The sequence below is a fragment of the Lontra canadensis genome, unplaced genomic scaffold (genome assembly GCF_010015895.1).
Source record: "Lontra canadensis isolate GAN:19392208 unplaced genomic scaffold, GSC_riverotter_1.0 scaffold20, whole genome shotgun sequence".
NCBI lineage: Eukaryota > Metazoa > Chordata > Mammalia > Carnivora > Mustelidae > Lontra > Lontra canadensis.
Genome location: NW_022631014.1, coordinates 24,610,731 through 24,682,819, shown reverse-complemented (window position 1 = coordinate 24,682,819; position 72,089 = coordinate 24,610,731). Strand labels below are relative to the sequence as shown.

Genomic DNA, 72,089 nt, shown 5'->3' with positions numbered 1-72,089 from the left:
GTCCAGGAAACCAGTCCCAGGTAACAGAGCCCAAATAAAAGTGTGGGTCAGGTCAGGTAGAGATAACAGCCCGAATGCAAGGGTGAGTTGGGTCAGGTGGAGACATCCAATCAGTAAAGTGTGCATACTGTCTCCCTAGCTACCAAGGAATGTGGGCGCTGCCTTTTGGGTGCCAATTCTCACCAAGGTCATAGGCTAGTTCAAATGTCTACTATAGGGTAAATTGTAATTCAGTTGTTCACTTACGTGTGACCTAGCATGACTGTGCACCTTTCTCTGTGTGTTACAATCTCATTCGCCACCCGTGTGTGGCCAGGCCCAACCACATGGCCTTTGCTCTATAAAAGTTAGTCTGTAGGCAGGGGGGGGTCCTGCTCTCTGTAAGAGGCGTGGCCCCGGCTGGTCGGTTTGATTCTCAATGCTTGGTGCAAAATAAAGCTTTGCTTGACCTTCGCTTTGTATCAGTCTCACTCCTTTAATCACGGACCCATAATTGGGGGACCCAACACTGGGGACCCAACAAATCTCAGTCTACAAACTCAGGTGTGTGAAAAACAAAGCAACTCTTATTTTAAGCCTCCATTTTACTGGGTCCTCAGAAACTTTAACTTTACTCTTTTTCAGGGAAGCTGGGGTATGTGGAGGGATCTCCCCGGTTTTGAAGCATTTGTCAACACACACTCATACGTGGTAAAACAGAATATGCATTTTCCTGGGGACTCTCTGCTACTTCCAGACGGTAGCCGGGAATCTATCTGGGCAGCCATGTAGAAACTTACCTGCCTGGGTGTACTATATCCCTTTTCTTTCTGGGGTCTGGTGCCTTCCTAGATGGTTCTTCCTGGCAAATGGGGAGCAGGCTACCTCTGTCACTAGACTTCTCAGCTTCTCTGCTTGCTTTCACTTCCATAGCCAAGGGGAAGCCCTTCCTAGGCTATTTATTTCACTTTACTACCACCTTTCTTGGGAATTATACCCTAGAACCAGGGGGTTCTGGAAACAAGCTCTGTAGTCCCAGCTGCTTGTGACTTCTGCCCTGAGGCAATGAGCCCAGGGCTGCCTATATTCTTAAAAGGTGAAAGCATGGGCAGTAAAAGGAAAGGTTAAATATCCTGCTGTACTAGCACACTTGCTATACTTCAGTTCGCTGGGCTCTGCATTGTCCGTCTTGTCTCCATTCCTTTGCTGGCTGTTCTGAAGTTTGGCAGGCATATACACACTTGCCTGCAACTCCAAATCATGTTCTTCAGGCAGTGTCTTAAGACTTGTTTTCTTTCTGATACATTTCCTGACCTCAAGTTCAGGGCCATCACCCTTCACTCTGCATTTTATAGAGCTCCGTTGGTCTCATTCCTTATTTACTGCAACCTTCTCTGTGTCAATTCAGAACTTACAAACTGGCAGTCTGTTTGCTGAATCTGTCCCAAAGATACAGTTTAACCCATGCCACTTTTTGTCTTCAATTTGAATTATTGTCAATATTTTAAAACAGGAATTTCTCATAAATTTGGGTTTCTGGCTTGCACTGAAAAATCATACCTGGTAGCACCAAACCCACCTTTCCAGGGAAGAATAATTGGTTAGTACCTCCTTTAGATGATATCTGCTCTCTCTAGTCTGTACCTGTCCCTTTCACACTTCTTAACACCTGCTAAGCCTGTTTGACTCTTGCTCTGGTTTCTTGTGTAGTTACCTCACATCTCATAGGCTGATTGTTTGAGATGTTTTTCTTTTCCATTTAATGATTACCCAGCACACTGGGCTGAACTGGCTATAAGCAGAAGAAAGTTAGAACTATACCATCTAAATGTTAGAAGTCAGTAAATAATAGGTCCTGTCAACTGTTTTTGCCCAGAATCCAAGGTCTGAGTAAGCAAAGCTTTCTGTGTAGTAAAAACAACTCCCAATTTACGATTGGTTTATAGCTAATAATTGATCATAATCAGGCATCATTCCCTGGTTGGTCTGCCTTGATATATACATTTGATAATTCATTTGCAGTAGGGCCTGAAGAGATCCATACTAAAGGGAAATGCTTGTTCTTTCTACTAGAAGTTTAATTTATTCTCCAATATGAGTCTGGCTTAGGTAATTGAATGCTAAGGTCTTGGGGCAGGTGTGTGTGTGTGAGGGGAGTGGGGATAAACTAAGTGAGGGGGAAGGTAATAATCAATGAGGCCAGAGAGTTCAGGGGAGGCTGAGTATGACTGCAAGTGATAGGAAGTGGTCAGCTTCTGGGGTTGCCAAGAGATTTGGCATTTGCATTGGTTCAATCTAAATGAGGTCCCCAATCCATCCTGTATTATGGGGTTGAACATGGCTCAAAGTTCATCTTTGAGAACACTCCCAGGAAAAGATGTAAACACACCTTGATTTCCTATGCTTTCTTGTCACCCTTTTGCAGGTTTACTGACCTGAGGTCTCAGGAAGCTTGGCACTTTGCCCAAGGTCATAGTTAGTGATCCTTACTCTGGGCCTTAGCATCCCAAACACAGAACTGCTGGGCTCTCTTGGGATGACCTTTACCCCAGAGGCTCTCCAGCTTTTTTTTTTTTTTTTAATTTTTTTTATAAATCTATAATGTATTATTAGCCCCAGGGGTACAGGTCTGTGAATCGCCAGGTTTACACACTTCACAGCAGTCACCATGGCACATACCCTCCCCAATGTCCATAACCCCACCACCCTCTCCCGACCCCCCTCCTGCTCCCCAGCTTTGTTAGAGAGGTGTGGGACTTCTGGGAGTGGTGAGGGGGGTGTATCTCTCTCCTTTGAGGGCTAGGAGTTTCTGGGTTTCTGGCTTGGACTTCTAGGAGCAAGTTGGACTTCTGGGAGCAAGTTGGACTTCTGGGATAACCCATCTTCTTGACTCGTAGCCCTGAATTTCCTTCTGCCCAGTTCTTTCTGTGCCTTCTGGCTTCTCTGCTCATGACATCCCTCTACCTAGAATGGCTCCAGTACAGAGCCAGTTTGACTTTGGAGGCTATTTTGCAAAATTAAGAGCCTGCTTTGACATGGCTTCAAGGAACACCCCAGGAGCTTCAGCAACAGCAGCAGTTGCTTCATTCAATCCCAGGATACAACAAATGCTCCAAATAGGGCCATGCAGGCCTAGCATTGCACAGCCACCCAGCAAGCAGCCATTTAATCTCAATTGCTCCCCACAGTGGAGCAATTAAAAGAGGATGCCAGCAGGGCAAGGATCACTGGCGAATCTTTTGAGGGACGGAGACCCCAGGGCTGCCTTGCCAAAGGCTCTCCCCCTCCATTCACACACTGCGCAAGAATGCAAACCTGTAGGGCTGCCAGTTGGATGGAGGGCTGCCCCAGAAACGGGAGCCGAGATTCAGTACAGATGGCTGCAAGAGTGGCAGCAACACAGAATAGTATCCCCAGGGCTCGAAACTTCCAAAATGAGATTTACAGTTCTGGCCCGCCCCCTTTTGGAGGCAACACCTGCTCCAGCAGCTTTGGGAACGGCCTCTTATTATCAACTTCTGTGCAAGGATCAGATTTTTGCAACTAGTGCCTGGTGTGAAATAAAAGCTATTTTGAGGTGGGAGGAGTTCTCAACCTTTTCCTCTTTGCATTTTGTGTCCTGATTAATTTTTCTCTAATGTTTTATTTCCAAGTCTTCTTTCTTTCACAATTCCTCCTTCTCTAGCTTCTTTTCTACCCTCCTCTCCTCTCCCAGTTTTCACAGACCGTGCTTTTGAGACCAAGGCAGGGCTTGCCAGTGGTTCCCAGCCCTACCTGCCCATCAGAATCACCTGGACCTCCAAAGAGTTATGCCTGGGCCCCAGCCCAGACCACTTAAATCAGAATCTCTAGGTTGAGGGCCCTGGCATAGAAATGCAAGTTTCTCCATGGATTCTAGTGTGTAGCAAGGGGTCAGAACCACTGACTACACCAATGATGCTAAGAAATAAGACAGATTGAACTGGTCTGTTTTCCTGGGGTTAGCTTAATGCTTATACACAAGTCCCTAGAAAGATGAGTTTTGAGGAGTCAATTCATTTTTTCATAGCTATTCTCGTATTATACAAGTGATACATGTTCACTGAGGAAGATGTAGAAGTGAAGAAAATTATAATCTAGCCATTCAGACCACCATTAATATTTTTATGTATACTTATTTCTTTTACTCTTATTTTTATGTACATGCACAGAGTTCTTGAATAAAAATGGATATGTAGCTGCATAACTCTTTTAACATCATAAACCTCTTCTATATAAGCAAATACATTATAGAACACAATTTTAAGTGATGGCATAGTATTGTTTTGTTTTGTTTACAGATTTTTTTTTTATTATGTTCAGTTAGCCATTGTATAGTACATCTTTAGTTTTTGAGGTAGTGCTCAACGATTCATTAGTTGCATATAACACCCAGTGCTCATCACAACATGTGCTCCCCTTAATACCCATCACCCAAGTACCCCACCTCCTCACCTCCCTCCCCTCTGAAACCCTCAGTTTGTTTTCCAGAGTCCATAGTCTCTCATGGTTCATCTCCCTCTTTGATTTCTTCCCATTCAATTTTCCTTCTCTTCCCCCATGTTCCTCAATGCTAAGATTCCACATGCACATGGTTCCACATATGAACGAAACCGTATGATAATTGCCTTTCTCTGCTTGACTTATTTCACTTAGCATAATCCCCTCCAGTTCCACCCATGTTGATGCAAATGATGAGTATTCATCCTTTCTGATGGCTGAGTAATATTCCATTGTATATATGGACCACCTCTTCTTTATCCATTCATTTGTAGAAGGGCAGCTTGGCTCCTTCCACAGTTTGGCTTTTGTGGACGTTGCTGTTATGAATATTGGTGTGCATGTGTCCCTTCTTTCCACTACATCTGGATCTTTGGGATAAATACCTAGTAGTGCAATTGCTGGGTCATAAGGCAGCTTTATTTTTAATGTTTTAAGGAAACTCCATACTGTTTTCTAGAGTGACTATACCAGCTTGCATTCCCACCAACAGTGTAAAAGAGTTCCCCTTTCTCCACATCCTTGCCAACATTTGTTGTTTCCTTCTTGTTAATTTTTGCCATTCTAACTGGTGTAAGGTGGTATCTCGTTGTGGTTTTGATATGTATTTCCTTGATGTTTAGTGATGTTGAGCATTTTTTTCATGTGTCTATTAGCCATTTGTATGTTTTCTTTGGAGAAGTATCTGTTCGTGTCTTCTGCCTACTTTTTGACTGGATTTGTTTGGTTTTTGAGTGTTGAGTTTGAGAAGGTCTTTAGAGATCTTGGATTACCAGCCCTTTATCTGTAATGTCATTTGCAAAGATCTTCCCCCATTCCATGGGTTGCTTCTTAGTTTTGCTGACTATTTCCTTTCTGGGGTCTCCATTCTATGTGTCTGTTTTTGTGCCAATACTATCATGTCTTGGTGATCACAGCTTTGTAATATAGCTTGAAGTCAGGCAACATGATGCCTTCAGCTTTGTTTTTCTTTAACATTCCCTCAGTGATTTAGGGTTTTTTCTGGTTCCATACAAATTTTAGGTTTGTTTGTTCTAGCACCTTGAAAAACGCCAATGGTATTTTAATAGGGATGGCACTGAAAGTGTAGATTACTCTGGTCAGGATAGACATTTTAATAATGTTTATTCTTTCAATCCATGAGCATGGAATGTTTTTCCCTCTTTTTATATCTTCCTCAATTTCTTTCATACGTATTCTGTAGTTTTTAGAGTATAGATCATTTTCCTCTTTGGTTAGGTTTATTCCTAGGTATCTTATGTTTTTTTTGGTGCTATTTTAAATGGGATAGTTTCCTTAAATTCTCTTTCCATTGTTTCATTGTTAGTGTATAGAAAAGCAACTGATTTCTGTGCATTGATTTTGTATCCTGCCACATTGCTGAATTGCTGTATGAGTTCTAATAATTTGGGGGTGGAGTCTATGGGGCATAGTATTGTTTAATCACTCAGCTATTAATGGATTTGGGGCTACTGTTTTGTTTTGGTTTTTTTTCTGTTACGATGAACACAATGATGTCCATTCTTATAGCTAAATCTTTGCCCACATCTGTGGTGTTGTTCTAGTCTTTTCTCTGTACTAATTCACTGGGTCATATTGTCTAGTTCCATGTCTTTACTTTAACCCAAAGTACTAACACCCCAAAGTTTATATGCATTTCAATACACTTTTGTTCAAAAGGAGCTCTTACAATATCCCTCTGGTTGCCCAAATCTTGTTTCCTAGCTTCCCGCTTCTTATATGTTTGTTTTTTTCTTCAAGCTGAAAAACAGGGACCCCAGGCTCAATTCTTCCTTCACCTCTAGCACAGAGCCTCTCCCCACCAATTCATTGGCAGGACATGTTGGTTTGAGCTACTTATGGTTTTAAATCTATCTATGTCTTTCCATTTTCCTACCACCTCCTAATTAAGCCATCCTTAACCTCTCACTTGGACTAAGCTTCTCACTCTTGACCTTTTTCTATCTTTTTGTTGCATAGTAGCTAGAATGATCCTTTTCAGGCATAAATCACATTATGGTATTTCCTACTTTGAAGAGTTGCCTGGGTCCCTCTCTGTAAGAATACAATTCAGGGGGTGCCTGGGTGGCTCAGTGGGTTAAAGCCTCTGCCTTCGGCTCACGTCATGAACCCAGGGTCCCGGGATCAAGCCCTGTGGTTCCGGGATCGAGCCCCGCATCCAGCTCTCTGCTCGGCAGGGAGCCTGCTTCCTCCTCTCTCTCTGCCTGCCTATCTGCCTACTTGTGATCTCTGTCTGTCAAATGAATAAATAAAATCTTAAAAAAAAAAAAAGAATAAAATTCAGAACTTCTTACCATAATTCATAGGTCCTGAAAATATGGCTTCTGCTTACCTTGCTAGTCTCTTCATTCTCTTTCTCCCCTTGATGATCAGGCTTCAGGCACACTGTACTCTTCCTAATTTTTTTAAATTTATTTTGTTTTTAAAGTTTGATTGATTGATTAATTGGTTGGTTGATTTTAGAGAGGGAGTGATAGAGAGCATGAGCTGGGTGACAGGCAGAAGGAGGGGGAGAGAGAGAGAATCTCAGGCAGATTCCCTGCTGAGCATGGAGCTGATGCAGGGCTCAATCTCACGATCCTAGGATCATGACCTGAAACGAAATCAGGAGTGGACGCACAACTGACTGAAACATACAGACACCCCAGTATTCTTCCTGTTCTTAATCATGCTGATGCTTTTCCCAGCTTCAGTAAATTGATACCTGCAGTGCAGCATCTACCTGGTGCCAAGGGAACCATGTAAACATGCCCCTTATGTTTCATGTTCCATGAGTAATAAAGTCTTTTGATCCAGGGATCTCATAGCTTCTACCATGACACTACAGCAGGCTAAATTTTTTAGCTTGCAAGTAGGGTAAAATCTCAGACCCTTCACAGTTATTGACATCATTCCAGTGTGACTGGGAAGAAAACCCACCTCATCATCAAATGTGTTTGGCTGCTTATTGAATACTTTTGGGTAGAAGTGGCAATTCAGTTCCCATATATGATGTTCCTCCTTTTCTCCACCATACACATTTTCAGCTGAATATTAAGCAATACTGATTCATGGGAAGATTAAACAGAAGCAGGACTGATAATCTCTTCACTGTCACATTAGTCATCCTGTTTGGTCTAGGAGTAAAGCAGGTGGCTCCTGGAGAGTACATGTTGGCTATCGTAGCTTTTCAGTAAGCTATATACACAGTGAAAGGTGTTTAGGAACAGGTTAAACATTGACAGATTTGATTAATGCTAACTTTTCTATATGAATTTTGTAAGGAGGCCAGCACAATTTATTATTATTGTTGCTGTTTTTTTTTTTTTTTTTTTTTTTTTTATGGAAGGAATGCATCTTCCCACAAGGGTAACTGAAGTTTCCAGTATATGCTTACAACCAACAAAACTAAGGGTTTATTTGTTTGTTTGTTTCACATTGATGTTAGGATGGTCTCCTTTTCAGAAGAAGCAACAATGGAAAATTGGGGAACTCCAATAGCACATACACCACAGCTGAAGATGGTCAACGGACTGGTTAAAATGCAGGGCTCAATCAGTTCAGTTCTTGGTAATAACTTGGGTCAAGACTACAGTGACAAGAGACTGCCACTCAAGATACTATTTCATTATCTTGGAATTTAATTGTGATTTTTTCCCGAAGGTGACAAGGGCAAGCTAATGGCTTCACCTTGCATCTATACCAGGATTGCCTCGAAATGTTATCCTCCCAGCTGCCTGCTGGTATAGTTACCTCATTCTTTTCTTTTCTTTTCTTTTTTTTTTAATTTTATTTTCATCCTTTGCTTTTCTAATTTGATTTCTTCTCCTTCCTGAGAATGGACAAAAGAGGAAGTTATGGCAAGGCTAATCCTGCTATCTGTCCTATGAGTGGACATTATGGCTGAATCCAGGGATCCAGGTTCACTGTTTGGGACGGGTAACGAATGGACAAGAGGTAAATTGTGGTAGATGGAAATGGAGCACACAGATGGTTACTGATGCTGATAAGGGATAATGTTGTATTTTCCCAAGACTGTATCTTGGAGCAAGAGAATAATGCTCTTAAATGTCCCTTGTGCTAAACCATGGCAGATGTGGGAGAAACCTCTCGATTTGCTTTCTCTTGAGAATGAGATTTGAATGAATGAAGCTAGAATATTGACTACACTTTAGAATTCTACTTGGTTGGTTTAAAGAAGTGACCTCACTCAGTATCATCTGATGACCAACCTAAATAATAGCAGGCTTGATTTCCGTGGTTTTTATTTAATGTTTTTTGTTTGGGCTATACTGTAATATAGGTTCTCTTTTAGACTTGAGAGAAATCCTGTCTTTGAACTGAGGTGGACACATGGTCTTGTTTTTTCTGGAACCTGATACATTGTATTGTTACGAGCCAGGATGGCTTCTCTCTAAGGGCATAAAGAGCTGCATCTTGTTGCTTACACAATATCTCAGAATCTGCTTTGCTTTTGACTATGTCAGATGTGGATGTGACTGCAAACTATACAGTCAAGCATCATGGAATCAGACTAATGTCCAAGAGGGTAACTATCTGTGAGATACGGTGGTTGTGTCCCATTGACTCTTCTGGAATTTGAAAAGGCAAAGGGTGGTAAGGCAGAGTGGAAACTGGAAGCCTGGTATAATGAAAACTTGTTTCATGGTGGCTGGAATATGGGCATCCCCAGACCAGATGGAACCTAGAGTTTATTGAGCTGTGGCCTATAGTGACCATCTTAGTTAAGGGAAATAAGCAGTATCTGAGAAAAAAAGGTGTTTTTGCTTGGAAAGCTGAAAAAGTGACACCGTGATATTAACTGATGTATGATGTATTAAGCACTATTTTAACCTGTTATAGTTACAGAGTATAATAAATGATTTTTAACTTCATGTATAGAGCTAAATGAAAATCAAGGCAATGTCGAAGATGATCTCCAGGATGAATAGATGTTTTGGGGAGTTGACTTATGAAACTCAATGATGTACTTTCCATAGAAACTTGCCAGAGGACAATATAGAGTTGAATGTTTCTACCAATACCTATAAAGAAGGGACAAACAATGCAGGCAAGGAAGGAAAATGGAGGAGGGAGGAATCGAGCAATTGGTAAAGGAATATATATCAGAAAACTTGTGAATGGCGCAGAGTCTTGTTGACTTGTTTTGCAAAGAGAATCCCAAGAATTGGAACTCCTCATTGGAGGATGCAAATCTTGGTGATTATCTATATTGTAGTGTATATATATATATATTTTTTGTGCAACTATTATAGAAGTTGCTGTACTAAGAATAAGAAAATGCCTGACATATGTATCAAGGAGGTTTAAATGGGGATCACGAGGTGAACTGAAAGAAAGTGTTAACAGCTGGTTCTGTAGTTTTCCCTCTAGGCTTAGGGGTATTTGAGGATTTGAATCCTGATCTTTTCTTTTTGCAATATTAAACTCAAAGAATTACTGGGATGATATGCTGCTGATTAAATAGAATCTGGTTGAGGATTATGTACAAGTGATTAGTTTATACATGCACACTGTCAAAATTGGTTCTGTAGCAATGAGTAATTGACATTGATGAGATGCAGCTGCCCTGAAGAATGAAGGTGTATAGGAGGTTACACAGCCAGCTGGCATAAAGCTGAGGAGGGCTTAGAGCTGATGACTTTCTTGAGCTGGGGTCATTTGCACTAAGTCTTGTCTCTTGTGAGGATACATGTCTCACACTCAGAATGCTTGTGCCTAAGAGCCATGGGCCCTCATCCTTTAGTAAAGCTAAATAAATTTGATGCTAGGTGGAGCCTACTGTGTCTCAAGAGTTTTATTGTCTATCTAAACCAAGTTTACTGTAGAAATTAGAGCAGGGTGGACATTGCAATTACCTTAACCATGATATATTTTAAATTGTTTTATTCTTAGTCATAGTATTTAATTCACAGCTCTAATGAACTCTTGATGGAAGGTAGGAGACATGAGGAACATTGCTGTTGAAATGTATGTTCTAGAAGATAAATGATAATTCCTCAAATTGGCCTCAAGATAGTCTTCTTAGATCTATAAATTGCATTTATCTGATCGAGATCTTTATACAGCAGATCAACATGTCTCTCTGACGTAGGCAATCAATGCTAAGAGAAAATGTGAAAATTACTTCTATTTGGCTGTTTATTGTGAATAAATATTATCCACATCTATAATGTGTTCTTTGTAGAGAAATGCTTGCAAGTAGCCTAAAACTTTCTAAATTTGTCATTTAACAGAAAATCATAAAGATTATAAAAAGAGCCATTTGATTTTATCTCAAAATCAAGAATTCTAAATATCTAATATATTGACTGCTATTTATCACTTATTAAGACTATCCAAAAGCAGTTAAAGCATTGAACATAACTTATTAAATATTTTGAGACAGCAAAAGTGCTTTCATTCAAGCACTAGCTCAGTTGTCATCACTTCAGGGGCCTGAACTACTCTATCTAATGTCCTGCTCTGCCTCCTTTCTTTTGGGTACAATCCACCCTACAAATCAGGGGTTTTAATTATATTACCCTCTTTTATGTTGCATCCTGCCATGTTCCCTAGAATGTAAGCTCCACATGGGCAGAATCTGTTTGTCTTTTTTTTTTTAAATCCCTGTATCTCTCCCACCCTCACCCCAAGCCTAAGAACATTGCTTGGAACATGATAGCCATTCAATCTGAGCATACCAAATATATTTTTGATTTTCCTTTAGGTATAAAAGATAGTTATGTTGTGACAATTGATGAAAATAGAGTATGGTGTGCATTTTTTTTAATAACATGGTATTTTGACAAGATGCACAATGCTAAGTATTTATAAAGTCAGAGAGTATATAACTCTAGCCTTGCAGTTAGAGACCACTGGTGGTTCTGGTTCAGTGATTTAAATACATATTGAATTTTAAAACCATAAGTGGTGACTATGGAAATACAGTGATCAGATATCCTACCAAGGGAAATGTAGTTGACTGACAATTCTAGCTGTTACTCTTCTGGATTCCCCATGTTTGCATTGAAATCATGCTTACTGGGGTTACTCCCAACATTGACCACATATAGTGGGCAGTCTAGTGGAATGCTGGACCCCTCTAACAGTTTTTACTTGAGGACTCCTGATTGGCTGGATTGAAACTTTTTTGGATCTATACTGCAATCTTAGACTTTTCCTACCCTAACTTGATCTCCTGCCTCTTTCTTTCTGGAAGGTCCAGTGAAAGTGAGTCATTGGCAGAAGATTCAGGAATGGTAGGAAAAGAAAAGATAGGGTCCTTCTCCTCCTTTCTCTGTTTCCCATGGCACCTCCAGCAATGTATCCCTAAGTTTCTTCCATGTCTGTATCTCTCTTGATATAACATACCCCTTTCCTCTACCATCCAGTCCCCTCCATACTGCCACCATTGAGCCTGTAGACTCATCTGGTGGCCTCTGATCTGTAATCAAATAATTTCTATTAGATTAGAGATTGGCAGATACATAAGTGATGTCTCTGTTCCAGGAGAGAATTTAGAAAGAAATACTGATTTCTTTTTTAGGACTTTATTTATTTGACACAGAGAGAGAGAGAGAGATCACAAGTAGGCAGAGAGGCAGGCAGAGAGAGGGGGTAGCAGGCTTCCCGCTGAGCAGAGAGAGAGCCCCATGTGGAGCTCGATCCCAGGAGCCTGGGATAATGACCTGAGCCGAAGGCAGAAGCTTAACCCACTGAGCCACCCAGGTGCCCCGAAATCCTGACTTCTATAAAAATGTAATACTTTGAGGAATTAAGAGATTTATAATAGATTATATAATACATGATACTCATGCTAGAAAAAGTATCTGAGTTTATTTTATGCCATATAAAAAATAAAATCAAGTAGATTCAAGAAATGAAATTTGTTTTTTAAATCATGACCTAACATATACTTTTTAAAAGTTAAAATCTTGCAAGAAAATGCAGGACAGTACAGATATAATCTGGGAAAACAGACATGGTTTGTAACTGAATTCCTTATCTATTGTTGTGTAACAGATCACTCCAACACTCGACTAAACATTTATCATCTCACAGACTTCCTAGGAATCTTGGAGTAACTTAAATGGATGGTTCTGGTTCAGGGTCTTTCATGAGATTGCAACCAAGTTATTGGCCAGGATGGTAGTTATATGAAGGCTCAAGTGGGGCTAGAGGATCTACTTCTGAGCTCACTCATGTGGTTCTTGGCCACAAGGTTTCAGTTCCTCACTGGCAATTGTCAGAAAGCCTTCACTTCTCACCATGATACCTCTACAGGGCTGCTCACATCATGGCAGTTTGCTTTCCCCAGAGTAAGAGATGATAAAGAGAGAGAGAGAGAGAATAAACACCCAGGATAGAAGCCTCCGTCTTTTTATAACCTAATCTTAGAACTGGCATCTCATTACTTCTGCCATATTCTATTCATTAGAAATAAATCACTAAGTTCAGCCCATACTCAAGGGGAGGGGAATTGAGCTCCACTTCTTGCTGGGAGGAGTATCAAAGAATTCTTGGCTCATCTTTAACACTACCACACTAACCAAGAGGAGAATCTCAGAAGCTTAAAAAAAAAAATCTGGTTATATGAAAATATAAATCATTTGCATGGCAAAATACTGAAAAGTTAATAGAAAAGAGACTGCTTGAATAAGTGTTTGTAGGGGTATCTGGATGGCTCAGTTGGTTAAGTGTCTGCCTTTGGCTCAGGTCATGATCCCAGGGTGCTGGGATCAAGCCTTGCATCAGGCTCCTTTAAAAAAGAAAGAAAGAAAGGAAGAAAGAAAGAAAGAAAGAAAGAAAGAAAGAAAGAAAGAAAGAAAGAAAGAAAGAGTTTGTAATACAGTAAGGGTGAATCTTTTCTTCTTTTAAAGATTTTATTTATATATTTGGGAGAGAGACAGAGATAGAGAACTTGAGGGGGGGGGAAGGGGAGGATGAAGATGGAGAAGCAGGCACCCCCAATGAGCTGAGGATTACCCCACCCTGGGATCAGGACCTGAGTGGAAGGCAGAAGCTTAACCACCTGAGCCACCAGGTACCCCAAATCTTTATGATACACAAAAAGCTCCTAAAACCTGACAAGAAGTAGATAACCTACTACACGAATATGCAAAGGATATTTGATCAATAAGGAGTTATGTTTGACTGCTATTGACAGGGACCCACCTGTACTAGCTTAAAGACTTGAGGATTTGTTTTCTTTGTAATATGCTCAGAGGGAGGATGTTGCTGCCACTGGTTCAGGACAGAGGTGTCTTCTTCATTTGCTTGGCTATTCTTTTAAAGTTAGAAATGGCTGCTAGAGCTTCTGACAAGATGCACACATTCTGACCTCAGGAAGGAGACAGAAGGAAAAGGACAAAAAGGGTTTGCTATTTTAGATGCTACCCCCAGAATGACTAGAAAAAAACAAGAGTACCCAATGCGTCAGATAGGATGCTTTTCAGTCCAAACAATAGAAGAATCAAAAGAAGATTTTTAAAATGAGGAAAATTCTTTTTTTTTAAAAGATTTTATTTATTCATTCATGAGAGACAGAGAGAGGGGGCAGAGGCAGAGGGAGAAGCAGACTCCCCAAGGAGCAGGGAGCCCAATGCAGGACTTGATCCCAGGACCCTGGGATCATGACCTGAGCTGAAGGCAGACACTTAACCATCTGAGCCACACAGACACCCAATGAGGAAAATTCTTTACATGCAAGTCCTGGGGTAAGAAGTTTCCAGTATTAATTCAGTGGCTCAATGTCATCAGATATCCAGAATATTTCCCTTTTTTTTTGTTGTTGTTGTTGTTGTTGTTATTGTTGTTGTTTTTTGGCTTTGCATCCCGTAGAGTATTTGCCTTTTGTTTCTAGTTTGGTGCCCCATGGTTACAAGATGGTACATGTGCACACATCACTTATCTACCCAACAATGACCGAAGGCTAGAAAAGGCAACTCTGTCTTTCTTAACAAAAGTATGGCCAGGAAGAATGGTGTTATTATGACTGAATGACTGACTTGGATCAGAGTCTCAGCTGGTAGGCCAGTGCTGAAAGTGGGTGACAATTCTGAGATTTTTATTCTATTGGTGCTTAGGGCAGCCTAGGTGGAACCTACGGGTCTAGAGCCTCCCAGGCCAGTCAACTTTCAAGACAAATGGAAGTACTTAAAAGGTTCCATATAAGAAACATATTCTGTGTGGGACTTGATGTGAAAAAGGATGGGAGGCAATGGCTAAAAGTAATCCATCTGTGCGCCTGGGGCTAGTTAAGAAGACCATCTCAGACACCTGAGTACTCTGGTTCTCTCACTGGGTGTTATATGCAACTAATTGTTGCACACTACATCAAAAACTAATGATGTACTATATGTTGGCTAACTGAACATAATAATTAAAAAAAAAGAGGAAGGCAACTGAATATCTGCCACAACTATAAAATATCTAGATTCAGATGGAATTAAAATACTTATCAGTATCACTAGAAACAAGACAACAGAACTATTGCTTTAAAGCAAAGAAGGAAAAGAACTTTACCTAGAGTTTTATAGCCCCCCCAAAACTGCTTCAGGTTGAACTCACTAGGAAGCAGACACTGAGATTATTTGTATTCAGTTTTATGAGGGATTAACACCTCTGGGGGAAGGGAAGGAAACAGGATTAGGCAAAGAGAAAAGTTGGGCTGCAATGAAGCCCTGGAAATTGCTTCTGCTGAACCCAAGGGGAGCTCTCAGTTAGGATGGACTTGAGAGTTGTCCCACATTATAGTGAGGGACTGGATCTTTCTACTCTAATATGCATCAATTATTGGATGCAGGATGCTCCCAGGAAAAGAGTGCAGCATTGGATGGAGCAGCTCTTTCTAGCTGAGGGCCATTTCTGGAGAAGCCTGAAAACTAAGGTATGTCTTCCCACACACTGGCAGTAAATTCTTCAGTCTTAACAAAGGGATCTGGGGAGTCACATCCCAGCATCCAGCACAGAAATTAACATTTATTCAATAAATAGATACTTGTTTAGCACCTACTATGTGCCAGGCACTATTCTAGGCATTTGCCACATATCAGTAAATAAAATAAACCCAAATATCCCTGCCTTTGTGGAGCTTATAGGAAGACAAACTGTAAGTGTAAATAAGTAAATTATATAGTTGGGTATCAATCAGTATCTTGCCAAGAAAATCAAAACCCTTTTAGACCCAAAAGTTTATTTTTGCTTTTGTTTCCCTCACCTGAAGAGATGTACCTAGAAAGATGTACTAAGGCTATGTCCAACAGAATATTGCCTATGTTTTCTTTTACGTGTTTTATGGTTTCAGGTCTTACAAATGTAAGTAAATTATAAATTTAAATTTACTCTTTTTTTTCTTTTTTTTTTTATTATTATGTTCAGTTAGACAACATCATTAGTTTTTGATGTAGTGTGCAACAATTAGTTGCATGTAACACCCAGTGAGAGAACCAGAGTACTCAGGTGTCTGAGATGGTCTTCTTAACTAGCCCCAGGAGCACAGATGGATTACTCTTAGCCATTGCCTCCCACCCCTTTTCATATCAAGTCCTACACAGGATATGTTTCTTATATGGAACCTTTTAAGTACTTCCATTTGTCTTGAAAGTTGACTAACCTGGGAGGCTCTAGGTCTTTAATCCTTTTTTTTTTTTTTTTTTTTTAGTTTATTTTTGTGAGTAGTATATGAAAGTGATCCAGTTTCATTCTTTTGCATGTAGCTGCCCAGTTTTCCTAGCATCACCTATTGAAGAGATGTTTTCTTATTGTATATATTCTTTCTTCCACTGCTGTAGCTTAATTGATCATATAAGCATGAATTTTAATCTGGACTCTGTATCGTGTTCTGTTGATCTATATGCCCATTTTTGCGTCAGTACTACACTGTTTTGATTTTATAGCTTTGTAGTATATATTGAAGTCTGGGATTATGATACCTCCAGCTTTGTTCTTCTTTCTGAAGATTGTTTTGGCAGTTTGGGGTCTTTTGTGGTTTCACTGGGATTACATCAAAGTAAAAAGCTTTTGTACAGTGAAGGAAACCATTTATAAAATGAAAAGACAATTTACTGAATAAGAGAACATATCTGCAAACAGTATATCCAATAAAGAGTTAATATCAAAATATATAAAGAACTTACATAACTGAACATCAAAAAACCCACAAAAATCCAATTAAAAATGGGCAGAGAACCTCAATAGGCATTTTTCCAAAGAAGACCTACAGATGGCCAACAGATACATGAAAAGATGCTCAATATCCTTAATCATCAGAAAAATGCGAATCAAAACCATAAAGAGATATCACCTTACACTTGTTGGAATTGCTAATATCAAAAAGATAAGAAATAACAAGGGTTGGCAAGGATGTGGAGAAAAGGACACCCTCCTGCATTGTTGGCAAGAATGTAGATTGGTGCAACCACTATGGAAAATGTACAGAAATCTCTCAAAAAATTAAAAATAGAAATACGATATAATTCAGTATTCTACTACTAGACATTTACCCAAAGAAAATGAAGACACTAATTCAAAAAGATATATGCACCCTATACTCATCACAGCATTATTTATAGTAGCCAAGATAGGGAAACAACCTAAGTGTCCATTGACAGATGAATGGATAAAGAAGATGTAGTATATGTACACAATGGAATATTATTCAGCCATAACAAAGAATGAACTCTTACCTTTCGTAATGACATGGCTGGATCTAGAGGGTATTATGCTAAATGAAATAAGTCAAACATAGAAACACAAAAAGTGATTTCACTTACATATGGAAGCTAAAAAACAAAACAAATGAACAAATAGGCAAACAAATAAAAAAAAAAACAAACCAGAAACAGACCCATCAATACATAGAACAAACTGGTGGTTGCCAGAGTGAAAGGGGCGGGGATGGGCAAAATGGGTAAAGGGAAGGGGGAGTTACAGGTTTTTAGTTGTGGAATGAATAAACTGTCGGGATGAAAGTCAAGGAATATAGTCAATGGGATTGCAACAGTGTTATATAGTGACAGATTGTAGCTATTCTTGTGAGCATAGCATAATGTATAAAGTTGTTGAATCACAATGCTGTAAACCTGAAACTAATGTAACATTGTGTGTCAACTACACTTCAGTAAAAAATGAATAAATAAACCATGTTAGAATCTTAATATGGAAGGGGTTTTGTAAAAGATTTTAACAGTTGTTGAGATAGTAGGGAAGCCAAACAAGATGTAGGTTACCTACAGTTAGCAACAGCAGAAAATTGTTGCCACTTCTAGGGCCAGAAAGACAAAACCAGGCATTCATTTTGCATTTTGCCCATTCATGGGTCTTTTGTGGTTCCATATCAATTTTGGGATAGTTGGTCTATTTCTGTGAAAAAAATGGCATTGAAATTTTGACAGGGGTTGGATTGAAACTGTAGAATGCTTTGGGTAGTATGGAAATTTTCGAAGCATTAATTCTTCCAATTCATGGGCACAGAATTATCTTTCTTTCTTTTTTTTTTAATTTATTTATTTAACAGACAGAGATCACAAGTAGGCAGAGAGGCAGGCAGAGAGAGAGGAAGGGAAGCAGGCTCCCTGCTGAGCAGAGAGCCCGATGTGGGGCTCAATCCCAGGACCCCAGGATCATGACCTGAGCTGAAAGCAGAGGCTTCAACCCACTGAGCCACCCAGGCGCCCCCAGAATTATCTTTCTATTTCTTTGTGTCCTCATCATCTTTCGTTGGTGCCTTCTAGTTTTCATTGTACAGGTTTTCACTTCCTTGGTTAAATTTATTCCTGGATATTTTGTTCTTTGGGGTGCAATTATAAATGGAATTTTTTTCTTCATTTCTCTCTGATATTTTGTTATTAGTGTATAGAAATGTAACATGTTTGGGGTGCCTGGGTGGCTCAGTGTGTTAAGGTCTCTGCGTTTGGCTCAGGTCATGATCCCAAGGTCCTGGGATCCAGCCCTGCGTCCAGCTTTCTGCTCAGCGGGAAGCCTGCTTCTTCCTCTCTCACTCTCTCTCTCTCTCTGCATGCCTCTCTGCCTACGTGTGATCTCTGTCAAATAAATAAATAAAATCTTTAAAAAAAAATGTAACATGTTTGGTCAATGGATTTTGTATCCTGCAACTTTACTGAACTTGATTAGTTCTAATAGTTTTTTGGTGGAGTCTTATGGGTTTTTTATTTATAATATCATTTGCAAATAGTGTCATCTGCAAATAGTGACTATTTTACTTCTTCTTTTACATTTGGATGATTTTTAATTTTTTTACTTGTTTGATTGTTGTGGCTTGGACTTCCAGTACTATATTGAATAAAAGCGGTAAAAGTGGGAATCCTTGTCTTATTTCTCATCTTAGAGGAAAAACTTTCAAAGTTTCACTATTGAGTATGATGATAGCTATGGGCTTATCATATTTAACCTCTATTATGCTGAGGTATGCTCTCTCTATACCCACTTTGTTGAGAGTTTTTATCATAAATGGATGTTGAATTTTGTCAAATGCTTTTTCTGCATCTCTTGAGATGATCATATGCTATTTCTCTTTCATTTTGTTAATGTGGTGTCTCACATTGATTGATTTGTGGATGTTGAGCCACCTTTCATCCGTGTAATAAATCCCACCTAATCATGGTATATGGTCCCTTTAGTATTTTGTTGAATTCAGTTTGCTAATATTCTGTTGAGAATTTTTTTTTATCTATGTTCATCAGGGATATTGGCCTGTAATTTCTCTCTCTCTCTCTCTCTCTTTTTTTTTTTTTTTTTTGTGTGGTGTCCTTGTCTGATTTTGCTATCAGGGTAATGCTGCCCTTATCAAATGAATTTTAAATGTTTCTTCCTCTTCTATTTTTTGGAAGAATTTGAGGATTGGTATTAATTCTTCCTGAATGTTTGGTAGAATTCAATAGTGAAGCCATCTGGTCCTAGACTTTCATTTGTTGGGAGATAAACTTTTTGTTTTCTTATGGAAAAAAAGAAGTAGAATGAAATAAAGGGAACAGGATATTCCAGGTTAAAAGGAAGCAGTAAGTATAGAGGAAACCACACTGAGAAGGTGACATGTGAGCAAAGAATTGAGGTGAGGAAGTTGGCTAAATAATTGTCGGGGGAAGAATATTATATTCCAAAGAGAAAAGAGCTAGAACAAATGCACAAGGTGAGATGGCACCTGTCTGCCTGCTCATATTAGAGGAATAGGGAGGAGGACTACTGCAGCAATGAATGAATCTGAGCAGTCACTAACATGGACTGAGAAGAATGGGCACCAGGTCCATGCTAGGATTTGAAAAGTGTGACTTTTGCTGTGAGTAAAATCAGAGGCGATTGCATGGTTTAATCACAGAAGAGAAATTTGAATTTGTGATTTACATGCATTTTTTTCAAAGGTGTGGATTTAAAGTATACCACTGATGGACTCTGAAAAAATACTGGAGGCTATAACTCGTCAAGAAGAATTAGTTCAGGAGGAAGGGGAGAGATGTTATTGTGAGTAAAATCTAGAACCAAATTAGTACTAATTAAGAAAATGTTTTAAAAGAGTTATCTGACATTAGAATTCTAGATGATTTCAATATGGAGATGAGGCAGTAGGTGGTGGTGGGGAGTAGAAGGTATAAAAAAGTACATTATGCTTCTTGCCTATGTGGGGCTTCTTGCCCCCTCCGAAGGGGGAAATATAGAGAAGGAACTTATTAGAAAAAAAAATATATGTGACTTAAACATTTAAAGCTTAAAATTAAAGAGTAAAAGTTCAGGGGTAAATAGTTAAAATAATATGGAATATATAACTTTCTAACTAGTAGAAGAAAAAACTGGAATTTAAGAGACTTAATTCAAGAAAATGCAAGAAAAATGTATGTGGGTCATAGTACTGGTTTAAGAAACTGATAACTTGGAAAAGAAAAAGCAAAATCAAGATAGCAAGAATATGGTAAATAAAGAGTTACCATTTCATTCAATAATCCACTCCTAGGTATCCACCTGAGAGAACTGAAAACACATTATCTATTCAAAACTGTACACAAATATTTACAGCAGCATTATTCATAGTATCCAAAAGTAGAAATAATCCTAGTGTCCATTGACAGATGAATGTATAAACAAAATATGGTATATCTATTTATTGGAATATTATTGATCCATAGCAAGGAATAAAGTGCTTATATGTGCTTTGTATGGCTGAACATAAAAACATGATGAGTGAAAGAAGGCAATCACAAAAGACCACATATTACATGATTCCTTTTATATGAAATGTTCAGAACAGGTAAATCTATAGATACATAAAGCACACTAGAGGTTGCTTGTAGTGGGGAACATGGGGATGATAGGAAAGTGATAGCTAAACCGTAGAACTACAGAGAGAAACTGGAAAATCCATAATAATGACAGAATGATTAATTTCTCTGTGAGTTTCTTTATTGTTGGGTGTGGTGGGTTCCTCTTCATCCTTCATAGAGCCTGGCACATGAGTGGGCATTTTGCTAATTTATTCATCAAATGTTGATGGGCATTGGTGACTCAACAGTGAATGAGATAGACCCAGGACTGCCCTCACAGAGCACCAGATGGCTGCAGTCACTTGGGAAGTCACTTGGGAAGTTCTTGGACTGAGAACCTGTGGAAACATGTTAAGTCAGAATAGATCTCCAATGCACAGGGTGTGCACTATGCACACCCTACATTTAACAGAAAGAAAACCACTTTAATTATGTATGTAATGCTGGCAAAATACAATGAATTATCTTTATTATTTTTAGAAATGCTGCAGTATACTTCCTATCTTCTGTTTTCACATTACTTGAAATATAGACATATTCACAATTACTTGAAAAATGTTTAAAAACAAGAGCTGCAATGTAATCAGTAGAGGAACAAAGCCAGTGAAGACTTTCCCAAGTTTGATTAGAGCTGTACTTGGCCAAGACGTATGTACTTATGAGTGTGTGTCTGGTATATATGGTATATATATTTTTTCTTTTTTTTTTTACTTCATTGCTTTTCATTTATTTTTCCAGCTTTATTTTGACATTATTGACATACAACATATATAAGTTTAAAGCTTACAATGTGGGTAGTACTTCTGAGAATCCTCAGCAGGCTGAGATTTACACACGGATTTCATCACACTTCCGTGGACAGTTTCTGCAGCTGATCAGTACTGTGCCACTTACCAGCTGTGTGATCTCAGGTGCTGACATTCAATAATTCTGGAGGTTCACCAAAATCCAACTGAGATGCCCTCACTGGCAGTTTTAGATTCTCAATGAGGAAACCGTATACTCCTGTAAGACCTCTGGCATCTCCCTCCCAGAGGTATCTGCAACATTGACATTCAGGACTTTAGATGTCTTCGTTGGCCAGGATTCTCAGAAGACAATATGGAAGATCTTCAGTGGCTAAAAGGAAGAGAATGATCATCAATGGCAAAAGGCAGCTGCAGGAGCACCCCGCAGAGCCAGCTTCATGCTCAGGAGAGAACGCTATGCTTTGTCTTCAAGGTTTTAGCAGTAAGCCATATAAAACTTTTCTTCCAACTTCTTATTCTCCCAAAGAGAGCTGCTTAAAGGAGACTGAAAACATGCTAAGCATTAAAGAATTATGGCAGAATGTGGCTGATTATTCAATGAATGAAGAGAACCAAGAGTGATACCAGTCCACTCTGTTAGGTGACACCAGCAGCAGGGACGCTCAGAAAGAAGGGCTTTTCCAGCATTTTTGTCAAGTGGTTCAGAAAGAAGGTGATCAAGAGAGGCCTTCAGATAGTGTTATTATTTCTATCAAGAAAGAATGCAGGGAATACACAGCAGTCATAGGTCATCAGTGGCAGGATCTCAGCCTTGTGATGGATATGACTCACCTCTCTGCCAAGCTGAGTCTTACATGAGCACTCCAGGAAGTTAAATATGATTGGTGCCCCATTAGCATCCTTTTTTTTTTTTATTTGACCTTCCTTATTGTGATATTTGCTTTGTCAAGGTGATCTGGAACCATCCCACAATGTCTCCGAGGTATGCCCATATATGTAGAAACACACTGAATGATAAATAACAAAATAAGTAAAATTCCCAATTATTATCCCACACCTGATGCCATTTTGATCTCCTCATGTAATAATTTTCTTCATATTTTGGTGTATTCTCCATTTTTAAATATTTTTTAAAAGTTTGTTTTTTTAATCATGTTCAATTAGTCAAAATAGAGTACATCATTAGTTTTTGATGGACTGCATTCTTATTGAACAGTCTAATGATAGACCTATGCTTCTTGGGTCTATCAAAATACATCTTATATACCCTTGGAAGAAGCCTTGGCGCTAGTGGCTAAAGAATACAGATTTCTCTCTAAATGGGAGCAGCAGGAATGGCTGAATTTCTTTGTGGCCTGGAGATCTGGTGGACAACATCTAGGCTTGGGAGTGCCTTAACAGTTATTCCATCCCTTCCAGCATCCAGGATCTTCTCTTTCTGTTGATTGAGAGAAAGCATTTGTACAGAAATGAATTGAACCTGCTCTTTGACTACCTGAAGACCAGGAAAGGGCAACTAGAAGGCTTGGAGACACTGGAGTCTTTGTCTAGCAGTGATCATGCCTCATGTCAAGGCAGGAATACCCCCACTGTGGGCAAGCCACCTCCACTTCTTCCAACCCCTGGAAAGTGGTTCTTCTCAGGCCTTCATCCCCAACCACTTCCTGCCAAATCCCTACTGTTAGGGGACAGACCAGGAAGGGCTCTCCTTCCACAACAGGACTGATCAACCCCAAAGTCTGATTCTACCTCTCTTGCTTCCAACAGCCCCCTCCAAGAGACCTCTTCCTTTGGAATGCCCCCATCCCAAGCATGCCAAGCATCCACTACTTGGGGAGAAACTGAGCCTTTTAGCACCACTGTCAGTTCTTCAGTCAGTGCTGCACAGGCAGACAGCTCACCCCATGTCTTTGCTGAACTAAGGAAAGCTCCACTGAGCCTGGAAAACAAGGTGGCTGGCTGCTGCCCAGATGGCGGTTTCACCCACAAGGATCAAGGCTACTGTCTGACCGGCCACACTAATGTCCAGGCAGTGGGTACCAACTGCTTCCCTTCTGTCTGATACATGGTCCTGTGGAAATGTTTTTTATGCCTGGAGTCTCTTTGCGCCAAACTAGAGATTTGTGGAAGGTCATTGTTGTAGATACTGGATCTTGAAGTTGTTTGATTTTATGCATATAAAAATATAATAAAAATTTCTAGCTTTTACATTACTAGTTGCCACTTTAAAGACTTTTATTTTGAAATAACTTTAGATTTACAGAATATTCCCAGAGATAGAAAAAGGAGTTCCCTTTGTGCAGCTTCCCTTAATGTTAAGATCTTATACAACCATAGAACTTTTATTAGGAAATTAGTACAATAATATTAACTATAATTTATAGGCTTAATTTGTATTTTACCAGATTTTCTGCTAATGTCATTTTTCTGTTTAAGGAGCTATTCTGAGTACCATATTGCATTTAGACTCCTTTCAACTGTATTATATTCCAATGTTTTTATTACAAAACTGCTTAAATATATAGAAAAGTGGAATGATGAGTACAATGAACATCCATATATTCTGCATCAGCAATTGTTAACATTCTGCCATTTCTTAAATTGTACCATATATTTGTGTAAATAAAATTTTTTTCTCAACCATGAAAGTAAGTTGCAGAGCTCATGACATCCCACCTTTAAATACTTTAGCCTTTACCATTAATCTTCTAAGAATAGGAACATTCTCCTATATAATTATGATCTGTTATCACAACTTAAAAATTAATAATTATGCAATATCTAATATTTGGTTCCCTGACTTGAATTTTCCCATCTGTCCCAAAAAAAACCTTTTATAACTTTTTTTAAAACCAGGATTTAATTAAAGTTTGTGCATTGCATTAAAAAAAATAATCTCCTTATTTTTTTTAAGTATGCTCTACACCCAGCATGGTGCTTGAACTCACAAGCCCAAAATTAATAGTCACATGCTCTATCACCTGAGCCAACTAGGCCCCCACATTTGGTTTTTATGTGTGCTTAGTTTCTTCTAATCTAGAACAGTCCTCCTACCTCTTTCTTCCCCCTGGTGATACTGATTTTGGATCCAAGCCACTTGAAGAATATCCTATATTCTGGATTTGTCTGATTGTTTCTTCATGTCACTTAACTGTTCTATTTCCTGTATATTCTGTATCCTGGAGGTTTGGTCTAGAGGCTGATTAGATTCAAGTCCTAGGGCGCCCGGGTGGCTCAGTGGGTTAAAGCCTCTGCCTTCGGCTCAGGTCATGGTCCCAGGGTCCTGGGATTGAGGCCCGCATCGGGCTCTCTACTCAGCAGGGAGCCTGCTTCCTCCCCTCTCTCTCTCTCTGCCTGCCTCTCTGCCTACTTGTGATCTCTCTCTCTGTCAAATAAATAAATAAAATCTTTAAAAAAAAAAAAAGATTCAAGTCCTACATTTTGGCAAAGATATTTCATAGGTGGTGCTAATTCCTATTGCATTATACCACAAGGCATGAAACAGTTGTTCTGCTGGGAATGTTGCTATGCCTGGTCCTTTGGGTGTGGTGGTGACTGCCATGAAATAGGTAGGCTTTTCGCTTAAGGCATACTACTTTGGCATCAAGTAGATATCCTATCCCCCAACAATTTTTTCCTAATTGTTTCAGTGTCCATTGATGTTTCTTGACTGATTAAATTATTATATTGGACCCTCCTTTCTTTTAGTTAAAGTATAACATCTTAAGTGTTCAGTTTACTGAGTTTTAAAAATGGTACAGACCCAGATAACCAGCAACCAAAACAAAGTATAGATATTTCCACCACGTCAGAACATCTCAGGCCCTCCCTTATCTCTCCTCAGCCCTTTCTGACTTCCATCACCTTAGCTTTTTCTGTTCTTATAGTTGATGTAAATGAATCATGTAGACTTACTGTGGCGATCATTTCACAGTGTATACAAATACTGAATCATCATGTTGTATACCTGAAATGAATATAATGTTGTATTTCAATTATACCTCAACAAAAAATAAACTAAAAATAATTTTTATAGACATACAAAAAAAAATAAAATGTACAATGTGATGACCTGATACACATATCTATTGTGAAATGACTATAAGTTTGGTATATTTTGATTTCCACTTTGACATGTGAATTCAGTTGTCTATAGGCTTAGTCCTGACTCTGTCTCTGATTTAATATCTGTGACTTTGCTAGAGTGATTTAATCACTCCTGGATGCTGAAGGCTGTATTAACTTCAAATACCTTTCATATCAAGTTGGCATCCCTTCAAAAAAAGAAAATGGAAGAAAGCGCTTTAGATGAAAACAAGTTAATTATTTTTTATTATGCCTAGTCCAATGTTTAAATGTGACCATGAAAATGAATCCTTGCCAATCAAGTCTTTCTTTAGGGAGTCTGCCAAGTATTTATACAATGATTTATGTCCACATTGGATTTTGGGTCTTTCTGCCCCTCCTCCTATTGATGGGAAGACTCCCAGCATAATCTGTTGAGGGGCAAGTGAGCATTTGCCATGTCTGTTCCATCTGACCCCACCTCTCTGTCCTTGGCTATCTGAACATTGAGTAAAGTGTCTGACTCAAGTCCAACTATGCACCAGTCAATGAACAAGTGGCCTGATTTGATAGCATCAGTACAGCCAATCACATTCCTCTTTAGGAAATGTGGAGTTAGCCACATTTTACATTTTATCTGGGAAGTATGCCCAGGAGGCACTAGACAGGAACCTGGAGAAATGAGAGAGGAGCGGAGGGAGTCAATGCCGTCTGTCATCAAGTCAGTGATTACTGTGAGTACCTGGAGCATAGTTCTGCTGGGAAACCTGGGGGGATAGGGCAGAACATTGTGATGGCTGACTTTATGTGTTAATTTGGCTAGGCCACCATATCCAGATATTTAATCAAGCATTATTTAGGATGTTTCTGCCAAGGTATTTTTTTTTTTTTTGGATGAGATTAACATTTATATCAGCAGACTTTGAGTAAAGAAGATATACTCACCATAATGTTGAGGGCCTGAATAGAAAGAGACTAACCTCCCCCAAGCAAAAAAGAATCCTGCCAGCAGTCTGCCTTTGGATCTGGTGTGTAACATCAACTTTTCTCTGGGTCTCCAGCCAGCTAGCCAACCCTACAAATTTTGGACTTGCCAGTCTACACAACCATGTGACCCAATTCCTTAAAACCTGTCTCTGTCTCTGTCTCTCTGTCTTTATGTGTGTCAGCACACATGTACACACACACACACACACACACACATCTCATTAGTTCTGCTTCTCTGGAGAATTGTATTACAAACATACACCTCAGAACAGTCCTGGTCAATCATTGGGCATTAATTTCCTAGCACTTACAGCCTGCTGAACACATGGACAGTGTGGCCAGGAATGACCTTCGGCAAAGATTTTCAGGTTCTGCAAGAGAGAAATCTGGCCTATGAGCTTGGAAAGCTGCCCACAGAGTCTGGATGGGGCACTGACAGTTCCACTACAAGCTTATGCCTTGAGTGGAGATCTTCTAACAAGACACTCCTTCATTGCCTCATAGGAAGGCATGTTACAATTCTATGGCATGACTCTTGAACATTGAGCAAGACACCCAGCTTCTCTTCTTCACAGCTTTCCCATCCCACTTCTAAAATAGAGAGAACAGCAGCTCACAGAGAAAGCAATGATATAATACATGCAAAACTAATGCACAGTATTTAGTACATGCAGCACAGTCCATAAATGATATCTGCTATTATCAGCTATTAGAACTTTTAACTCTTCTTTCAGAGTGTGGTCCCCAAAGTAGATGTTGGAAGACTGAGTACTCATTGCTCTCCATTTTTCCTCATTCCTCCCAGTGACATTGAAACACAGACACAAGGCAAGATTGGACATAGCACAAACACAACCACCGAGGAGCCCTGCCCTTACATTTGGGCAGCTCTTCTGTCAGTTAAAAGGATTCCCATCAAATTCAGTCCTTTCCAACTGCCTTCAGCCTTGTGGTTTTTATGACCAATAAACAGGTCATATACTCTTTGTTAAAAATAGATGACTAGGTAAAAGGAAAAAGAAACAGACTCAGGCAGTGATGTGCCCAGCATTTGCATCAGGGTTAAATGAGCTTCAAGCCTGAAAGCTTTTGTGCCTGCATCGATATGAGACTGCCACACAGGAGAGCGTTCAGTTTCCTCCCCAGGCACAGGAGGAGGTATCCATGTTTACCTGCTGGATAGTGTAAAAATCTCTGTACCCACAATATAGTAAATGATTGGAGTATAGCACTAGCATTTCAGAAGGTGAATCGCGGGAACTTAAAGATGTTTTAAAGCTGCCTTTTGGTTACAGGTATAGTGAAAAGAAGGGCCATATGCACCCCAGTGTTCATCAATGTCCACAATAGCCAAACTGTGGGAAGAGATGAGTTGCCCTTCAACAGATGAATGGATAAAGAAGATGTGGTTCATATATACAATGGAATATTACTCAGCCATCAGAAAAGATGACTACCCAACTTTTTCATCAACATGGATGGGACTGGAGGAGATTACGCTAAGTGAAATAAGTGAAGCAGAGAAAGTCAATTTACATATGGTTTCACTTATTTGTGGAACATAAGGAATAGTATGGAGAAGATTGGAAGAAGGAAGGGAAAAATGAAGGGGGAGAAATCAGAGTGGGAGATGAACCATGAGAGGCTATGGACTCGGAAACAAACAGGATTTTAGAGGGAAAGGGGTGAGGGGATGGGTTAGCCCAGGGATGGGTATCAAGGAGGGCACATATTGCCTGGAGCACTGGGCGTTATACGCAAACAATGAATCATGGAACACTACATCAAAAACTAATGATGTACTATATGGTAACTAACATAAAATAATTAAAAAATAATAAATAAAAGCTTTAGGAAATTGTATTTTTCTTTTATACTCAGGAGTTAATATTGTATAATCAATAAACAGTATTGGACAATATAAAAAAAAAAAGCTGCCTTCTGAAAAAGAGAAAACTTCACTTATTGTTCCAGGAAATTAGGAGCCATCATTTCATTCATAACCCCCTCTGTCCCCACACACACCCACCGATCAGTTTTCAGCTGTGGGTTATTTCGTAGCTATACTATGTGTCCCTTTTAGAACTAACCTGGTTTGTCCTCAGCTGTGAGCATGCCAGGATCTACACGGTGAGGCTAACTGAGCACTAATACCCTTGGCTCTGGATGGATATTTGCAGACAGGTATAAAGGAGGCTAACTTGAGGGAATTCCCCTTTCTTTTCCTGAGACAACATAGGGTTTGTTCAAATGGAGGGCAGATAAAGCTCTCAGTACTACTAACAGCATACGTCATTAGACCCAAAGGCAACTTGTAATAGCTGGTTATCAAATGAGAACTGCAAAAAAATTAAAACTCAAGTACACAAACTTACTTGGAAAGCTACAACTAAAGTTTGTGTTTTGTTTTTTAAATTTTGAAGGGGAAATAAATTTCAAGATATTATGGACTTTTAGAAATTTCCACTTGGGACTTCAATGCGGATAAAGAGAATTTGGCTGAAAATTAATGCTCCTGATGGAAACATTTATCTTATCTTACATATTCTAGATAACTTGGTTTATAGCACACTTTGTGTTCAGCAGGTGATAATTTAAGTAGTAACCACATAAATTATCCACCCCACTGAGAATGCTCAGTTTTGACAGTGCTCAGAGTTGCTGCTCACACCATTCTGAATTTCATAAATGCCTCCAAATATATTGGAAAACATCATGACTTTTCATCTATAGAAAAATCAAAATGCCAGGCAAGCACTTCATGACTTCTCTGAATTACAGATTGCCTTCTGATGTCAACCATGTGTGCAATGAAGTCCCACTCTCTATAGTATAATTACTAAAAACCAGTCAACTTGTTTTGTGTTAGAGAATTTAAGCCAAATGTTGAAAACTGTTTTCAATAGTTTTGAAACTGTGTATTGGCTGCACTTGTATGATCTGATACTTCCCTATACAGTTCTCTAAGAAAATGAGGAGAAGGTGCGCCTGGGTGGCTCAGTGGGTTACGCCGCTGCTTTCGGCTCAGGTCATGGTCTCAGGGTCCTGGAATCGAGTCCCGCATCGGGCTCTCTGCTCAGCAGGGAGCCTGCTTCCCTCTCTCTCTCTGCCTGCCTCTCTGCCTACTTGTGATCTCTGTCTGTCAAAAATATGAATAAAATCTTTAAAAAAAAAAAAGAAAGAAAATGAGGAGAAAAAAGATTGGTAAGTCATTTAATCACACCAAAGGCCCTCTGGGTGGGTAGTAGTATTTCTATTTTTTTTTTAAGATTTTATTTATTTATTTGACAGAAAGAGAGAGATCACAAGTAGACAGAGAGGCAGGCAGAAAGAGAGGGGGAAACAGGCTCCCCACAGAGCAGAGAGAGCTCAATGTGGCTGGATCCCAGGACTTGAGATCATGACCTGAGCTGAAGGCAGAGGCTTAACCCACTGAGCCACCCAGGTGTCCCAGTAGTATTTCTATTTTGTGATGAGAAAGTAGTTTCAGAGAGGCTAAATATCTTGCCTAAAATTAATCAGCAATTAACTAACAAAGGCAGGATTCAAACCCAGATTTTTAAAAAATTTTTATTTACTTATTTTTTTCCAAAGACCTTGATTTTTCCACTCCATACTTGTGCTGTGCTCTCTGTAGTCCAAATCCAACTATGAGCACTTCTGCTCTTTGAAGCAAAGATGTAGGTTGTGACTACTTGGGAGATGTTACTGTGGTCTAACGCTGAGCAAACGACAAATCTTGCAATGGACAAATCCATAACTTAACTCGGTTAATAAAAAGTACTGTCAGAAGAAGGAAACGCAGGTTAAGTAGACATTATAACAGAGATGAAAGTCCTCCATGTTGTAAATCTTGTTTCCAAGTGTCTTTTGAAGTAATTTCTGTGGATCTCTGGGAAGGCTTCATGTTTTGAGGCTGGATGTATCCAAAGAGAACCTACCTGTGGCTTCCTTTAGTTAGGAAGAAGAAAGCCTACTGACTGGTAGGGAGGATCCAGTAGTCACAGTAGATGCTGTCAACTGCTGGTTTGGCATCCACACACACACTTCTTGTGTTCCCAAATAACCCTTAATGTTCATACATACTGGATTTCAGAGGACACTAACCCCCATGGGTGGGTTTGATTGGTGTAATCAGAGAACTATTTTTGTAAGTAATTGGATTTGGCAAAGTTGGATGACACAAAGAATATGAGAAATAGGTGTTAAGGTTTTTTTTTAATTGAAATACAGTTGATAAACAACACTGTATTAGTTTCAGTTGCACAATGTAATGAATTGACAATTATATACTTTACAAATTGCTTATTATCTGTCACATATAAAGTTATTGCCATATTATTGACTGTATTCCCAAGAAATATTCCCTATTTCATCCTTGTGACTTATTTATTTTAATACTGGAAGTTTGTACTTCTTAATACCTACCACCTATGCTACCCATAGTTCCCACTGACAACCCCTAATTTGTTCTCTGTACTATGACTCTATTTCCACTTTTCTTTTTGTTTTTTACATTGCACATATAAGTGAAATCATATGGTATTTGTCTTTCTCCATCTGATTTACTTCACTTACCATAATACTCTCTAGGTCCATCCATTTTGTCACAAATGACACGATCTCATTCTTTTTTATGGCTGAGTAATATTCCATAATCCTCTTTATCTATTCTTCTATAAATATACACTTAGGTTGTTTCTTTATCTTGGCTATTGAAAATAATGTTGCAATACACATGGTGTTGCATATATCTTTTTGAATTAGTGTTTTCATTTTCTTTGGGTAAATACCCAGAAATGGAATTTCTATTTTCAATTTTCCGAGGAATCTTCATGCTGTTTTTCCATACTGTCTGCACCAATTTACATTCCCATCAATAGTATAGGAGTGTTCCCTTTTCCTTTTTTCCCCCCTAAATTTGTATTTAAATTCTAGTTAACATATAGTGTAATATTGGTTTCAAGAGTAGAATTTAGTGATTCATCACTTACATATAATACCAGTGTTCATCATAACAAGCACCCTCCTTAATATCCATCACCCATTTAGCCCATCCCCCATATCCCTCCCTCCATCAAACCTCAATTTGTTCTCTATCATTAAGAGTCTCTTGTGGTTTGGGGTGCCTGGGTGGTTCAGTCAGTTAAGCATCTGCCTTCAGCTCAGGTCATGATCCCAGGGTCCTGGGATAAAGCTCCACATCAGGCTCCTTGCTTCTCCCTCTGCCTGCTACTCCCCTTGCTTGTGTGCTCTCTCTCTCTCACTGTGAAATAAATAAATAAAATCTTTTTTTTTTAAGTCTCTTATGGTTTGCTTCCCTCTGTCTTTTCTCCCCCCTTCCCTTCTGTCCATCTGTTTTGTATCTTAAATTCCACATATAAGTAAAATCCTTTGGTATTTGTCTTTCTCTGACTTATTTTGTTTAGCATAATACATTCTAGCTCCATCCATATCTTTCCAAATGGCAAGATTTCATTCCTTTTGATGGCTGAGTACTATTCCATGCGTATATATACCACCTCTTTATCCATTCATCAGTCAATGGATGTTTGGGCTTTTTCCATAATTTGGCTGCATTGGACACGGTTGTTATAAACATTGGGGTGCATGTGCCCCTTCAAATCACTGTTTGTATCCTTTGGATAAATACATAGTAGTCTGGCAGAATTCCCCTGGGATACCATCTGGCCCTGGACTTTTGTTTGTTGGGAGATTTTTGATTACTGATTCAACTTCTTTGCTGGCTATTGGTTTGTTCAAATTTTCTATTTCTATTTCTTTCTGTTTCAGATTTGGTAGTTATATAGTTATATATAGTTATATATTTCTAGGAATTTGTCTATTTCTTCCAGATTGCCCAGTTTTTCATTTTTCATTTTCCTTTTATAATTGTTTATGTTTCTATGGTGTTGGTTATTATTTCTCTTCTTTCATTTGTGTTTTTATTTATTTGGGCCCTTTCTATTTTCTTTTTAAAGTTTGGCTAGGAATATATCAATTTTATTATTTCAAAGAAGGAGTTCTTAGTGTCACTGATCTGTTCTCCTGGGTTTTTGGGTTTTGTTCTCTTTCTATATAGTTTATTTCTGCTCTCATCTTTATTATTTCCCTTCTTCTGCTGGCTTTAGGCTTTATTAGCTGTTCCTTTTCTAGGTCCTTTAGGTGTAAAGTTAGACTGTGTAATTAAGACTTCTGTTTCTTGAGAAAGGCCTATACTGCCATATACTTCCTTCTTAGGACCATCTTTGCTGCATCCCTAGGGCTCTGGACTGTTGTGTTTTCATTTTTATTTGCTTCCATGTATTTTTTAATTTCTTCTTTAATTTCCTGGTCTACCTATTAATTTTTTAGTAGGCTATTCTTTAACCTCCATGTATTTGTGGTCTTTCCACATTTTTTGTGGTTGACTTCAAGTTTCATAGCGTTGTGGTCTGAAAATATGCATGGTATGATCTCCATCCTTTTGTACTTGTTGAGACCTGATTTGTATGTGATCTATTCTACAGAGTGTTCCATGTGCACTTGAAAAGAATATGTGTTCTGCTGCTTTAGGGTGAAATGTTCTGAATATATCTGTTAAGTCCAACTGGTCCAATGTATCATTCAAAGCCATTGTTTCCTTGTTAATTTTCTGTTTAGATGATCTGTCCATTGCTGTAAGTGGGGTGTTAAAATCCCCTTCTATTATTGTACTATTATCAATGAGTTTCTTTATGTTTGTTATTAATTTATTTACATATTTGGGAGCTCCCAAGTTGAGGGCATACATAAATATGTATCTGTTAGATCTTCTTGTTGGACGGACCCATTAATTATGATATAGTACCCTTTTTCCTCTCTCATTACTGTCTTCATTTTAAAATATAGACATAAGTATGGCTACTCTGGTTTTCTTTTGAAGTCCATTAGCATGACAGATGGTTCTCCATCTCTTTACTTTCAATTTGCAGGTGTTTTTAGATCTAAAATGAGTCTCTTATAAACACAAATAAATGGGTATTTTTTTTAATCCATTCTGATACACTGTGTCTTTTGATTGGAACAAGTAGTCCATTTACATTCAGAGTTATTATTGATATATAAGAATTTAATGCCATTGTAAAATTACATTGATTATGGAGATTTTCTCTGTTCCTTTCCTTTTTTTTTTTTTTTAAGATTTTATTTATTTATTTGACAGAGAGAGATCACAAGTAGATGGAGAGGCAGGCAGAGAGAGAGAGAGAGAGGGAAGCAGGCTCCCTGCTGAGCAGAGAGCCCGATGCGGGACTCGATCCCAGGACCCTGAGATCATGACCTGAGCCAAAGGCAGCGGCTTAACCCACTGAGCCACCCAGGTTCCCCTCTCTGTTCCTTTCTAATCTTTGTTGCTTTTTGTTTTTCCTTCCCACTCAAAGAGTCCCCTCTAATATTTCTTGCAGGGCTGGCTTAGGGGTCATGAACTCCTTTAGTTTTTGTTTTTCTAGGAAACTCTTTATCTATCCTTCTATTTAGAGACTTGCTAGATAAGATATCCTTGGCTACATAATTTTCCTCTTCAGCACCTTGAATATATCATGCTACTCACTTCTGGCCTGTCAGGATTCTGTGAAAAGATCTGTTGAGAACCTGATTTGTCTTCCTTTGTAGGTTATGGATTTCTTTTCTTAGAATCTTAAGGATTCTTTCCTTATCTCCATAGTTTAAAATTTTAGTAAAATATGTCTTGGTGTTGCCCAGCTTTTGTTGAATTTGATGGGAGTTTTCTATGCCTCCTGGATTTCAATGTCTGTTTCCTTCCCCAGATTAGGGAAGTTTTCAACTATAATTTTTTTCAAATAAACCTTCTGCCCCTTTTCCCTCTCTTCTTCTTTTGGGACTCCTGTGATATGAGTGTTTTATGCTTTAAGGAGTTGCTGAGTTCCCTAAATCTACATTCATGCTCAAATACTTTTCTTTCCCTCTTCTCTTCAGCTTCTTTATTTTCCATGATTTTATCTTCTTTATCACTTATTTCTCTCCTTTGTACATCCTCACTGTTATAACATCTGTTCAGTTTTGCATCTTGGTTATAGCCTTGTGTATTTCAGCCTGACTAGGTTTTTTTTTTTTTAAGATTTTATTTATTTATTTGACAGAGATCACAAGTAGGCAGAGAAGTAGGCAGAGAGTGAGGAGGAAGTAGGCTCTATCCCAGGAACTGAGCTGAAGGCAGAGGCTTTAACCCACTGAGCCACCCAGGCACCCCAGCCTGACTAGTTTTTAGTTCTTATCTCTGCAGTAAGGAATTCTCTAGCGTCTGCTATGCTTTTCTCAAGTCCGGCTAGTATTCTTATGATAGTTGCTTTAAATTCTCATTCAAGCATATTACTTATTTCTGTTTTGATTAGATCCCTGGCTGTGACCTCTTCATCTTCTTTCTTGTGGGGTAAATTCCTCTGTCTTGGCATTTTGTCTGGGTCACTGTTTTGTTTTTCTTGGTGTGTTAGGAAAGCCTATTAAATTTCCTGCTCTTGAGAGTAATGGCTATATTGAAGAAGAGGTCCTATACTGTTCAGGGCCTAACATTTCAGGAAATGTTTCAGAGTATGCACTCTGCTATTGTATTTTGGTTTTCAATCTGCAGGTGTCTTTAGTCTAAAATTGGTCTCAGGTAGATTTCAGATAAATAGGTCTTGTTTTTTCATGCATTCTCTCACCTTATGTGTTTTGATTGAAGTGTTTAGTCCTTCCACTCAAAGTAATTATTGATAGATATGCATATATTGCCATTTTATTACTTATTTTGTGGTTGTTTAGAAAGACTTTCTTTGAGTCTTTCTTGTGTTTCTCTATTTCATGTTTTGTTGATTTTCTTTAGTGATATATTTGGATTTCTTTCTCTTTATTCTTTACATATTTATTAATGGTTTTTGATATATGTTACCATTTGGTTTGTATATAACATCTTCTGCATATAACAGTCTATATTAAGTTCGTGGTCATTTATATTTGAACCCATTCTTTTCTCTCCTCCCCATGTTAAGTATATGTTATTATATTTTATATCCTTGTGGGTTCCACGATTAATTTTTTTACAGAAATATTTATTTTTATTGCTTTTGTGTCTCCTACCTCTATACTGTCACCTTCGGTCTCTCCTTTCCACTCAGAGTCCCTTTTAATATTTCTTGCAGGACTGGCTTAGGGGTCATGAACTCCTTTAGTTTTTGTTTGTCTGGGAAACTCTTTTTCTCTCCTTCTATTACAAATGGTAGCCTTGCTAGATAAAGTATTCTTGGCTACAGACTTGTCCCCTTCACCTTGAATATATCATGCTACTCTTTTCTGGCTTGCAAAGTTTCTGTTGAAAAATCTGCTGACCTTATGTGTTCCCCTTGTAAGTTACTAACTTCTTTTATCTTGCTGCTTTTAAGATTTTTTTTCTTTATCACTATATTTTGCATATATATATATATATATATATATTTTGCATATATATCTTGGTGTAGGCCTGCTTTTGTTGATTTTGTTGGGGTTTTTCTGTGTCTTCTGGATCTGGCTATCTGTTTCTTTCCCCAGATTAGGGAAATTTTTGTTATTATTTCTTCAAATAATTTTTTTACCCCCTTTTCTTTCTCTTCTTCAGTATCCCCTATAATACGTTATTATCTTTGACGGAGACTGTTCTCATTTTGCAAATTCTTTGCTCTTTTTTTGTTCAGCTTGAATACTTTCCATTACTCAGTTTTCTAGGTCAATAATTCATTCCCCTGCTTCTTCCATTCTGCTATTCATTTCATTAAGCTTATTTATCTCTACAATGTTATTTTTTATCTCTGTGTTAAGGGTCTCACTCATGTCTTCCATTCTTTTTTCAAGTTCAGTGAGGATTGCTCTAAGTTCTCTATTAAGCATGTTACTTAGATGTCTGGCTGTGGTTTTGTCCTGTTCTTTAATTTGGGATAAATTTTTGTCTCCTCATTTTTTCTGTCTCTCTGTGTCTGTTTCTCTGTGTTAAGAAAGTCACCTGTATCTTCTGCTCTTGAAAGTAGTGACTTTATGAAGAAGAGTTCCTAGACTGCCCTGTTCCCTATTCACCAGAACTTCAGGAGAGTGCCCTATGTGTGCTGCTTATACCCTACTGTTGGGTCTGAGTCACTTTTCCTTTTAGTGCAGTCATCTGTACTCTGTCTGTTGTGGGCTCTGTTGGCTCTCTGTGTTGTTAGTAGGACCCAGGCAGGCCAGCTCTGAAGGGGTGTGCCACCAGAGAACTTGGAAGTGAGGCCATGGTGTTAGTAAAATTTGTGCTGGGCTACACAAATGTGATATTCCTCCAAGCACTTTGCTGGTTGGAGGCTGTGTGTCAGGGCTGTCGGGGGCACAAGGCTGGGCCAGGCTGGACCTGGTGTATGATGGTAGCTGGGGTGTGCTGCTGGGTGCGGTATGGTGACTAGGCACTGAGTCACAAGTGGGCCTAGCATGGTGGTTCTGCATGGTGAATAGCAGCTGTGCATCCAGTGGCTTGTAAGGGCCATCTGTGGCTTTAACCAAATTTGCCTTCAATCCAGGCTGAGGTCAGCAGGCTTGGAGTGAACTAGTCCTCAGGAAAACTTGTGGGTGTGGTGCACTACTAGTCGGTTAGGTAGCAAGTGTCTATGCAGTCCGACCTCTTATAGCTGGCCCTGTTTATGCTGGAAAGCAAAGGAGGAAAATGGCACCTGCCACTTCCCTCGTTTCTAGAGAAGTACCCAACATGCTGCAAAATCAGTATAAACAGATCTGTCTCCTATTTGCCCATGGCTTTGTGTAAACTGCCATTTTTATGTTGCTTCTCCATGAAGGCTATTTCTCTCTAAAGGTGGTGGGCAGAGCTATCACTCACCCTCCCTCCTCACCCAGTGCTGAGTCAGCAGACTTTTAAAGCTCCAGGCTCTAAGTACCAGTGGTTGTATAAACTCATGGAATTCAGACCCTCCAGTTTTTAAAGCCAAGTGTTATTGGGATTAATCTTCCCTGCATGAATTCCCCAGTGCAAGGGCCCATTTCTCTGCCCTCTCTAGATGCACAGCTCCCTCTCTGCTGTGGGCAGCCTCCCTCTGCATTTCTGACATTCCTAACCTTTCAGATGCAGCTTCTTCTCTATGTTTAGTTGTGGAGGTTATTCTGCCAGTCTTCAAATTGCTCTCCATTTTGTTGACTTGAAAATGGACAATATCCAGTTGAAAAAGTGGGATGGGGTGAGCTCAGTGTCCTCCTACTCTGCTACTCTGCCATCTTCCCAAGCTCCTCCAAATTTCCCTCTTAAAAACTTCTTTTGTTGCATCCCAACGATTTTGAACTGCTGTGTTTCCATTTTTATTTGTCTTCAGGTTCCTTTTAATTTCCTCTTTGTGTTTCTTTTTTTTTTCCTAGTTTTTTTTTTTCCTTGTATTTAATTGTTAGTTTCATATCATGTAGGGGGGAAAAAAAGGATGGATATGATTTCAGTTTTCTTAAATTTACTGAGACTTGTTTTGTGCCCCAACATGTGATCTATTCTGGAGAATGTTCTCTGTGCACTTGAAAAAAATGTGTATTCTGTTGTTTTTGGATGGAATGTTCTGTATATAGCTGTTAAGCCCATCTGCTCTAATGTGTTGTTCAAAACCACACTTTCCTTATTGATTTTCTGTCTGGATGATTTATCCATTGAAGTAAGTGGGGCATTAAAGTCTCCTACTATTATATTACTATCAATTTCTCACTTTAGTTCTGTTAATATTTGCTTTATACAGTTAGATGCTTCAGTGTTGGGTGCGTAGATATTTATAATTGATATATTCTCTCATTGGATTGATTCTTTGATCATTATATAATGTCCTTATTTGTCTCTTGTTACAGTCTTTGTTTGGTAGTCTATTTTGTTTGATATAAGTATTGTTATCCTGGGGTGTCTGGGTGGCTCAGATGGGTAAGCATCTGCTTTCAGCTCTGGTCATGCTCTCCAGGTCCTGAGATCAAGCCTCACATCAGGCTCCCAGCTCAGCAGGGAGTCTGCTTCTCCCTCTCCCTCTTTCTCTCTCTCTCAAATGAATAAATAAAACATTTTTTTCTTTTTTAAAAATTTTATTTATTTGACAGAGAGATACATCACAGATAGGCAGAGAGGCAGATAGAGAGAAAGGGAGAAGCAGGCTCCCCACTGAGCAGAGAGACCGATGCGGGACTTGATCCCAGGACCCTGAGATCATGACCTGAGCTGAAGGCAGAGGCCCAATCCACTGAGCCACTCAGGTGCCCAATAAAACATTTTTTTTTAAAAATACCACTATCCCAGCCTTTTATTGTTTCTATTTACATTACATTAAATATCTTTTTCCATCCCTTCACCTTTAGTCTGTATATATCTGTAGGTCTGAAATGAATTGCTTGTAGGCAGCATATAGATAGATCTTGTGTATCTTGATTAGAGCACTGAGTCTATTTACAAAGTAAATATTGACAGATATGTGTTTAGTGCTATTCTGTTCATTATTTTCTGGTTGTTTTTGTATTATTGTATTATTGTTTCTTTCTTCTCTTCCTATATTTTCCTTGTGATTTGATAACTTTTGTTAGTATTATGCTTAGATCCTTTTTTTTTTTTTTAATTTTCTGTGTATCTATTATAGGTTTTTGGTTTGTGGTTACCATGAAGCTTATATTATATAACATCCTATGTATTTAGCAGTCTATATTAAGTTGATGGTTGCTTAAGTTCAAACATATTCTAAAAGTACTACATTTTTACTCCTTTACACATTTTATGTATATGATATCATATTTTACCTTTATTTTGCATATCCCTTAACTAGCTTTTGTAGATATGATTGATTTTACTAGTTTTGTCTTTTACTTTGCATACTAGCTTTATAAGTTATCTACTACCTTTAAAATATATTTGCTTTGGCCAGTGAAATTTTTTCCTTTTATAATTGTGTTACTTCTATTTATGGCTTTTTCTTTTCTGCTTAAAGTAATTCCTCTAGAGGCACCTGGGTGGCTCGGTGGGTTAAGCCTCTGCCTTCAGCTCAGGTCATGATCTTGAGGTCCTAGGATTGAGTCCCACATCAGGTCTCTGTTCAGCGGGGAGCCTGCTTCCCCCTCCTGCTACCTCTCTCTCTGCCTGCCTCTATGCCTACTTGTGATCTCTGTCAAATAAATAAATAAATAATTTTTTTTTTAAAGTAATTCCTCTAATATTTCTTGTAAGGCCAGTTTAGTGGTGATGAACTCCTTTAATGTGCTTGTCTGGGAAGCACTTTAACTCTCCTTCAATTCTGATAATAACCTTGCTAGGTAGAGTGTTTTAGATTGTAGGTTTTTTTTCTTCTTTTTAGCACTTTGAATGTGTCATGCCACTTTCTTCTGACCTGCAAACTTTCTGCTGAAAAATTAGCTGATAGCCTTGGGGGGATTTACCTTGTATGTAACTATTTGCTTCTCTTTTGCTGCTTTTAAGATTCTTTATTTTTAGCTTTTGAGGTTTTAATTTTTTGAACTCTGAGAAAGTAATAAATGCCTTTTATTACAAAGGCACAGAAGTCATCCGAGGCCACCTGGGTGGCTCAGTGGGTTAAAGCCTCTGCCTTCAGCTCAGGTCATGATCTCAGGGTCCTGGGATAGAGCCCCGCATTGGGCTCTCTGCTCAGCAGGGAGCCTGCTTCCCCCTCTCTCTCCCTGCCTCTCTGCCTACTTATGATCTCTATCAAATAAATAAATAAAATCTTAAAAAAAAGAAGTCATCTGAGACCTCAGATATTAACCTATTGCATACTAATATCACACTGCTAATGTGCAATTTAATATGAATATTAAAACTTACGGTGTGGTTTTCCAACAATCATAATGGTTATAGATTCTTTCTATAAGTAATAATTAAAACAATTACTGGAACTTAAGACCAATATAGACCTAACAAAGGGGACTGAAAATTCCTGCAAGAGCAGTTTTGTTTCTTGATAGAAGTAAGACTTTAATGGTCAAAGTCCACTGCCTACAATAGGTACATTGGACCCAGCTTTTCCAAAGAAACGAGGTAAAATGAGCAACTTCTAACAATCAAAAAAAAATACATGAAAGCAGTACTGAGATGATTCACAGTCTGTTTTATCATTCCATCAGTTTCCAGTCTTGAAAAATACATAGTTTATAGGTCAGAAGTTCTGGGTTTGGCTCTGAACACCAAGGTGAAGGCCCCTGCCAGGGTCCAGGCAGGCTTTCCCTGGGTGTCCTCACTGAGGCAGGGCAGCCCCTCATGGATCAGATCAGGTTTCATGGTGGCATCTGTGCTGGTGGCCTGCTCCACTCCATATTTGGCACACACTTTCTCCTAGGCAGCCCAGAGCTGCTTGTATTCTTATGTACCAGAACAGTCCCTTTCTTCTTTTATGCCAACACCTCTAGCCCCATCATTCTGAGATGGTGAAGCCATTCATTCCTGAACGTAAAAGTCCAAATGGAGGACTTTCCCTGCTATCCACATAACACAATGGGACACTGAGGGGTATCTGGTTTAAAAGAGTCTGGCTCATACTTCAGGATGATGCTCCCCTTAGCCAAGTCCCTGGCTTGGCTGTATGTCTTACTGCTACGTTTTCTTAAAAAATGGATTTTCCTGGATCAATAGAATTTTAACATCTTCCATTGATACAGTGATCATTCTTGAATTAATAAATGAATATAATGTGTATACTCCCTCCTGTGCTAACTGAAAAGCACAGTCAAACTCTTCATCGCTGTTATTCCAATACCAGACTTATATCCCAGTGTTTACAACCTTCATCCTCTCACTATTATTCAACAGCACATTGTTCAGCTCCTTGGAGACTATGTAGAGTTGCCTTTTCTTCCCTTCCATAGTTTGAGTTAACAAATTCATCTTAGGGAATGAAGGACCCCATGCATAGAATTTCTGGTTAGGGGTGCCTGGGTAGCTCAGTAGTTAAGCATCTGCCTTTGGCTCAGATCATGATCCCAGGGTCCTGGGATTGAGCCCTGCTTCAGGCTCCCTGCTTGGCAGGAAGCCTGCTTCTCCCTCTCATAATCCTCCTGCTTATGTTCTGTCTCTCACTGTCTCTCTGTCAAATAGATAAAATCTTAAAAAAAAAAAAATTTCTGGATAGGTGGAAATAATGGTCCATCTTCAAGAACAAATACAAATGGATCATCTTTAAATTCTTCCAAATAACTTCACTTTCTTAGATGGAGAAGGACCACACACTCCATCTTTCTTATTTCCATTGTTCTCTAAATTCTCAGTTATTTCCATTATCTTTGTGTTGTCAATTCTGCTGCCTGGTTTACTTTCCTGCTCAGAAAGAGTTTGTAGTTTTTCCTTCTGTGGGATTTGCAGAGTTGGACCAGTTTCTCTGGGCACCACAGATTCACCCTCCAGCTTTGGTGGATGTTTCTGCCATGTCATTGAAGACTTTTTCACTAACACTGTTACAAATAACCCGCCAGTAATTTTTTTTTAAGATTTTATTTTTATTTATTTATTTATTTGATAGAGAGAGATCACAAATAGGCAGAGAGACAGGCAGAGAGAGAGGAGGAAGCAGGCTCCCTGCCGAGCAGAGAGCCCGATGTGGGGCTTGATCCCAGGACCCTGAGATCATGACCTGAGCCGAAGGCAGAGGCTTTAACTCACTGAGCCACCCAGGCGCCCTCCAGTGTTTTGATGATGTGGTAATATTCTAGGATACCACTCTAGGTGCATCCCCTGTAAGTATTCTGGCTCCTTCGGTGGAACCTGGTAGGCCAGATCTGGGTATGTCTGCTGTGAGGATTACCATCTCACTCTCTAAACCACTGTCCATCTTTCATCATTACCTTCCACTATGTAATTCCAGGCAACCATTTAAGTCCTGGCAGCTCAGAAAACATATCAGCCAGCTCCAAAGCACCTTCACTTTTTTTCCAGTAAAGATACTATTACTGCTTCATCTTTAATGGGGGTTTAGTGAACATATAGAAGACACCAACCTACCACCTTCCACTAGCTTCTCGGTGCCTTGCCTTATAGTCTACAGCTATAACTCATGCAGCTGCAAGTTATATGATGTCTTCCACTTTTTCCAAACATCAGTGGCTTTTTTTCTCATAGTGCTATCTCCACTGTAAGGGACATTACATATAATGCAGTTATAGAAGAGAATTTCTTTCCTCCTACTAATATCTATTTTGAGTCTGGATATGCTGGATACATCATGGTTGATCACCGTAGATGCAGAGGCTGCTCAGAATTTTGGCCTGATGAAGGAGCAGATAGTAATGCTTATTGACCTCATCTCTATGATGACAAACCCCTCAGGAAAAGGGACAATCATGTCCGCATATAACATTTCAATTAATTGTGTGGTCTTTGATTCAGATGCTGCACACATATCTAAGATCTTATGGAGAGGATGAGTATTAAGTAACAGTAGTGGAATCATGCTAATGGCTTCTTGACAACTGATATTTCCAGATTCAGTTTCCAGAAACCAGTGAAACTTTTCCAAATGTGGAGACCTTTTCAGATTTTTCCACCTAAATTTGTGTGCCTGGCATGTTCTTTAGAATACCAACTCATGGGCTGTGGAACTTTAACTTACTGACCTTCTGCTTTAGGTCCTCCAATTTCTTGAAATACTTGTTCTTTAAGCAATAAAGAGGTTTTTTGTGTGTGACTTTTGTAATCAGTAATTCTAAAGTGGCCAGGAGGGGCCCCCTGAGTGCTTCCATGACCTGGTCCCATTTGCCCTTGGGTATTCTTGAGCTCCTGGTAGTACTGCTGGAAGGGCTTGTTCTCCTTGACAAACTAGGGATACTTACCTTCCTAGCCCATTTCATTGCACTTCCTGCCATCTTTGGTACCATCCTCTGTGCCCTGACACTACTGCCATCCTTACTGCTGCTGCTGCTGCTGCTGGAGCCACCAGCCAGTAACCCCCATGTCCCAGGTGGCTGCCCACACCCACAGACACCTACCAGGCACCACTGGTTGTAGGGGACTTGATACTTTAATTATTTTGTGTCTTGGTGTGGACCTCCTTGGGTTCATCTTGTTTGGAGTTTTCATTGATTTCTAGATCTGGCTATGTTTCCTTCCCCAGTTAGGAAATGTTCCCACTATTATCTCTTCAATAAATGTTCTGTTCCTCTTTCTCTTCTCCTTCTGGGACCCTTAAAATGTGAATGTTAGTGTACTCAAGATTGTCCCAGAAGTTCCTTAAACTATCCTCAATAAAAAAAATTTGGGGAGTCGCTTTGGTGTTTGCCTCTTGATCTCAGCTCAGTTCTTAATCTCAGGGTTGTGAGTTCAAGCCCTGCATTGGGCTCCATGCTAGTGTGGCACATACTTTAAAAAAAAAAAAATTATTTTTCTTTTTGCTTTTCAGCTTGGTTGCTTTCCACTGCCTTTTCATCCTTCCTTCCTTCCTTTCTTTTATAATTTTATTTATTGATTTTTTTTAACATTTTATTTATTTAAGTAATCTCTATACCCAATGTGGGGCTTGAACTCATGACCCCAAGTCAGGAGTCCTCCAGCTAGGCCAGCCAGATGTCCCCACTACCCTGTCTTTTAGATTGTTGATCCATTCTTCTGTATCCTCTAATCTGCTGTTGAATCCCTCTAGTTCATTTTAGTTACTGTATTCTTCAGCTCTGATTGGTTCCTTTTTATATTTTTCTCTCTCCTTATTGAAGTTCTCACTGAATTCAGCCACACTTCTCTCAAGTCTGGTGAGCATCTTTAGGACCATTATTTTGAACTCTATTAGGTAGATTGCTTATTTACATTCTGTTTGGCTCTTTCTGAGGTTTTGTCTTGTTCTTTAATCTGAAATATACTTGTCTCCATTTTATCTGTTTGTTTTTATGTATTTTGTAGTTCAGTTATGTCTCCTGGTCTTGAAAGTCGTGGCTTCATGTAGAAGGCATCCTCTGGGGGCCCTGTAGTACAATTCCTCTTGCCACAAGAACAAGGTATTTCAGGAGTGTCTACCATATGGGTTGTACATGCCCTCCTGTTGTGACAGGGCTGTAACTGCTGTGAAAATGCTGGTGGGTGTGGCTGGCTTAGAGACCTAGCTATAACTGCTGCAAGTATGGGGCTGGCCCACTCACTGGGTTAGGAATCCTCCAGAAGGGCATCAGATGTGGCTTAGGCTATATGCTGGGTTTGGTAAGACATTAGTCACTTTGGGGTAATACTGGTCCCAACTGAGACTGCCTGCTGAATGTGGCAGGGAAGAAGCCACATTGGAGGGGTACCTTCTGGGACAGGAATGTTGGGTGAGGTGGGTCTACAAGGGAACACTAGTGCAGGTTGGACAGTACTAGTAAAGTAAATGGAAAGCATCAGAACTGGCTCCCACAAGTGTCCAGACAGCTTGGTTGAAGGAAAAAAGGAAAAATGGTGACTGGCACTTCTACTTCCAGAGAAAGCTTCTTCAGATCCCTGCCTCTCTGGCACATGTCCTAAAATTAGTCAGTAAATAGTTAGGTGTAAGTCAGGCTCTTTTTTCTTCTTCTTCTTTTTTCTTTTTTCTCAGAATGAAAGAGAGAGAGAGCACAAGCAGGGGGAACAGCTGGCAGAGGGAGGAGTGGGCTCCCTGTAGAGCAGAGAACCTGACATGGGGCTCCATCCCAGAACCCTGGGATCATGACCTGAGCCAGAGGCAGATGCTTAACTGACTGAGCCACCCAGGTACCCCACCCAGGCTCCTTTCAAATTGCTGCCTCTGTGCTAGAATGATACAGAATGCTTCACCTTTAAGAATGAAGACTTGGAACGAAATAAGTCAATCAGAGAAAGACAACTATCATATGATCTCCCTGATATGAGGAAGTGGAGATGCAACGTGGGGGGTTTGGGGAGTAGGAAAAGAATAAATGAAACAAGATGGGCTCGGGAGGGAGAGAAACCATAAGAGAATTTTAATGTCACAAAACAAACTGAGGGTGGCCAGGGGGAGGGGGGTAAGGAGAGGGTGGTGGGGTTATGGACATTGGGGAGGGTATGTGCTATGGTGAGTGCTGTGAAGTGTGTAAACCTGGCGATTCACAGACCTGTACCCCTGGGGCTAATAATACATTATATGTTTATAAAAAATAAATAAAAACTAAAAAAAAAAAAGACTTTAAATTGGAAAAAAAAAGGAAGAAGAAGAAGAAGAAGAAGAAGAAGAAGAAGAAGAAGAAGAAAGAAAAAGAAAGAAGAAGAAAGAAGAAGAAGAAAAAGAAGAAGAAGAAGGAGAAAGAAGAAGAAGAAGAAGAAGAAGAAGAAGAAGAAGAAGAAGAAGGGGAGGAGGAGGAGGAGGAGGAGGAAGAAGAAGAAGAAGAAGAAGAAGAAGAAGAAGAAGAAGAAGAAGACGAAGAAGGAGAAGGAGAAGAAGAAGAAGAATGAAGAATGAAGACTTGGTTCCTGTAGCCCTATGGTTCTCCCTGAGTTAATGTCTACCAATTTTCAAAAGCAGACATTATGGGGGCTTATCTTTCTGGTTCGGGCCTCTAGGGCTGGGGGTACCTGATATGGTTCTTGATCCCCCTCACTACTCAAGGAGGACTTCTACACCACTGATATCTCTCCTCCTTGTTGGTCACCACCCTGGGGGTTTGTCTTCTGATCATGTCTCTGCCTCTACTACCCTTCTGGATATAGCTTTTTCTTTATCTCTTTAGCTATGGATGATCTGTTCTTCCAGTCTTCAGGTTGTTTTCAGAGTGAATTGCATTATATGTAGTTGTTGCCTCAATGTGTCTATGTTAGGAGGTAAGCTCAGAATCCTCCTACTCTACCATTCTCCCTGGCTCTCACCAACTGGTGTCTTTCTTGAAAGATAGCCTCATTATTTATGTGTAAGAAAGAGGCAGAACCTCTTCTGCCTCTGGTCATTGGCCTGCAAGTGAGGCCAGAAATGACCACAGCTATTGCAGCGTCAGAATTAGAGGTAGACTGAATGCACTGGAGTGACTGAAAGGGGAGACCATAACCCCGCATTTATAATCCTAATCCAGGAGCTGCCCTGCTCATTTTGGATTCTTTTATGTCAAAGAAATGTTCTTGTAGTTGAAACCAGCTAAATTTATTTTCTATTACCTATAGCTTCAGGTATTATTTAGAAGGGTAGGTGAGGGTGAATTTCTGGCATTTTGGAAAGGCCCTGGGGCAACCTCAAAGCTTTAAATGCAGAGGGCCCAATCCAGCTGAGATATACTCTCAGGCAAAACTAGTGCTTTCCCATGGCTGCTGGCCCCTGCTTCATTTCATGTCTGATTTCTAGGAGGCCTAAGGACCTCTCAGATGACGTCTGTGGTGCTGTCTTTGATGGTCCTAAAAGTGCCTTCATTTCCGAGATAAAATTATCTTCCAAGCACTCTCACTTATTGGTGGTTTGTGTTTTCTGATTATACAAGTTTTACATGTTAGTAGCAGAAAGCCAAAAGGATGCCAAAAAAAAAAAAAAAAATACTGGTAACCTTAGCATTCAACTGTTTTGGTGTATACACTGGGTATTATGTGTGTTTCTGATTCATTTTATTCCCATTTCAAAAATGTGCTCCTCATATTCTATAGATAGTTTTAAGCTTTACTCATATATTTGAGAGCAAGCACATGTGGGAATGGGGAAGGGGTAGAGGGAGAAGGTGAGGGAGAGAAGCAGCTTCCCACTGAGCACAGAACCCAATGTGGGGCTCAATCTCATGACCCCAAGATCATGACATGAGCTGAAATCAATTGTCCAACATTTAACCAACTGAGACACCCAGGAACCCCTCTATATGTAGTTTTATGTCCCATCATCTGAACTCAAAATTGTAACTTAAGGTTATTTTCCATATATCATTAAATGTATTTTAAATCTTATTTAATGATTGCACACCAATTTATAGCACAAGTATATAATAAGTCACAAACTGGTTATATTTTACATGAGGATGCATTTATGACAATCTTGCATAATTTAAGCTTTGCATAATTCCAGACTCTTTTTTTCATAAATAGTTATACTCAAGTGGTTTCTCTAAATATTAATAACAAACACCACTGATACTGAGCCCACCAGTTTTGGACGGTAATCCTTGGACTTAAAATTTGGAGGTAATTTACATTATTTCAAAATTTGTTAACAAATGTTAGAACTCCTATTATGTGCTGGCCACATGTCTTAGGCTTTTGGGAACTATGACTAGGAGTTAACATTCTGGTTGGAAACAAATAAACGTGATCATATTTACCTATTTATCATGTTTATTGCATTTGAAATGGATAAGAGGTATGGGGGGGGAAGAAAACTGGGGCAGGGCAGGGGAGATTGGAAGTGCCTACCTTTGAGCTATGGTATGGAATCAGGAGCGGCTGGGCTCACAGAGAATAGGAGAACCTGACTGGCTTTTCCAATCAAGCAAAATGCTTTGCTTTATGACTAATAGGAATCCATTGACTTGTGGGGATGTATTATTAATGGCTGACCAAAGAGCCTGGTAAGAGAAGTGCTCTAATATGATGAGGGAGCAGAAGGCAAGCTGAGGGCAAACCACAAGATAACATCCTGGAACTCCCCCATCCCCCTCCCCACCAAGGTGGGATTTTTGTGACATTCCTCTGGCACTCCTGGCTGCCCCAGAACAAAGGAAAGGGAAAAACAAATGGTTAACTGATAGAGATCATAGTCATGCAGGATATGAGTCTCCATCAGTTTTCACTGTCTTAATGATGTATAAGAAAAAAGCAATCTCCAGAAACCTATAGGCTCAATTTCCTGGAGCCCTAACCTCACCCTCCCCTCCATAAGACAGAAAATTTTTTATAATCAATCATTCCTCATAACCCCAGTGCAGCTCTTTCTGCCCACGGATCCTGTCCCCATACTTTAATAAAATCACTTTTTGCATCAAAGACATCTCAAATTCTTTCTTGGCCAATGGCTCTGAACCCCACCACTTCAAACCATAACACATAGATGTCTCCTTAATCAGGATATGCTATCTGTCCATGGAAGTCACATCCTTATCACTGTCAAAGCACCAAGTCTCACAAAATGAGCAAATGAGGGAATGGTTCATTGTCCAGTCCTCTCCCATGCAGCATGATCAGAAACTCCCCAAATTAAAGAACATTACTCCTCAAGTACTTAAGTGGTGTAATTTTATTCTCACCAAAACTCCGATTTTTTTCAGGAGAATAAACTAAAGTGTAAAGGAAGAGAGTGATTTTTCTGAAGTCATTGAATGTCCTTTGCAGGCTCCTCCTATACTCAACCTCTAATTATCTGTAGTCCTCAGGGCTGGGTCCTCAGTCTTCTTCTGGCCTCCATCCTCTCTCTTCCCTGGATTTCAATATTATCTAATTGCTGACTACTCCCAAATTTTATCTCTGCTTTTGACTTTTCTTCTGAAGCCTTCTCCCATGCAACATTTCCACTTAGTTGTCAGTAGGCAGAACTCTTCATTTTTCTCCCTTCAACCTTCTTTTCCCTTAGTCTTTCCAATCTTAACAAACACCTCTACTCTCCATTCACTTCATATATCCAAAAATCAGTTGTCCTTCTATACTCCATTTATTAAGAAGCAGAGAAATCTTTTGACAATTTAAAAAGCATGCAGGGCGCCTGGGTGGCTCAGTGGGTTAAGCCGCTGCCTTCGGCTCAGGTCATGATCTCGGGGTCCTGGGATCGAGTCCCGCATCGGGCTCTCTGCTCAGCAGGGAGCCTGCCTCTCTCTCTCTCTCTCTGCCTGCCTCTCTGTCTACTTGTGATCTCTCTCTGTCAAATCAATAAAAAATAAAATCTTAAAAAAAAAATAAAAAAATAAAAAGCATGCAGATTAATAGCTTCTTGGCCTTTTGTCTAAGATCAAGTGTAAAAAGCATGCAGATTAGAAACGAAGAAATAAAACTGTCCCTACTAGCAGATGATGTTTCTCTGTGTTAAAAATCCCAAAGTATCTGTAAAACTCCCAGACCTAATAAGTGATTTTAGCAAGGCCACATGGTACAAGAGAAACACACATAAATCAATTGCATTTCTATATACTAACAACAAACATGTGGAAACTCAAAAATAATACCAAGGAAAATGAAATAAATAGCTATTAATCTGACAAAACAGTACAGAATCTGTATGCTGAAAATCACAAAATGCTGAAGCACAAAATCCGATATCTAAATAAATGGAGAGATATATTGTGTTCATGGAGTAGAAGACCCAACATAATAAAGGTATCAGTTCTGCCCAAATTGCTCTATACATTTATTGAAATTCCTATCAAGACTCCAGAAAGGTTTTATTATTTTTTTTTGTAGTCATACACAAACTTATTCTAAAAATTTCCAGGAAGAGACAAAGGAGCTAAAACAGATAAAAACACCATACCAAAGAAGAATAAAGTGAAAGAATCAATCTTGACTTCAAAATTTATTATATAGCTACAGTAATCAAGACAGTGTGGTATTGTGGAGGAATAGAAACTTAGATCAATGGAACACAATACTGAGCATACCAAGTCAACCCAGTTTTTGACAAGGGTACAAAAGCAACTTATTGGAGGGATAGAGAGAGCACCAACAGATGGAACTGGAATAAATGCACCTCCACAGGCAAAAAACAAAAAATCCCAAACCAACCTAAATCTCTCATCTTACAAAAAAACAAAAAACAAAACAAAACAAAAAATTCTCAAAATGGATTATAAGCTTACGTATAAAAAAAATTTAAAACTTTTTAGAAAAAAGTAGAAAATCTTTGGGACTTAGAGCTAAAGAATTGGCACCAAAAGCCCAACTTATTTTTTGTTTTTTTATTTAAATTCAACTTAGTTAACATATAGTGTATTATTAGGTTCAGAGATAGAATTTAGTGATTCATCAGTTGCATATAACACCCAGTTCTCATTACATCAATTGCCCTCCTTAATGCCCATCACCCAATTACCCCATCCTCCCACCCACCTCCCCTCCAGCAACCCTGTTTGTTCCCTATAGTTAAGAACCTCTTATGGTTTGCCTCCCTCTCTGTTTTTGTCTTATCTTGTTTCTTATCTTTGTTTGTCTTATCTTTGTTTCCCTATGTTCACCTGTTTTGTTTCTTAAATTCCACATACTCCTGAAATTATATGGTATTTGTTTTTCTCTGACTGACTTATTTTGCTTAGTATAACACCCTCTAGTTCCTTCGGCATCATTGTAAATGGCAAGATTTCATAGTCTTTGATGGCTGAGTAATATTCCATCATATATGTATGATGGAATATATAAATATATCTATATATATAGATATAGATAATATAATGGAATATATAAATATATAATATCTATATATCCCCCACACCTTCTTCATCCATTCTTCTGTTGATGGACATCTAGGTTCTTTCCATATCTTGGCTATTGTAGACATTGCTGCTATAAACATTTGGGTACATGTGCCCCTTCAAATCATTATTTTGGTATTTTTAGATAAACACCTAGCAGTGCAATTGCTGAGTTGTAGGGAGTTCTATTTTTAACTCAAAACCCCAACTTATAAAAAGAAAAACTGATAAATCAGACCTCATTAAAATTAAAAACTTCTGCTTTGGGCGCCTGGGTGGCTCAGTGGGTTAAGCTGCTGCCTTCGGCTCAGGTCATGATCTCAGCGTCCTGGGATAGAGTCCCGCATAAGGCTCTCTGCTCAGCAGGGAGCCTGCTTCCCTCTCTCTCTGCCTGCCTCTCTGTCTACTGTGATCTCTCTCTGTCAAATAAATAAATAAAATCTTTAAAAAAAAAATTTCTGCTTTGTGAAAGGCTTATTAAAATGAAGAAAATAGAGGCGCCTGCATGGTTCAGTGGGTTAAAGATTCTGCCTTTGGCCCAGGTCGTGATCCCAGAGTGTTGGGATCGAGCCCCGCATCGGGGTCTCTGCTTGGCAAGGGAGCCTGCTTCTCACTTCCCTCTCTCTGCCTGCCTCTCTGCCTACTTGTGATCTCTGTCAGTCAAATAAATAAATAAAATCTTTAAAAAAATAAAATAAAATAAAATAAAATGAAGAAAATACAAACCATAGGCTAGAAGAAAATATTTTCAAAGCACATATATGACAAAAGGTTTGTATATAGAATACATAAGACAAATCACTTTCAAAAGTTAACAGTAAGAAAACAATCTAAATAAACATTGGGCAAAAGACATGAACAGACATTTCACTGAAGAGGATAAGCAGATGGCAAATAAGCCCATGAAAAATGCCCAGTATCATCAGCCCCTTGGAAAATGCAAATTAAATCCACAATACCTATCAGAATAGCTAACACCATACACCATCACCTAGCTAAAAATAGTGAAAACACCAAATGTTGGTGAAGATATAGAAAAACTGGATTACTCATATGTGCTGGTGAAAATTTTAAATGGTATAGCCACTCTGGGAAAAAGTTTAGAAGTTTCATATAAAACTAATCATGCAACTACCTTAGAGCCTAGTAATTACACACTTGGGCATTTATCTCAGAGAAATGAAGACTTATATCACATAGAAACCTGCACATAGCAAAACCTGTTCAACAGCAAATTTATTTGTAAAGGCTGAAAACTAGAAATGACCCAAATTTCATTCAGTAGGTAAATGGATATCAAATTGTGATACATTTATACCACGGAATACTATTTGGCAATAAAAAAGGAACATATATCAGTACAAACACCAACTTGGATAAATCTTGAGGGCATTGTGCTGAATGAAAGCAGCCAGTCTCAAAAAAAAATCACATACTCTATGTTTCCATTCATATAACATTCTTGAAATAATAATGTTATAGATATGATAGAGAGATTATAGGTTGCCAAGGGTTTAGGTGAGGAAGAGGGATACTTGTGGCTATAACCAGGTAGTATAAGAGCACTCTGTGCTGATGAGCAGTTTTGTATATTGACTATGAGGGTGGTAACATGAATTTACACGTGTAGCAAAACTGCATAAAATTATATATACACATACACAAATAAATACATGTAAAACTGGTAAAATCTGAGTAAGTTCTGCTTATTCTACCAATGCCAATATCCTGGTTTTGAAATTGTGCTGTAGTTGTGCCAGATTCCCCCACTGGGAAAAACTGAGTGAAGGATACATGGAACTTCTTGTATTTCTTTGCAATGTTCTGGGAATATATAATTATTTCAAATAAAAAGTTAACAAACAATAAGATGAAATATTTAGAGGGTTATAACACTCTTCTGTTTATAACCCCTTCAGTACTTTTCCACTGCTCTCAAGAGTAATTTATCGTATGGCTTACAAAGTCTATATGAGCTAGCGCCTATCCACTTCTCCCCTTGCTTGCTATTTTCCTGTCTCATAAGTCACCTCTCAAATCTTAGATCATGGTAACAGCTCTTTCCAGCCACAAGACCTTGTTCTTCCTGTTTGCATATATACTTTATTTTCTCTCTTTTTAAGAGCTTTTGACTTAAATATCATCCTAGGAAAGGCCTTCCCTGACCATTATATTTCTTGTGGCACTATGATGTTAATTTCATTCATTGGGTTTATTACAATTTGGATTATTTATCTTTTCATTGACTTTTTATCTTCTCTCTAAGTAGACTGCAAGTTCCCTAAGAGCTGGAAACTTTCTTGTCTTGTTTTGTGTTGTATTCTGGCATCTGGCATTCTGCCCAGCACATGGTTCCAGCTAAATGAGTAAATCTATGAATTAATAGAAAGTTGGAATGAACACAATGGTTTGCTATATCTCACTGCAACACACCTTCTACAGCCCTTTCTGCCTTACTCCTTACCAGATAAAAGCTTTGGCAGCAACATGCAGTTCCCCCAAAATTAGTGACTTGTAACAGGACAAACTTATTGTGTTATAGCTGTGGAGGTCAGCAGTCCAAAATGAATGCTACTGAGCTAAAATTTTTGTGCCAGCAGGCCTCTGTTCCTTTCTCAAAGCTTTAGGGAAGAACCCATTTTATTGTCTTTTCCAGATTCTAAAGGCAGTCTGCATTCCTTTCTCATGGCCTTTCCTATCTTCAAAGTCAGCAATGGCTGGTCAAGTCTTTCACAGCAATCACTGACACTTTTTCTTCTGCCACCCTCTTCCATGTTTAGGGATCCTTGTCATTACACTGGTTCAAGATCATCAATCTATTTTAAGGTGAGTCTAATTTCACCTGCTACCTTAATTCTTCATTGCCACATAACATAAAACATAATGTAACATAGCATAACATAACATGACATAACATAACATAACATAACATAACAGCATATTCACAGGTTCTCTGGATTAGGATGTAGACACATTGGAAGGCCATTGTTGTGCCTGCCATACCATTAGACTCCAACTTCCATAAAGAAAGTGAGCCCTCTGTTCATAACTGGATCCAGATCTAGTTTACTCAATAAATTGTTGAAACAAACTTAAATAACATAGCCCATGGATAGTATCAGTGTCTAGCACATGACAGATACACTTACCTTTACCCACTAAAGGTCTTTTTTCCCAGCCCAGCTCCACCCAAAATAGTCAGAATGTTCTTTGAGGCTTTGCTTCAAGTTACTTCTTACATAAACCGAAGTCTTCCTCTTTATTTCTATGGGCACGATAATGGTTTTTTTCAACATATGTTTCATTAACCTGTTAACTTTACTAGGTTATGGACAAGCTGGATAGTGACTGCCTCATTCATTTTTGAGTTCTCCATAGTTGCTAGCCTGTGGTAAGCTTTTATGTAGTTAAGAGTAAAGGGGAGGAGCAAAGGGAAAGATCAGAACAAGACAGCAACTGGGGAGTGTGAGAATCAAGAAGAAACCTCCTTCAGTCTTTCATTTCCTCACATTAACAAGAATCTCCATTGCAAAGTGGCTAGGGTGGGGTGTTGGCATTGGTGAATACATTTGTAAGAAGGTATTACAATCAGATGCTTCTTCCCTCATTCCTCTGTGGGCACATTCAATTCCCATTAATGCCATCAATCCCAGAACCTGCAGCCCATCTGATGTGTATCTCTTCGCTGAGAGTGAAAGTAGCCTTTTTTAAAGTTTTGATTACAGGATAGCTAGCTCTACCTCCCAATCTGGGCACTTACTTTGTGATCTCTCAAGTGTTTGGGGGCATCTATCACTCTCCTTTCCTGCCCTGTTGCCTCCACCATCTTCTTGGTACACAGATTGCTGCCCCTTGCCGGTTGAAGGTCATACCTGAAAGCCTACATCTTGGCTGAATAGCTTTTCCTTTCCAGAAAGTGCAGAAGGTGACTTCCATGCACTTTAAAAAAGTGGGTGTGCTTTTATTTTTCTTTTTTCTTCAAAGATACTTTAAACTCTTCAGTCAACATTTTTTATCATTTTCCTTTCAGATACCCAAGGTCAAGTCCTATTTTTAGCCATTGTTCTCCCCACTGGGGTTCTCCTCAGAGCATCCCAGCTACTGGGGCTGTACTTTTATAAGCTTCTTCAAGGGATAGTACACAGGTAGCCACATCTCATTTCTTCCCGCCTTTAAGTAGGTTAAATCTCCTACAAATAATTTGCTTATTGAATGTCTAGTTATTCTTGGATAATAACAACTTAAGAATAACTGATTGGAAATAGAAGAAAAGCACATAAATATGATTGCTTTGAGAGCGAATATTCTTTACCAAGTGTTCTCTTGAGTAGAGTACGGGGTATGTTTGAAAGAAATACTTTGTTAAGCCATTGGTAAGCAGGTGAGACCCTGAGGGGACAGGGTGAGCATAAAATGGTTAGTGAAAGAGAAGAGAAGAGATTTGTGGTTTGAGAGAAGGGGGAAGTGGAAATTAATGAAAAAGGGAGAAGAGCAGGGAGAGGAAAGCCAGTGAGGTGGCTGAAGGCCATGTATTTTAAGATGGGACCCTTTCACATGATCCCTCAAATCCTTGATGAAATATAGCAAAACCACAAAACATCTCACCTGAGTAAATTTTTTTTTTTAATTTATTTATTTGACAGACAGAGATCCCAAGTAGGCAGAGAGGCAGGCAGAGAGAGAGGAAGCAGGCTCCCCATTGAGCAGAGAGCCTAATGTGGGGCTTGATCCCAGGACCCTGGGATCAAGACCTGAGCCGAAGGCAGAGGCTTTAACCTACTGAGCCACCCAGGCACCCGTCACCTGAGTAAATTCTTATATGAACTGGTGAGGCCAGGTTGGTGTGATGCAAACTTGGAACAACCTAATGCTGTCAGGTTGAAAGGTATGAGATATGTGAAGATGTAAACCACAGGAATTCATAGAAACTGTAGAAAAGGCAAAATTAAAACCAGAATTAGAACTTCCCTGGTTGCCTCTAAGTCCATAAGTGAGAAATATTATCTAAAAACAGTTACACTTCAGTTTGTAGCAATAGCTGACTTGTACAACCCTCCTTCTAATATCATACGTCAAGACCCAGCTCTGCCCCAACTCACCAAAAGCCTTCTTTCCTACAACTGATGTTCTCAGTGGTGTCCCTGTCCTCTAAAATTCTACCCTTATCAACTCTGGTACACAGTTTAGTGCTTAAAGTTAGTATCTTGTGTTAGTACAAAGTTATTAAAAAACACAAAGCTTTCAGTGACCTTTTGGAAGTGTTATAAAGAAGAGACATTATGAATGGGTCAGAGGGATCCAAAAGAGTGAGAACAACAGATAACTGTCCTTGCTGATAGTGGCATCTGGGGACAGCAATGGCTACACTATAATTAGTGGTGATTAGAGTCCAGTGTAATTCACAGTATCCAAAACTGGATACTGGTGTTTTGAGGTAGTCTCTAGGGGTTTGAATTTGGACATTTTTCATGACTACACAACTTAGGCTAGTTTCTCATCCTCCTTGGCAATATTTTTGTTTTTTAAATTTTTTATTATATTCAATTTAGTTAACTTACAGTGTATTATTAGATACAGGGGTAGAATTTAGTGATTCATTAGTTGCATATAACACCCAGTGCTCAATTCATCAGTTGCCTTCCTTAATGCCCATCATCCAATTACCCCATCCTCCCACCCATCTCCCCTCCAGCAACCCTCAGTTTGTTCTCTCGAGTTAAGAGTGTCATGGTTTGGGGCACCTGGGTGGCTCAGTCGTTAACCATCTGCCTTCAGCTCAGATCATGATCCAGGGTCCTGGGATTGAGCCGAATATTGGTTTGCCTGCTCAGTGGGAAGTCTGCTTCTCCCTCTCACACTCCCCCTCTCTCGCTATCTCTGCCAAATAAATATATAAAATTTAAAAAAAAAAAAAGAATCTCATGGTTTGCCTATTTTCCTCTTGTTTTATTTTTCCTTCCTTTCCCCTATGTTCATCTGTCTTATTTCTTAATTCCACATGAGTGAAATCATATGGTATTTGTCTTTCTCTGACTGACTTACTTCACTTAGCATAACACCCTCTAGTTCCATCCACATCATTGCAGATGGCAACATTTCATTCTTTTTGATGGCTGAGTAATAATCCATTTTATATGTATGTGTGTGTGTGTGTGTGTGTGTGTGTATATATATATATAATATGTATGTATACACACACACACATACATACATACCACATCTTTATCCATTCATCTGTCAATGAACATTTGAGTTTTTTCCATATTTTGATTACTGTGGACATTGGTACTATAAACATTGGAGTGAAATGTGCCCCTTTGAATCATTATTTTTGTATCCTTTTGATGGAAACCTAGAAGTGCAATTGCTGTGGTATAGGATCACTCTATTTTTAACTTTTTGAGTAACTTCCATACTATTTTCCAGAGTGGCTGCACCAGTTTGCCTTCCCACCATCAGTGTAAGAGGGTTCCCCTTTCTCCACATCCTCAACAACATCTTTTGTTTCCTGAGTGGTTAATTTTAACCATTCTGATATGTGTGAGGTGGTATCTCATTGTGGTTTTGATTTGTATTTCCCTGATGCTGAACGGTGTTGAGCATTTTTTCATGTGTCTGTTAGTCATTTGTATGTCTTTGGAGAAATGTCTGTTTATGTCTTCTGCCCACTTCCTGACTGGATTTTTTGGTTTTGGGGGTTTTGAGTTTGATTAAGTTCCTCATCTGTTTTGGATACTAGTGCTTTATCTAATATGTCATTTGCAAATATCTTCTCTCATTCCATAGGTTGCCTTTGAGTTTTATTGACTGTTTCCTTTGCTGTGCAAAAGCTTTTTATCCTAATGACGTCCTAATAGTTCAATTTTGCTTCTGTTTCCCTTGCCTCTGGAGATGTATCTAGGAAGAAGTTGCTGAGGCTGAGGTCAAAGAGGTTGCTGCCTGTGTTCTCCTTTAGGATTCTGATGGTTTCCTACCTCACATTTAGGTCTTTCAGCCATTTTGAGTTTTGTGTTTTTTTTGTATGGTGTAAGAAAGTGGTTCATTTTCTGGGACACCTGGGTGGCTCAGTCAGTTAAATATCTGTCTTCAGCTCAAGTCATGATCAAGATCCTGGGATAGAGTCCCCAATCAGGCTCCTTGCTCAGTGGGGAGACTGATTCTCCCTCTGCTTGTCACTCCCCCTGCTAGTGCTTGCTCCCTCTCTCTGACAAATAAATTAAAAAAAAAAGAAAGAAAGAAAAAGAAAGAAAGAAAGAAAGAAAGAAAGAAAGAAAGAAAGAAAGAAAGAAAGAAAAAAGAAAGGTCCATTTTCCTTGTGCATGTGGCTGTCCAATTTTCCCAACACCATTTGTTGAAAAGGTTGTCTTTTTTCAATTGGATATTCTTTCCTCCCTTGTCAAAGATTAGTTGACCAAAGAGTTGTGGGTCTATTTCTGGGCTCTCTATTTTGTTCCATTGATCTATGTGTCTATTTCTGTGCCAGTACTATACTGTCTTGATGACTACAACTTTGTAATACAGCTCAAAGTCCAGAACTATGATGCCTCTAACTTTGGTGTTCTTTTTCAACATTCCTTTGGCTATTGAGGATCTTTTCTGGTTCCATACAAATTTTAGGATTGTTCCAGCTCTATAAAAAATGTTGATGGTATTTTGATAGGGATTGCACTGAAAGTGTAGAGTGTTTTGTGTAGTGCAGACATTTTAACAGTATTTGTTCTTCCAATCCTTGAGCATGGATTTTCCATTTCTTTGTGTCTTCCTCAATTTCTTTCATAAGTGTTCTATAGTTTTCAGAGTACAGATCTTTTACCTCTTTGATTAGGCTTCTTCTTGGGGTCTTAAGTCTTTGGTGCAATTGTAAATGGGATGGATTCCTTGATTTCTCTTTCTGCTGCTTCATTGTTAGTGTATAGAAATGCAACAGACTTCTATGCATTGGTTTTATACCCTGCAACTTTGCTAAATTCCTGTATCAGTTCTAGCAATTTTTTGGTGGAGTCTTTTGGATTTCCTACAGAATATCATGTCACCTACAAAGAGTGAAAATTTGATTTCTTCTTTGATGATTTGGATACCTTTTCATTTTGTTCTCTGATTGCTGAGGCTAGAACCTTCAGTAGTATGTTGAACAACAGTGGTATGAGCAGATATCCCTGTCATGTTCCTTCCTGATCTTAGGGGAAAAGCTGTTTTCCCTGAGGGGATGATTTTTGCTATAGATTTTTTTTGTTTGTTTTTATATTTTTTGTTTTGTTTGTTTGTTTTTGTATATGGTTTTTATGATATTGAGGTATGTTCCCTCTATCCCTACATTGTGGAGGGTATTTATTAAGAAAGGATGCTATATTTTGTCAAATGCTTTTTCTGCATCTATTGAGAGATCATATGGTTCTTATCCATTCTTTTATTAATGTAGTGTATCATGTTGACTGATTTGTGGATGTCAAACTATGCTTACCACCCAGGAATAAATCCCACTTGGTCATGGTGAAAAATCCTTTTAATGTACTGTTGGTGTTGCAGTACCTGGACTGGATCCTGGTGGGAGAACCAAGAGGCACTTGGAAACTTTGGAGGATGGGAGGTTTATTTAACACGGGTGGGCTCAGACGAGGTTGTTCTCCAAAGGTCTGAGCCCCGAGCCCGAGCAGGGAGGGGGATTTATACCCTTCTACTTCCACATACTTAGTACTTTTGGTGCGTGTGGGAAGAAGGGTAGGAAAGAAGAACCCAGAAGGGCTTTGAGACAGGGACTGGAATTCCCTTGCTGGTTTGGTCAGCCATCTTAGAGTACAGTTTTTCCCTATCATTGGAACCAATTAGCTAGTATCTTGTTAAGAACTTTTGCATCCATGTTCATCAGGGATATTAGTCTGTAATTCTCCTTTTTGTATAAATATAAAATATAAGATATTATGTAAAATAAAAATATGAATTATATAAATTATACAAATATATAAATATTATGTATTTATATATAATATATAAATATGTATATATATATTTATATTTCATCACTACTGTGATGAAAATCCTTGAATACAGTTGACCCCCTTATCTATAGGTGATACATCCCAAAACTCCTCATGGATGCCTGAAATTGCAATTAGTACCTAAACTTTACTGTTTTTTCCTATATATACAAAGGTATTATAAAGTTTACTTTATAAATTAGGCACAGTAGGAGATTAACAATAATAAAAGAGAAAAATTATAACAATATACTCTAAAGTTATGTACTGTGGTTTCTCTTTCAAAATCTCTTATTGTACCTAACCCTTGTACTTCTTTTTTTTTTTTAAAGATTTATTTATTTATTTGACAGACAGAAATCACAAGGAGGCAGAGAGGCAGGCAGAGAGAGAGGAGGAAGCAGGCTCCCCGTTGAGCAGAGAGCACGATGCGGGGCTCGATCCCAGGACCTTGGGATCATGACCTGAGCCAACGGCAGAGGCTTTAACCCACTGAGCCACCCAGGCGCCCCAACCCTTGTACTTCTTGTGATGATGTGAGATGATAAAATGCTTACATGATGAGATGTGAGGTGAATGATGTAGGCATTGTGATATAGTATTAGGCTACTACTGGCCTTCTGGCAATATGTCCCAAGGATGATCATCATCAGCTTCTTGACTGTGGTTGACTGTGAGTAAGTATAACCGTAGAACGTGAAACTGTGGATAAGGGGGACTACTGTCAAAATTTTCAGCACACCATTTTGATTATTTCCTTAGGATAAATTCCTAAACCTGGTTTTCAGTTTCTGATTAAGATAGAATAAGCACCCACCCATCACTCCTACTGTATATGACTATGAAAGTTGAACACAGTGCATAAGATAGCTATTTGAGGACTTCAGAAAGTAAATAACAGCAGGCTGACTGGGGCAGAACTCAGAAACAAACGTACCATCAATTTGGTAAGGAGTTTATTTTCTTTTCTCCTGCAATATCTCCCAGTCAAACTCAACGCAGCCAGAAACTCAGAAGTGAGCCCTGTGGCACAGAAAAGTTTCAGAAGAATCCTTTTTTTTTTTCCTTGCTTGAGGAGTTGGAAAGCTACACACACACACACACACACACACACACACACACACACACACAGAGCTGGGGTTGGGGGAGAAAGACAGAAATCCAGAAATCCTCCTGGATAATCTTCCCTTTTTTTCTCTCACACCCCAGCCCTCAGGTAATCCTGTCAAGTGCTGCAGTATTCGACTTTGATACCAAAATGATGTGGCCAACCCCTGTTGATTTTTTATCTCTATCTTCCCAGCATTTGGCCTGAATGCAGACCCAGTCATAGAAGTGTGTGGTTGAGTATTAGAACTACATTCCCAGTTTTCTGGCCAGAAGACTGAAAAGGAGAGCTCTAAGAAATCAGAAAGTACCAGGGAGACTACAGAGATGGAATAGCTCAGAAAAGCAAATGTTAATGAGGAGAGCTGTTATAAACAGTTGTTTATGAGCTCCAGGGCTCTCTTCTGAGCCATGACTTGTGCATGATATCACAAATAGCATATTAAAGATTTTGACAGCTAAAGTAACGGATAGATTACCCGGATAGAGTACACTGACAATGCTGGGTTCCAGACTGGGTGATACACATCCATGACAGACAAGAAGAGCATTGCAAAGATTTTGACAACTGAACTGATACTGAAAACATAGCTTCCAGGTTGAAACTATTAGCCTAAATCCAATCAGATCTATTGCCTGCTAAAATAAAAACATTAGATCTGGGGAAAAACAAAAAACCCCAACAAAAGCAAAAACATTAGCACTCTCCAAAGGCCAAAGGATTTGAACGAGATTCAGAGTATCAAAATATAATACTTAAAATGTCTGGATGAGGGGCACCTGGGTGGCTCAGTGGGGTAAGGCTTCTGCCCTCGGCTCAGGTCATGATCCCGGGATCCTGGGATCGAGCCCCACATCAGGCTCTCTGCTCAGCGGGGAGCCTGCTTCCTCCTCTCTCTCTGCCTGCCTCTCTGCCTACTTGTGATCTCTGTCTGTCAAATAAATAAATAAAATCTTTTTTAAAAAAAGAAATGTCTGGATGATGTGGGAAACAGAGGCAGAAGAAAAGTTACTAAATTTCCTTGCTCTGGAGAGCCCACTAACAAGTCCTTGAAACAGGCAGAGTGACATTCCTCAAGGGACTCAACTGCCTCCACCTTAACACTTTGCTAAGCACAAAAGGCAATCCTAGCCTGAACGTCCCCCCAGCCCCCAACCAAGATCCTGTAAGTCTACTTTAACATATAAAAATTCCTTTAGAAACTTCCTTTATCTCTGAACACTCCAAGACACATGCTGGCAATCATCCCCAAGCATACGGCCCACCGATATATATCTGAAGGGTCTCATGACTAAGGTTTTATTAAACAGTAATAAATGACCTTTTCCCAACAACAGCTAGCCCCTCAATGTCCTGGAAACCTTGCTTTCAAAATTCCTTAGAGACTTATGCTATTCCTGACCCACTCCTAACTTGCAAGTATATAATGGACCACTCCTCACAATCCCAGAGCAGCAGCTCTTTCTGCCCACGGGTCCTGTCCCCATGCTTTAATAAACCACCATATTGCACCAAGATGTCTCAAGAATTCTTTTAAGCTTGGTCGTCAGCTCCGGACTCTTCCCCACTGAACCTCACTTATATTCTGAAACTTCATCAAGGATACAGTCCAAAATTACTCAGCATATGAAGAACCACAAAAATTTCAACTTGTGTGGAGGACAATCAACAGATGCTGATGCATAGAAAAAAATGACAGAATTATCTGACAAAGACTTTAAGTCAGCCATTATAAACTTACTCAAGCAATTGTGAGCACTTTGAAACAAATGCTAAAAATAGAAAGTCTCAGCAAAGAAATTGAGTACATAGGAAAGATTAGAAGTAAATTTTGTAAAGAAAATTACAAGAACCACAGTAAAAAACTGTCTGGATGTACTCAATAGCAAATAGAGGGAGGAGAGGGTCAATGAGCTTTGGCTAAATTCTATTGATCTATGTTAATCTGAAAAACAGAAAAAAGATTGGGGAAAAAGATGAACAAACCACAGGAACTGTGAATATTTTTTTTAAAGTCTAACAGAAAGATCAGAAATTAATTGGAAGAGAAAAAGAATAGATAATCAATGAAACTAAAGGCTATTAAAAGATTAATACAATTAACAAGCATTTAGCAGGACTGAAAAGCAAAATGAAAAGACACAAATTACGAATATTAGTGATCAGGGAGCAGAAGGCAAGCTGAGGACAAAGCACAAGCTGACAACCTGCAAACCCTGTGACATTCTTCCCAGAAGCTTCCAACTGTCTTCGTGTTAATACCTTGCTAGAAGGAAAAACGACCTTAAACTGACAATGGCAAGGCCTCTGGGATCTCTTAGGTCCTTTTTAGCAAATGAAAGTTCTTTCGAAAACCTTCCTTTTTCCTATCTCCCCCTACCCCCAAGTATATAATCAGTAACCCCTCACAATCCTATCTCCCCCTACCCCCAAGTATATAATCAGTAACCCCTCACAATCCTGGTTTAGCCCATCTTTTTACCCATGGGTCCTGTCCTCATTCTTTAATAAAACCACCTTTTTGCACCAAAGATGTCTCAAGAATTCTTTCTTGGTCATCAGCGCCAAGCCTCACCCCACCGAACCTCACTTTTATATTCCAAAACCACATCACTAGGAATGAATTAAAAAGGGTCACTGTAGACTTCACAAGCTTTAAAAGGACTACTACAAGCTGCCCTAAACACATATTGAAAAATTTAGATGAAATGTACCAATTCCTCAAAATCCACAATCAAACCTCACCTAAGACAAAATAGAGAACCTGTATTGTCCTATAGCTATTAAAGAAATTGAACTTATAGCTAAAATCCTTCCAAAAAATATACAGATGGTTTCATGCACAAATTCAACCAAATACCAGTTCTGAGTAAGAGAAGGAAATATTTCCCAGCATTTTATGAGTCCAGCATTACCCTGATACAATGGACAAAGACAGTACAAAAATGAAAGTACATATGTAAGGACCTACTTAGCCAGAGGGCTTCCATCCAGGTTAAACAATACCTTGTTGTTTAAAACTTAACTGTCTCTGCCACCCTTCCCCCAGGGGACTTACTCAAAAACAAGTCCCAGAAACCAAACCCAGGTAACAAAGCCCAAATACCAGGGTGGGTCAGGCCAGGTGGAGACATTGATCAGTGGGGGGATGCATACTGTCTCCCTGGTTACCAAGGAGTATGGGCCCCGCCCTTTGGGCAACTTTTGGGCGCCAATTCTGACCAAGGTGATAGGCTGGGTCAAATGTCTACTATAGGGTAAATTGTAATTCCATTGGTCACGTATGTGTGACATAGCATGACTGTGCAGCTTTCTCTGTGTGTTGCAATTTCATTGGCCACCTGTGCGTGGCCAGGCCCAACTGCATGGCCTTTGCCCTTAAAAGCTAGTCTGTGAAACAGAGAGAGGCCGCCCTCTCTTGTAAGAGGTGCGGCCCCAAATGTTCGGTCTGATTCTTGATGATGCTTGGCACGGAATAAAGCTTTGCTTGACCTTTGCTTTATATCGATCTTGCTCCTTTAATCACGGACCCATTATTGGGGGACCTAACACATACTAACATTGTTCATGAAAGTAGATATAAAAATGCTCAAAATATTTGCAAATTATGAAAAACAATATATAAAAGGATAATACACAGTGATAAAGTGGGGTTTGGTTTGGGAATGCAAGCTGACTCGATATTCAGAAATTGATCCCTGTAATTCACTATCAGTAGTCTAAAGAAAAAACACTCCATATGATCAAATCAATAGATGCAGAAACGACATTTGACGAATTCCAACAGCCATTCTTATGAGAACAAAAGAGAAATGTAGAAAAAATTAAATTTCCTTACGATTTGCAGCCCAATGATAAATAATCTGAGACATGCAGAGTGTGACATTTCTCAAGGAACTCAATGTGGCCTTAATGTTGATGTTTTCCTAGAGACAAAGGAAACCTTAGCTTGGTAAGAGCCAGACCTCCAGGATCCTATAAGTCTTCTTTAACAAATGAAAATCCCTCTAGAGAAATCTGTTATCTCAACCCCTACCCAACTTAAAAAGTGTATAATCAGTTGCTCTGCACAATCACAAGGTGGCTCTTTCTGCCCTTGGTCCTATCTCTGTGCCATAATAAAAGGCATCTTTTTTGCACCAAAAACTTCTCAAAGAATTCTTTCTTGACCGTTCACTCTGTGGCCCCACATCACATTCCTGATAAGAATTCTCAAAAAAGAATAGAAGGTATGATATTGGGATTTATAACAAAATATGTATTAGGTCCTTGTTCCAAGCAGATCTCCTAAAACCCTTGGAATTTCCTGTGATAAGAGCATAAAGGGGTCTCTTAATATGTTAATGAGATGACTTCTACATAGCACCTAAAGATAGGGGAGGTTGCTGGAAGGGGTACCTTGGAGCATCAGTCAATTTCTGGCATTGGCTCAGATCTTGATCTTCAGGTTCCTGGGATCAAAACCTGTGGCTTGATCCCCGGCGCTATCACCAGGGCAGGCCCCACAGGGACCTCTGAGCTCAGCACAAAGCCTGCTTCTCCCATTCCCTCTGCCCCTCCCCCAGATTGTACGGGTGCGCGCTTGCTCTCCCTCACTCACTCTCTCTCTCAAATAAATAAAAATCTTAAAGAATAAAAAAAGGACTGAACTTTCAGACCCTACTCCCCCACCACCAATACCTCCTGGTGATGAAGTTCTAGAACCTAGGTGAGGTTCGGTGGGCTGAGGTCCGGAGCCGATGACCAAGAAAGAATTCTTGAGACATCTTTGGTGCAAAATGGTGGTTTATTCAAGCACGGGGACAGGACCGGTGGGTAGGAAGAGCTGCTGCTCTGGGTTGTGAGAGATGGCAGGTTATGTACCTTTCAGTTGAGGGAAGGTGAGAGGAAGGGAGGTTTCAATGGAGTTTTCATATGCTAAAGAGGGCCTACAAGGTGCCAGGATACCAGAGGCCTTGCTGCTTGATCAATGTTGTCTTTTGGCCAGCCATTAACATCAAGATAGTTGGGAGATTCCTGGTGGGATGTCACAAATCCTGCTATCAAGCATCTTTGTTAGTGAGACTTAGGTTCAGAAGAGATTTAACTATATTTACCTTTCCTTCTACCTCAGCCTCCTTCAGTTTTGTTTGTGGAGGGGAGGGTGACATTAGGGTTTGAGGAACTGAGTTATTTGCCTCTGGAAATTGTGCTATTGATAAGGTAACTTCTTTGTTTGTAGATCTCTAGGACATTTGTAAACCAAGAGAGACTCCTGTCTTGTAGGATTTTGATTTCTGCAAGTTAACTATTTGTTTCTCGCTTATGGCAGTCAGGGGTGCCTGAGGAATGTCACTCACATTACCAAGGGGAGCGGGTGGAGAGGGGGTGCAAGGTGAAAGGATAAAGGCCATAAATTCAGGTCAAGCATCAATGACCAATGATTTAGTCAACATGCCTATGTAATTGATGTAGTTTTGGAATGTAGGTGAGGTTTGGTGGGGTGAGGTCCTGAGCCAAAGACCAAGAAAGAATTCTTAAGATGTCTTTGGTGGTTTTATTAAAGCATGGGGACAGGAACCATGGGTAGAAAGAAGTGATGAGGGAACTGAAGGCTGGCTGAGGGCAAAGAAAAAACTGACATCCTGCAACCTTCCCCTACCCCCACTCCTGGGTGGGACGTTGTTGGGGTCCGTTATCAAAGGAATGAGACTGTGACTGACCGGCCACGGGAACAAGACTGAGACAAAGTGAAAGTTATGTGAAGCTTTATTCTATGCCAAGCATTAGAAATCAGACTGATCAGCCAGGGCCGCCTCCGAAGAGATCGACCCCCTCCTGATCTCACAGGCTGGTTTTATAGGGCATAACCGCAGACCCAAGGTATGTGGCTTCTATTGTTAAGGCGTTTACTCCTGGAATCGACACTGGGAACCAGGAACTACAGGGGCATTTATTCCCGGAATGAAGTCCGTGGATGTAAACAACAATATGGCTACCTAGGCAATATGGAGTTGCTCTGGGCTAAGCAGGCCCTAATAGTTAAACAGGCTTTAACATTAAATTGGCCCTAACAGACATATGTGACAATCTTTAAGAATCTCCCAACTATCTTAATGTTAATACCTTGCTAGAGGGAAAAACCTTGACAATGACAAGGCCGCAAGGCATCCGGTATTTTATCGGTCTGGTCCTCTTTAGCATATGAAAGTTCTATTGAAACCTCCCTTTTCCTTACCTCCCCCAACCCCTACATGAATAATCTGACACCCCTCACAACCCCGGGATAGCAGCTCGTTTCTGCTCATGGGTCCTGTCCCATGTTTTAATAAACCATCATTCTGAACCAAAGATGTCTCAAGAATTATTTCTTGGCCATTGGCCGGACCTCAACCCATTGAACCTCACTTATATTCTAAAACTTCAGCAGAAGGGCTGAACCAGGATTGTGAGGGGTGACTGGTTATATACTTGGGAGTTGGGGAAGGTAAGGAAAAAAGCTGTCCAAAAGGACTTTCATATGCTAAAGACCTTCAGGATACCGGAGCCTTACTATTATCGAGCTAAGATTGTTTTTCCCTTTAGCAAAGCATTAACATTAAAAGAGTTGGAAGTTTCCGGGAGGAATGTCACACAGAATCCATGATGGGGAGGGGGGGTGTCAGCTTGTGCTTTGTCCTCAACTAGCCTTCTGCTTCCTCATCATAATGAAGTTTCATAACACCCCAAAAGGTTTGGGTTTAGAGGACTTCTGAGTTGGTGAATATGAGGTGGGTTCTGAGAGAGTGGCATGCCTGGAGAGGACATGGAAGCTTCACATCCCTTCCCACATACCCTGCCCTACACATCTTTTCCATCTGGCTGTTCTGGATCCTTTTATAATAAACTGATAATCTAGTAAAATGTTTCTTTGAGTTCTGAGCTGCTCTAGCAAATTAGTCAAACCCGAGCAGGAGTTTGTTGCAATTTCCAATCTTTAGCCAGCTGGTCAGAAGCGCAGGTGATAACTTGGTTTTGTGATTTGTGTCTGAAGTGGGACTGAGCCCAAGGGATCTGATGCTATCGCCACATAGACAGTGTTAGGATTGAGTTGAAATTTAAGATGCCCAGCTGGTGTCAGAGAATTTCTCAGTGGTGTAGAAAACACATCAGAATTAGGTGCAGAATCAGAAGACAATCTCAACCTAATATAGGGTGCCTATAAAAAAAAAAATCTACAGTTAACATACTCATTAGTAAAAGGTAGAATAATTTCCTTCTAACATTGGGAACAAGGCAAGGATGTCTACTCACCACCGCTACTCAAAATGTAAGCCTTAGCTAATGGAATTGGGAAAAAACAAACAAACAAACAAACAAACAAACAAAACACCTAAAAAACCATATAGATTACAAAGGAAGAAATAAAATGATCCCCTTTCATAGACAACATGATTTTCTGTGTAGTAAATTTCAAGGAATCATCAAAATAATCTCCTAGAACTAATAAGTGAGGTAAGCAAGTTCATAGGGTACTAGGTCAAGATAAAAAAACTAGTATATTTCTATACACAAACAATGTATAATGGAAATCTAATATCAGTCAAATTCCCAGCAGGGTTTTTTGGTAAGTATAGACAAAACTATCCTAAATATTATGGAAAATAAATTGGAATAGCTAAAACAATTTTGATAAAGAAGACTATAGTTGGAAAAACTAGACTACTTGATTTTAACACTTAGTAATGAGAGTATGATACTGATGAAGAGATAGACACATCAATCAAAGAAACATAGATTAGATAGTACAGAAAGAGATTCCCACAAATATGCCCAACTGATTTTTTACAAGGACCCAAAGTAATTGTGGAGGAAAGGATTGGTTTGTTTTTTGGGGTTCTCCCCCCTTTTTTTTTAACAAATAGTGTTGGAAGAATTGAACATCCTCAGGTTAAAAAAAATAAATCTTGACCTACACCTTATACTTTATACAAAAGTTAACTGAAATAATAGAGATTCAAATGTAAAACATTAAACTATAAAACTTTTAGAATAAAACATAGGACACAGTCTTCATGACTTAAACTTGGGTAAAGAGCCCTTAGACATGAAACCAAAGCATGATCCATAAAGGAAAATATTGATAAATTGGACTTCACTAAAATTTAAAATTTTGGTCTGCAAATAACACTATTAAAAGAATGAAATAGAAGCAACAGACTGGTAGAAAATATTTACAAATCATATATTCGACAAAAGAATTATATCCAAAAGGTATAAAGAACTCTCAAACTCAACAATTAAAAAATTTTTTTTTAATAAGCAAAAGACATGGACAGATATTTCATTGGTGATAATGTGCAGGTGGTAAATGAGCACAACAAAAGATATTCAACACAATTGATCACTAACCATGTTATCTTTTTTTAAGATTTTACTTGACAGATCACAAGTAGGCAGAGAGACAGGCAGAGAGAGAGGGGGAAGCAGGCTCCCTGCTGAGCAGAGAGAACCAGATGCAGGGCTCAATCCCAGGACCCTGAGACCAGGACCTGAGCCAAAGGCAGAGGATTAACCCACTGAGCTATGCAGGTGTTAGGTCCCCCAATAATGGGTCTGTGATTAAAGGAGCGAGATTGATATAAAGCAAAGGTCAAGCAAAGCTTTATTCCATGCCAAGCATCAAAAGAATCAGACAGAGCGTTCAGGGCCGCACCTCTTACAAGAGAGGGCGAACTCTTTCTGTTTCACAGACTAGCTTTTAAGGGCAAAGGCCATGCAGTTGGGCCTGGCCACATACAGGTGGCCAATGAAATTGCAACACACAGAGAAAGCTGCACAGTCATGCTATGTCACACATACGTGACCAATGGAATTACAATTTACCCTATAGTAGACATTTGACCCAGCCTATCACCTTGGTCAGAATTGGCGCCCAAAAGTTGCCCAAAGGGCGGGGCCCATACTCTTTGGTAACCAGGGAGACAGTATGCATCCCCCCACTGATCAATGTCTCCACCTGGCCTGACCCACCCTGGTATTTGGGCTTTGTTACCTGGGTTTGGTTTCTGGGACTTGTTTTTGAGTAAGTCCCTTGGGGGAGGGGGTGGGGACAGTTTAAGGGTTAAACAACAAGGTATTGTTTAACCTGGATGGAAGCCTCTGGCTAAGTAGGTCCTTACACAGGTACCATTAAAATTATTTTAAAACTATGATGAGACTGATGCAGGAGGAGAAGGCAAGCTAAAGACAAAGCACAAGCGACACCCAGCAAACTGCTCCTCCTCCCCCACTCCTGGATGGGATCTGTGTAACATTCTTCTAGGAAGCTCCCAACTATCTTAACTTTAATGCTTTGCCAGAGGGAAAAATAACCTTAACTTGACAATGGCAAGGCCTCTATGTAGGTCCTCCTTAGCATAGGAAAGTTGTTTTGAAACCTCCCTTTTCCTCACCTCCCCCAACTCCAAACTATAAGATCAGTCACCCCTCACAATCCTGGTGCCGCTGCCCTTTCTGCCCACATGTTCTGTCCCTGTGCTTCAATAAAACCACTTTTTTGCAATACTTTAATGGCTATTGCCTTGGAGCCCTGGTGTTCTTTCCTACATCAAGATAACACTACACATCTATCAGAAAATGAAAACAGGTAATGTAATTCGGAGCGTTACAAGAATGTGGAGCAATTGAAACCCATTGGGGAATGTAAACTCTGGTGGGAATGTAAATCTTGAAAATAGTTTGGCCATTTGCAAAATACAGTTTATTAAGTAGTCAACCACATACCTACTGTATAACTCAGCAATCCACTAGAGGTCATCTAGAGAACTGAAGACCTATGTTCACAAAATACCTGTACACAAATGTTTGTAGCAGCTCTGTTAATAATTGCCAAAAACTAAACAGCCCAAGTATCATTTAATTAGTGAATGAATAAACTACGATGTATGCATACAATGGAATACACTGCCAGCAATAAAAAGAAATTATTAATAAATGCAACAACTTAAATGAGCCTGAAATGGATTGTGTTGAGTGAAAGAAGATTGCATACTGTTGGTAAAGTTTTAGAATATAGGTGAGGTTTGGTGGGGTGACGTCTGGAGCCGATGACCAAGAAAGAATTCTTGAGACATCTTTGGTGCAAAATGGTGGTTTATTAAGGCACGGAGACAGGATCTGTGGGCAGGAAGAGCTGCTGTCCGGGGGTTGTGTGGGGTGGCAGGTTATGTACCATGGAGTTAGGGGGACGTAAGGAAAAGGGAGCTTTCAATAGAACTTTCATATGCTAAAGAGGACCTACAAGATATCAGATCCAGAAGCCTTGCCATTGCCTAGGTAGCTTTGCCGTCTAGCAAGGTATTGACATTAAGATGGGTGGTAGGTTCCTAAAGAATGTCACATATGTCCCACCCAGGAGTGGGGGTGAGGGAAAGTTGGAGGGTGTCAGCTTCTGCTTTGTCCTCAGCCAGCCTTCTGTTCCCTCATCACTGATCACAGTAAGGACATTCTTGAAAAGACAAACTATAGGGATTGAAAAATAAATCAATGGTTGCCAGGAATTATGGTGGGAAGTGGTGACCAAGGAACAGCACCAGAGGTTTTTAATGTTACTTGTCCTATTGGTGGTTACCTGAATCTACATATGTACAAAACTTATTGAACTCTACACCCCCCAAATTTCCTAAACATGAATCTTTTGAGGGTCAAAGTACATACATATATTTAGTCTTTTTTTTTTTTTTAAGATTTTATTTATTTGAGAGATTGAGAGGGAGCAAGAGCTGGGTGAGGGTCAGTGTAAGCAGGGATCCCAATTTGGGGCTTGATCTCAGGACTCTGGGATCATGACCTTTGCTGAAGGCACATCTTTTTTTTTTTTTTTTTTTTTTTGGTAAAGATTATTTATTTATTTATTTAACAGAGATCACAAGTAGCTGGGCTCAATCCCAGGACCCTGAGATCATGACCTCAGCTGAAGGCAGAGGCTTTAACCCACTGAGCCACTCAGGCGCCCCTATATTTAGTCTTTATTTATTTATTTATTTTTAAGATTTTATTTATTTGACGGAGAGAGATCACAAGTAGTCAGAGAGACAGGCAGAGTGGGAGGGGGAAAAGCAGGCTCAGCAGGGAGCCCAATGCTGGGCTCTATCCTGGGATCCTGAGATCATGACCTGAGCTGAAGGCAGAGGCT

General features: G+C 39.4%; 2 pseudogenes; one reads left to right on the top strand and one right to left on the bottom strand.

The window, feature by feature from the left end:
* Positions 1–21,838: 21,838 nt before the first annotated feature.
* On the top strand, positions 21,839–23,442 carry LOC116869634 (annotated as a pseudogene).
* Positions 23,443–40,828: 17,386 nt separating this feature from the next.
* Positions 40,829–54,677, bottom strand: LOC116869633 (annotated as a pseudogene).
* Positions 54,678–72,089: the final 17,412 nt, after the last annotated feature.